At 43.8% G+C, this 66,053-nt stretch overlaps 2 long non-coding RNA genes across 3 annotated transcripts; both read right to left on the bottom strand.

The window, feature by feature from the left end:
• Positions 1–31,877: 31,877 nt before the first annotated feature.
• LOC142910683 (uncharacterized) lies at positions 31,878–47,262 on the bottom strand. The gene is made up of 5 exons (XR_012933063.1): positions 47,197–47,262; positions 34,693–34,894; positions 34,024–34,081; positions 33,078–33,173; positions 31,878–32,624 (listed from the first exon to the last, which is right to left on the bottom strand). It is a non-coding gene; the product is annotated as an uncharacterized LOC142910683 (long non-coding RNA).
• A 1,670-nt stretch (positions 47,263–48,932) lies between these two features.
• LOC142910682 (uncharacterized) lies at positions 48,933–56,033 on the bottom strand. Of its 2 annotated transcripts, none has more exons than XR_012933062.1 (4): positions 55,957–56,033; positions 53,836–54,233; positions 49,400–49,615; positions 48,933–49,018 (listed from the first exon to the last, which is right to left on the bottom strand). It is a non-coding gene; the product is annotated as an uncharacterized LOC142910682 (long non-coding RNA). The 2 variants fall into 2 exon arrangements; XR_012933061.1 differs by having other exon boundaries at positions 53,866–54,233.
• Between the last annotated feature and the right edge of the window lie 10,020 nt (positions 56,034–66,053).

Genomic DNA, 66,053 nt, shown 5'->3' with positions numbered 1-66,053 from the left:
CACACACACACACACTGACAATCTCACACTCACACACACAGGCTGACAATCTCACACTCACACAGGCTGACAATCTCACACTCACACACACAGGCTGACAACCTCACACACACACACTGAAAATCTCACACACACACACACTGACAATCTCACACTCACACACACTGACAATCTCACACACACACAGGCTGACAACCTCACACACACACACACTGATAACCTCACACTCACACACACACTGACAATCTCACACTCACACACACTGACAATCTCACACTCACACACACTGACAACCTCACACTCACACACACTGACAACCTCACACTCACACAGGCTGACAATCTCACACACTGACAACCTCACACACAGACTGACAATCTCACACACACACTGACAACCTCACACTCACACACTGACAATCTCACACTCACACACACTGACAACCTCACACACACACACTGACAACATCACACTCACACACACTGACAACCTCACACACACACACTGACAACCTCACACTCACACACTGACAATCTCACACTCACACACTGACAACATCACACTCACACACACTGACAACCTCACACACACACAAACTCACACACACTGACAATCTCACACACACAAGCTGACAATCTCACACTCACACAAGCTGACAATCTCACACAGACTGACAACCTCACACTCACACACACACACTGACAAACTCGCACACACTGACAACCTCACACTCACACACTGACAACCTCACACACAGACTGACAATCTCACACACACACACACTGACAACCTCACACACACACTGACAATCTCACACTCACACACACACATTGACAATCTCACACTCACACATTGACAATCTCACACTCACACAGGCTGACAATCTCACACTCACACAGACTGACAATCTCACACACACACTGACAACCTCACACACACACTGACAATCTCACACTCACACACACACATTGACAATCTCACACATTGACAATCTCACACTCACACAGGCTGACAATCTCACACTCACACAGGCTGACAATCTCACACACACACACACTGACAATCTCACACTCACACACACAGGCTGACAATCTCACACTCACACAGGCTGACAATCTCACACTCACACAAGCTGACAATCTCACACACACACAGACTGACAACCTCACACTCACACACACACACTGACAAACTCACACACACTGACAACCTCACACTCACACACTGACAACCTCACACACAGACTGACAATCTCACACACACACAGGCTGACAATCTCACACACACACACACACTGACAATCTCACACTCACACACACAGGCTGACAATGTCACACTCACACAGGCTGACAATCTCACACTCACACACACAGGCTGACAACCTCACACACACACACTGAAAATCTCACACACACACACACTGACAATCTCACACTCACACACACTGACAATCTCACACACACACAGGCTGACAACCTCACACACACACACACTGATAACCTCACACTCACACACACACTGACAATCTCACACTCACACACACTGACAATCTCACACTCACACACACTGACAACCTCACACTCACACACACTGACAACCTCACACTCACACAGGCTGACAATCTCACACACTGACAACCTCACACTCACACAGACTGACAATCTCACACACACACTGACAACCTCACACTCACACACTGACAATCTCACACTCACACACACTGACAACCTCACACACACACACTGACAACATCACACTCACACACACTGACAACCTCACACACACACACTGACAACCTCACACTCACACACTGACAATCTCACACTCACACACTGACAACATCACACTCACACACACTGACAACCTCACACACACACAAACTCACACACACTGACAATCTCACACACACAGACTGACAATCTCACACACACACACACTGACAACCTCACACACACACTGACAATCTCACACTCACACACACACATTGACAATCTCACACTCACACATTGACAATCTCACACTCACACAGGCTGACAATCTCACACTCACACAGACTGACAATCTCACACACACACTGACAACCTCACACACACACTGACAATCTCACACTCACACACACACATTGACAATCTCACACATTGACAATCTCACACTCACACAGGCTGACAATCTCACACTCACACAGGCTGACAATCTCACACACACACACACACTGACAATCTCACACTCACACACACAGGCTGACAATCTCACACTCACACAGGCTGACAATCTCACACTCACACAAGCTGACAATCTCACACACACACAGACTGACAACCTCACACTCACACACACACACTGACAAACTCACACACACTGACAACCTCACACTCACACACTGACAACCTCACACACAGACTGACAATCTCACACACACACAGGCTGACAATCTCACACACACACACACACTGACAATCTCACACTCACACACACAGGCTGACAATCTCACACTCACACAGGCTGACAACCTCACACACACACACTGACAATCTCACACACACACTGACAACCTCACACTCACACACTGACAATCTCACACTCACACACACTGACAACCTCACACACACACACTGACAACATCACACTCACACACACTGACAACCTCACACACACACACTGACAACCTCACACTCACACACTGACAATCTCACACTCACACACTGACAACATCACACTCACACACACTGACAACCTCACACACACACAAACTCACACACACTGACAATCTCACACACACAGACTGACAATCTCACACACACACACACTGACAACCTCACACACACACTGACAATCTCACACTCACACACACACATTGACAATCTCACACTCACACATTGACAATCTCACACTCACACAGGCTGACAATCTCACACTCACACAGACTGACAATCTCACACACACACTGACAACCTCACACACACACTGACAATCTCACACTCACACACACACATTGACAATCTCACACATTGACAATCTCACACTCACACAGGCTGACAATCTCACACTCACACAGGCTGACAATCTCACACACACACACACACTGACAATCTCACACTCACACACACAGGCTGACAATCTCACACTCACACAGGCTGACAATCTCACACTCACACAAGCTGACAATCTCACACACACACAGACTGACAACCTCACACTCACACACACACACTGACAAACTCACACACACTGACAACCTCACACTCACACACTGACAACCTCACACACAGACTGACAATCTCACACACACACAGGCTGACAATCTCACACACACACACACACTGACAATCTCACACTCACACACACAGGCTGACAATCTCACACTCACACAGGCTGACAATCTCACACTCACACACACAGGCTGACAACCTCACACACACACACTGAAAATCTCACACACACACACACTGACAATCTCACACTCACACACACTGACAATCTCACACACACACAGGCTGACAACCTCACACACACACACACTGATAACCTCACACTCACACACACACTGACAATCGCACACTCACACACACTGACAATCTCACACTCACACACACTGACAACCTCACACTCACACACACTGACAACCTCACACTCACACAGGCTGACAATCTCACACACTGACAACCTCACACTCACACAGACTGACAATCTCACACACACACTGAAAACCTCACACTCACACACTGACAACCTCACACTCACACACACTGACAACCTCACACTCGCACACTGACAATCTCACACTCACACACACTGACAACCTCACACACACACACTGACAACATCACACTCACACACACTGACAACCTCACACTCACACACTGACAATCTCACACTCACACACTGACAACATCACACTCACACACACTGACAACCTCACACACACACAAACTCACACACACTGACAATCTCACACACACAGGCTGACAATCTCACACTCACACAAGCTGACAATCTCACACAGACTGACAACCTCACACTCACACACACACACTGACAAACTCGCACACACTGACAACCTCACACTCACACACTGACAACCTCACACACAGACTGACAATCTCACACACACACACACACTGACAACCTCACACACACACTGACAATCTCACACTCACACACACACATTGACAATCTCACACATTGACAATCTCACACTCACACAGGCTGACAATCTCACACTCACACAGGCTGACAATCTCACACACACACACACACTGACAATCTCACACTCACACACACAGGCTGACAATCTCACACTCACACAGGCTGACAATCTCACACTCACACAAGCTGACAATCTCACACACACACAGACTGACAACCTCACACTCACACACACACACTGACAAACTCACACACACTGACAACCTCACACTCACACACTGACAACCTCACACACAGACTGACAATCTCACACACACACAGGCTGACAATCTCACACACACACACACACTGACAATCTCACACTCACACACACAGGCTGACAATCTCACACTCACACAGGCTGACAATCTCACACTCACACACACAGGCTGACAACCTCACACACACACACTGAAAATCTCACACACACACACACTGACAATCTCACACTCACACACACTGACAATCTCACACACACACAGGCTGACAACCTCACACACACACACACTGATAACCTCACACTCACACACACACTGACAATCGCACACTCACACACACTGACAATCTCACACTCACACACACTGACAACCTCACACTCACACACACTGACAACCTCACACTCACACAGGCTGACAATCTCACACACTGACAACCTCACACTCACACAGACTGACAATCTCACACACACACTGAAAACCTCACACTCACACACTGACAACCTCACACTCACACACACTGACAACCTCACACTCGCACACTGACAATCTCACACTCACACACACTGACAACCTCACACACACACACTGACAACATCACACTCACACACACTGACAACCTCACACTCACACACTGACAATCTCACACTCACACACTGACAACATCACACTCACACACACTGACAACCTCACACACACACAAACTCACACACACTGACAATCTCACACACACAGGCTGACAATCTCACACTCACACAAGCTGACAATCTCACACAGACTGACAACCTCACACTCACACACACACACTGACAAACTCGCACACACTGACAACCTCACACTCACACACTGACAACCTCACACACAGACTGACAATCTCACACACACACACACACTGACAACCTCACACACACACTGACAATCTCACACTCACACACACACATTGACAATCTCACACTCACACATTGACAATCTCACACTCACACAGGCTGACAATCTCACACTCACACAGACTGACAATCTCACACACACACACACACTGACAACCTCACACACACACTGACAATCTCACACTCACACACACACATTGACAATCTCACACTCACACATTGACAATCTCACACTCACACAGGCTGACAATCTCACACTCACACAGACTGACAATCTCACACACACACACACTGACAACCTCACACACACACTGACAATCTCACACTCACACACACACATTGACAATCTCACACTCACACATTGACAATCTCACACTCACACAGGCTGACAATCTCACACTCACACAGGCTGACAATCTCACACACACACTGACAATCTCACACTCACACACACAGGCTGACAATCTCACACTCACACAGGCTGACAATCTCACACTCACACACACAGGCTGACAACCTCACACACTGAAAATCTCACACACACACACACTGACAATCTCACACTCACACACACTGACAATCTCACACACACACAGGCTGACAACCTCACACACACACACACTGATAACCTCACACTCACACACACACTGACAATCTCACACTCACACACACTGACAATCTCACACTCACACACACTGACAACCTCACACTCACACACACTGACAACCTCACACTCACACAGGCTGACAATCTCACACACTGACAACCTCACACTCACACAGACTGACAATCTCACACACACACTGACAACCTCACACTCACACACTGACAACCTCACACTCACACACACTGACAACCTCACACTCGCACACTGACAATCTCACACTCACACACACTGACAACCTCACACACACACACTGACAACATCACACTCACACACACTGACAACCTCACACTCACACACACTGACAACCTCACACTCACACAGGCTGACAATCTCACACACTGACAACCTCACACTCACACAGACTGACAATCTCACACACACACTGACAACCTCACACTCACACACTGACAACCTCACACTCACACACACTGACAACCTCACACTCGCACACTGACAATCTCACACTCACACACACTGACAACCTCACACACACACACTGACAACATCACACTCACACACACTGACAACCTCACACACACACACTGACAACCTCACACTCACACACTGACAATCTCACACTCACACACTGACAACATCACACTCACACACACTGACAACCTCACACACACACAAACTCACATACACTGACAATCTCACACACAGGCTGACAATCTCACACTCACACAAGCTGACAATCTCACACAGACTGACAACCTCACACTCACACACACACACTGACAAACTCGCACACACTGACAACCTCACACTCACACACTGACAACCTCACACACAGACTGACAATCTCACACACACACACACACTGACAACCTCACACACACACTGACAATCTCACACTCACACACACACATTGGCAATCTCACACTCACACATTGACAATCTCACACTCACACAGGCTGACAATCTCACACTCACACAGACTGACAATCTCACACACACACACACACTGACAACCTCACACACACACACTGACAATCTCACACTCACACACACACATTGACAATCTCACACTCACACATTGACAATCTCACACTCACACAGGCTGACAATCTCACACACAGGCTGACAATCTCACACACACACACACTGACAATCTCACACTCACACACACAGGCTGACAATCTCACACTCACACAGGCTGACAATCTCACACTCACACAAGCTGACAATCTCACACACACACAGACTGACAACCTCACACTCACACACACACACTGACAAACTCACACACACTGACAACCTCACACTCACACACTGACAACCTCACACACAGACTGACAATCTCACACACACACACACACTGACAACCTCACACACACACTGACAATCTCACACGCACACACACACATTGACAATCTCACACTCACACATTGACAATCTCACACTCACACAGGCTGACAATCTCACACTCACACAGACTGACAATCTCACACACACACACTGACAACCTCACACACACACTGACAATCTCACACTCACACACACACATTGACAATCTCACACTCACACATTGACAATCTCACACTCACACAGGCTGACAATCTCACACTCATACAGGATGACAATCTCACACACACACACACTGACAATCTCACACTCACACACACAGGCTGACAATCTCACACTCACACAGGCTGACAATCTCACACTCACACACACAGGCTGACAACCTCACACACACACACTGAAAACCTCACACACACACACACTGACAATCTCACACACACACTGACAATCTCACACACACACAGGCTGACAACCTCACACACACACACTGAAAATCTCACACACACACACACACTGACAATCTCACACTCACACACACTGACAAACTCACACACACTGACAACCTCACACTCACACACACTGACAACCTCACACTCACACAGGCTGACAATCTCACACACTGACAACCTCACACTCACACAGACTGACAATCTCACACACACACTGACAACCTCACACTCACACACTGACAACCTCACACTCACACACACTGACAACCTCACACTCGCACACTGACAATCTCACACTCACACACACTGACAACCTCACACACACACACTGACAACATCACACTCACACACACTGACAACCTCACACACACACACTGACAACCTCACACTCACACACTGACAATCTCACACTCACACACTGACAACATCACACTCACACACACTGACAACCTCACACACACACAAACTCACACACACTGACAATCTCACACACACAGGCTGACAATCTCACACACAAGCTGACAATCTCACACAGACTGACAACCTCACACTCACACACACACACTGACAAACTCGCACACACTGACAACCTCACACTCACACACTGACAACCTCACACACAGACTGACAATCTCACACACACACACACACTGACAACCTCACACACACACTGACAATCTCACACTCACACACACACATTGACAATCTCACACTCACACAGGCTGACAATCTCACACTCACACAGGCTGACAATCTCACACTCACACACACTGACAATCTCCCACACACACACACTGACAACCTCACACACACACACACACACTGACAATCTCACACTCACACACACTGACAATCTCACACACACACAGGCTGACAACCTCACACACACACACACTGATAACCTCACACTCACACACACACTGACAATCTCACACTCACACACACTGACAATCTCACACTCACACACACTGACAACCTCACACTCACACACACTGACAACCTCACACTCACACAGGCTGACAATCTCACACACTGACAACCTCACACTCACACAGACTGACAATCTCACACACACACTGACAACCTCACACTCACACACTGACAACCTCACACTCACACACACTGACAACCTCACACTCGCACACTGACAATCTCACACTCACACACACTGACAACCTCACACACACACACTGACAACATCACACTCACACACACTGACAACCTCACACACACACACTGACAACCTCACACTCACACACTGACAATCCCACACTCACACACTGACAACATCACACTCACACACACTGACAACCTCACACACACACAAACTCACACACACTGACAATCTCACACACAGGCTGACAATCTCACACTCACACAAGCTGACAATCTCACACAGACTGACAACCTCACACTCACACACACACACTAACAAACTCGCACACACTGACAACCTCACACTCACACACTGACAACCTCACACACAGACTGACAATCTCACACACACACACTGACAACCTCACACACACACTGACAATCTCACACTCACACACACACATTGACAATCTCACACTCACACATTGACAATCTCACACTCACACAGGCTGACAATCTCACACTCACACAGACTGACAATCTCACACACACACACACACTGACAACCTCACACACACACACTGACAATCTCACACTCACACACACACACATTGACAATCTCACACTCACACATTGACAATCTCACACTCACACAGGCTGACAATCTCACACACAGGCTGACAATCTCACACACACACACACTGACAATCTCACACTCACACACACAGGCTGACAATCTCACACACACACAGACTGACAACCTCACACTCACACACACACACTGACAAACTCACACACACTGACAACCTCACACTCACACACTGACAACCTCACACACAGACTGACAATCTCACACACACACACACTGACAACCTCACACACACACTGACAATCTCACACGCACACACACACATTGACAATCTCACACTCACACATTGACAATCTCACACTCACACAGGCTGACAATCTCACACTCACACAGACTGACAATCTCACACACACACACTGACAACCTCACACACACACTGACAATCTCACACTCACACACACACATTGACAATCTCACACTCACACATTGACAATCTCACACTCACACAGGCTGACAATCTCACACTCACACAGGCTGACAATCTCACACACACACACACTGACAATCTCACACTCACACACACAGGCTGACAATCTCACACTCACACAGGCTGACAATCTCACACTCACACACACAGGCTGACAACCTCACACACACACACTGAAAATCTCACACACACACACACTGACAATCTCACACACACACTGACAATCTCACACACACAGGCTGACAACCTCACACACACACACTGAAAATCTCACACACACACACACTGACAATCTCACACTCACACACACTGACAATCTCACACTCACACACACTGACAACCTCACACTCACACACACTGACAACCTCACACTCACACAGGCTGACAATCTCACACACTGACAACCTCACACTCACACAGACTGACAATCTCACACACACACTGACAACCTCACACTCACACACTGACAACCTCACACTCACACACACTGACAACCTCACACTCGCACACTGACAATCTCACACTCACACACACTGACAACCTCACACACACACACTGACAACATCACACTCACACACACTGACAACCTCACACACACACACTGACAACCTCACACTCACACACTGACAATCTCACACTCACACACTGACAACATCACACTCACACACACTGACAACCTCACACACACACAAACTCACACACACTGACAATCTCACACACACAGGCTGACAATCTCACACTCACACAAGCTGACAATCTCACACAGACTGACAACCTCACACTCACACACACACACTGACAAACTCGCACACACTGACAACCTCACACTCACACACTGACAACCTCACACACAGACTGACAATCTCACACACACACACACACTGACAACCTCACACACACACTGACAATCTCACACTCACACACACATTGACAATCTCACACTCACACATTGACAATCTCACACTCACACAGGCTGACAATCTCACACTCACACAGACTGACAATCTCACACACACACACACTGACAACCTCACACACACACTGACAATCTCACACTCACACACACTGACAATCTCACACACACACAGGCTGACAACCTCACACACACACACACTGATAACCTCACACTCACACACACACTGACAATCTCACACTCACACACACTGACAATCTCACACTCACACACACTGCCAACCTCACACTCACACACACTGACAACCTCACACTCACACAGGCTGACAATCTCACACACTGACAACCTCACACTCACACAGACTGACAATCTCACACACACACTGACAACCTCACACTCACACACTGACAACCTCACACTCACACACACTGACAACCTCACACTCGCACACTGACAATCTCACACACACTGACAACCTCACACACACACACTGACAACATCACACTCACACACACTGACAACCTCACACACACACACTGACAACCTCACACTCACACACTGACAATCCCACACTCACACACTGACAACATCACACTCACACACACTGACAACCTCACACACACACAAACTCACACACACTGACAATCTCACACACAGGCTGACAATCTCACACTCACACAAGCTGACAATCTCACACAGACTGACAACCTCACACTCACACACACACACTAACAAACTCGCACACACTGACAACCTCACACTCACACACTGACAACTTCACACACAGACTGACAATCTCACACACACACACTGACAACCTCACACACACACTGACAATCTCACACTCACACACACACATTGACAATCTCACACTCACACATTGACAATCTCACACTCACACAGGCTGACAATCTCACACTCACACAGACTGACAATCTCACACACACACACACACACTGACAACCTCACACACACACACTGACAATCTCACACTCACACACACACACATTGACAATCTCACACTCACACATTGACAATCTCACACTCACACAGGCTGACAATCTCACACACAGGCTGACAATCTCACACACACACACACTGACAATCTCACACTCACACACACAGGCTGACAATCTCACACTCACACAGGCTGACAATCTCACACTCACACAAGCTGACAATCTCACACACACACAGACTGACAACCTCACACTCACACACACACACTGACAAACTCACACACACTGACAACCTCACACTCACACACTGACAACCTCACACACAGACTGACAATCTCACACACACACACACTGACAACCTCACACACACACTGACAATCTCACACGCACACACACACATTGACAATCTCACACTCACACATTGACAATCTCACACTCACACAGGCTGACAATCTCACACTCACACAGACTGACAATCTCACACACACACACACTGACAACCTCACACACACACTGACAATCTCACACTCACACACACACATTGACAATCTCACACTCACACATTGACAATCTCACACTCACACAGGCTGACAATCTCACACTCACACAGGCTGACAATCTCACACACACACACACTGACAATCTCACACTCACACACACAGGCTGACAATCTCACACTCACACAGGCTGACAATCTCACACTCACACACACAGGCTGACAACCTCACACACACACACTGAAAATCTCACACACACACACACTGACAATCTCACACACACACTGACAATCTCACACACACAGGCTGACAACCTCACACACACACACTGAAAATCTCACACACACACACACTGACAATCTCACACTCACACACACTGACAATCTCACACTCACACACACTGACAACCTCACACTCACACACACTGACAACCTCACACTCACACAGGCTGACAATCTCACACACTGACAACCTCACACTCACACAGACTGACAATCTCACACACACACTGACAACCTCACACTCACACACTGACAACCTCACACTCACACACACTGACAACCTCACACTCGCACACTGACAATCTCACACTCACACACACTGACAACCTCACACACACACACTGACAACATCACACTCACACACACTGACAACCTCACACACACACACTGACAACCTCACACTCACACACTGACAATCTCACACTCACACACTGACAACATCACACTCACACACACTGACAACCTCACACACACACAAACTCACACACACTGACAATCTCACACACACAGGCTGACAATCTCACACTCACACAAGCTGACAATCTCACACAGACTGACAACCTCACACTCACACACACACACTGACAAACTCGCACACACTGACAACCTCACACTCACACACTGACAACCTCACACACAGACTGACAATCTCACACACACACACACACTGACAACCTCACACACACACTGACAATCTCACACTCACACACACATTGACAATCTCACACTCACACATTGACAATCTCACACTCACACAGGCTGACAATCTCACACTCACACAGACTGACAATCTCACACACACACACACTGACAACCTCACACACACACTGACAATCTCACACTCACACACACACATTGACAATCTCACACTCACACATTGACAATCTCACACTCACACAGGCTGACAATCTCACACTCACACAGACTGACAATCTCACACACACACAGGCTGACAACCTCACACACACACACACACTGATAACCTCACACTCACACACACACTGACAATCTCACACTCACACACACTGACAATCTCACACTCACACACACTGACAACCTCACACTCACACACACTGACAACCTCACACTCACACAGGCTGACAATCTCACACACTGACAACCTCACACTCACACAGACTGACAATCTCACACACACACAGGCTGACAACCTCACACACACACACACTGATAACCTCACACTCACACACACACTGACAAACTCACACACACTGACAACCTCACACTCACACACACTGACAACCTCACACTCACACAGGCTGACAATCTCACACACTGACAACCTCACACTCACACAGACTGACAATCTCACACACACACTGACAACCTCACACTCACACACTGACAACCTCACACTCACACACACTGACAACCTCACACTCGCACACTGACAATCTCACACTCACACACACTGACAACCTCACACACACACACTGACAACATCACACTCACACACACTGACAACCTCACACACACACACTGACAACCTCACACACACACACTGACAACATCACACTCACACACACTGACAACCTCACACACACACACTGACAACCTCACACTCACACACTGACAATCTCACACTCACACACTGACAACATCACACTCACACACACTGACAACCTCACACACACACAAACTCACACACACTGACAATCTCACACACACAGGCTGACAATCTCACACTCATACAAGCTGACAATCTCACACACACACAGACTGACAACCTCACACTCACACACACACACTGACAAACTCACACACACTGACAACCTCACACTCACACACTGACAACCTCACACACAGACTGACAATCTCACACTCACACACACACATTGACAATCTCACACATTGACAATCTCACACTCACACAGGCTGACAATCTCACACTCACACAGACTGACAATCTCACACACACACACACTAACAACCTCACACACACACTGACAATCTCACACTCACACACACACATTGACAATCTCACACTCACACATTGACAATCTCACACTCACACAGGCTGACAATCTCACACTCACACAGGCTGACAATCTCACACACACACACACACTGACAATCTCACACTCACACACACAGGCTGACAATCTCACACTCACACAGGCTGACAAACTCACACTCACACACACAGGCTGACAACCTCACACACACACACTGAAAATCTCACACACACTGACAATCTCACACACACTGACAATCTCACACACACACAGGCTGACAACCTCACACACACACACACACTGATAACCTCACACTCACACACACACTGACAATCTCACACACACTGACAATCTCACACTCACACACACTGACAACCTCACACTCACACACACTGACAACCTCACACTCACACAGGCTGACAATCTCACACACTGACAACCTCACACTCACACAGACTGACAATCTCACACACACACTGACAACCTCACACTCACACACTGACAACCTCACACTCACACACACTGACAACCTCACACACACACACTGACAACATCACACTCACACACACTGACAACCTCACACACACACTGACAACCTCACACTCACACACTGACAACCTCACACTCACACACACTGACAACCTCACACACACACACTGACAACATCACACTCACACACACTGACAACCTCACACACACACTGACAACCTCACACACACACACTGACAACCTCACACTCACACACTGACAACCTCACACACACTGACAACCTCACACACACACACTGACAACCTCACACTCACACACTGACAATCTCACACTCACACACTGACAACATCACACTCACACACACTGACAACCTCACACACACAAACTCACACACACTGACAATCTCACACACACAGGCTGACAATCTCACACTCACACAAGCTGACAATCTCACACACACACAGACTGACAACCTCACACACACACACTGACAACCTCACACTCACACACTGACAACCTCACACACAGACTGACAATCTCACACACACACACACTGACAACCTCACACACAGACTGACAACCTCACACTCACACACACACACTGACAAACTCGCACACACTGACAACCTCACACTCACACACTGACAACCTCACACACAGACTGACAATCTCACACACACACACACACTGACAACCTCACACACACACTGACAATCTCACACTCACACACACATTGACAATCTCACACTCACACATTGACAATCTCACACTCACACACACTGACAATCTCACACACACACAGGCTGACAACCTCACACACACACACACACTGATAACCTCACACTCACACACACACTGACAATCTCACACACACTGACAATCTCACACTCACACACACTGACAACCTCACACTCACACACACTGACAACCTCACACTCACACAGGCTGACAATCTCACACACTGACAACCTCACACTCACACAGACTGACAATCTCACACACACACTGACAACCTCACACTCACACACTGACAACCTCACACTCACACACACTGACAACCTCACACACACACACTGACAACATCACACTCACACACACTGACAACCTCACACACACACTGACAACCTCACACTCACACTCACACACTGACAACCTCACACTCACACACACTGACAACCTCACACACACACACTGACAACATCACACTCACACACACTGACAACCTCACACACACACTGACAACCTCACACTCACACACACACACTGACAACCTCACACTCACACACTGACAACCTCACACACACTGACAACCTCACACACACACACTGACAACCTCACACTCACACACTGACAATCTCACACTCACACACTGACAACATCGCACTCACACACACTGACAACCTCACACACACAAACTCACACACACTGACAATCTCACACACACAGGCTGACAATCTCACACTCACACAAGCTGACAATCTCACACACACACAGACTGACAACCTCACACACACACACTGACAACCTCACACTCACACACTGACAACCTCACACACAGACTGACAATCTCACACACACACACACTGACAACCTCACACACAGACTGACAACCTCACACTCACACACACACACTGACAAACTCGCACACACTGACAACCTCACACTCACACACTGACAACCTCACACACAGACTGACAATCTCACACACACACACACACTGACAACCTCACACACACACTGACAATCTCACACTCACACACACATTGACAATCTCACACTCACACATTGACAATCTCACACTCACACAGGCTGACAATCTCACACTCACACAGACTGACAATCTCACACACACACACACTGACAACCTCACACACACACTGACAATCTCACACTCACACACACACATTGACAATCTCACACTCACACATTGACAATCTCACACTCACACAGGCTGACAATCTCACACTCACACAGACTGACAATCTCACACACACACAGGCTGACAACCTCACACACACACACACACTGATAACCTCACACTCACACACACACTGACAATCTCACACTCACACACACTGACAATCTCACACTCACACACACTGACAACCTCACACTCACACACACTGACAACCTCACACTCACACAGGCTGACAATCTCACACACTGACAACCTCACACTCACACAGACTGACAATCTCACACACACAAAGGCTGACAACCTCACACACACACACACTGATAACCTCACACTCACACACACACTGACAAACTCACACACACTGACAACCTCACACTCACACACACTGACAACCTCACACTCACACAGGCTGACAATCTCACACACTGACAACCTCACACTCACACAGACTGACAATCTCACACACACACTGACAACCTCACACTCACACACTGACAACCTCACACTCACACACACTGACAACCTCACACTCGCACACTGACAATCTCACACTCACACACACTGACAACCTCACACACACACACTGACAACATCACACTCACACACACTGACAACCTCACACACACACACTGACAACCTCACACACACACACACTGACAACATCACACTCACACACACTGACAACCTCACACACACACACTGACAACCTCACACTCACACACTGACAATCTCACACTCACACACTGACAACATCACACTCACACACACTGACAACCTCACACACACACAAACTCACACACACTGACAATGTCACACACACAGGCTGACAATCTCACACTCATACAAGCTGACAATCTCACACACACACAGACTGACAACCTCACACTCACACACACACACTGACAAACTCACACACACTGACAACCTCACACTCACACACTGACAACCTCACACACAGACTGACAATCTCACACTCACACACACACATTGACAATCTCACACTCACACATTGACAATCTCACACTCACACAGGCTGACAATCTCACACTCACACAGACTGACAATCTCACACACACACACACTAACAACCTCACACACACACTGACAATCTCACACTCACACACACACATTGACAATCTCACACTCACACATTGACAATCTCACACTCACACAGGCTGACAATCTCACACTCACACAGGCTGACAATCTCACACACACACACACACTGACAATCTCACACTCACACACACAGGCTGACAATCTCACACTCACACAGGCTGACAAACTCACACTCACACACACAGGCTGACAACCTCACACACACACACTGAAAATCTCACACACACTGACAATCTCACACACACTGACAATCTCACACACACACAGGCTGACAACCTCACACACACACACACACTGATAACCTCACACTCACACACACACTGACAATCTCACACACACTGACAATCTCACACTCACACACACTGACAACCTCACACTCACACACACTGACAACCTCACACTCACACAGGCTGACAATCTCACACACTGACAACCTCACACTCACACAGACTGACAATCTCACACACACACTGACAACCTCACACTCACACACTGACAACCTCACACTCACACACACTGACAACCTCACACACACACACTGACAACATCACACTCACACACACTGACAACCTCACACACACACTGACAACCTCACACTCACACACACACACTGACAACCTCACACTCACACACTGACAACCTCACACACACTGACAACCTCACACACACACACTGACAACCTCACACTCACACACTGACAATCTCACACTCACACACTGACAACATCACACTCACACACACTGACAACCTCACACACACAAACTCACACACACTGACAATCTCACACACACAGGCTGACAATCTCACACTCACACAAGCTGACAATCTCACACACACACAGACTGACAACCTCACACACACACACTGACAACCTCACACTCACACACTGACAACCTCACACACAGACTGACAATCTCACACACACACACACTGACAACCTCACACACAGACTGACAACCTCACACTCACACACACACACTGACAAACTCGCACACACTGACAACCTCACACTCACACACTGACAACCTCACACACAGACTGACAATCTCACACACACACACACACTGACAACCTCACACACACACTGACAATCTCACACTCACACACACATTGACAATCTCACACTCACACATTGACAATCTCACACTCACACAGGCTGACAATCTCACACTCACACAGACTGACAATCTCACACACACACACACTGACAACCTCACACACACACTGACAATCTCACACTCACACACACACATTGACAATCTCACACTCACACATTGACAATCTCACACTCACACAGGCTGACAATCTCACACTCACACAGGCTGACAATCTCACACACACACACTGACAATCTCACACTCACACACACAGGCTGACAATCTCACACTCACACAGGCTGACAATCTCACACTCACACACACAGGCTGACAACCTCACACACACACACTGAAAATCTCACACACACACACACTGACAATCTCACACTCACACACACTGACAATCTCACACACACACAGGCTGACAACCTCACACACACACACACTGATAACCTCACACTCACACACACACTGACAACCTCACACTCACACACTGACAACCTCACACTCACACACACTGACAATCTCACACTCACACAGGCTGACAACCTCACACACACACTGACAATCTCACACTCACACACACACACTGACAATCTAACACACACACACACACTGACAATCTAACACACACACACACACTGACAATCTCACACTCACACACACTGACATCTCTCAGGGACATGATCTAACCCACGACCTCCTGTAGACCAGGCGAGGTAGTTAACATCTCTCAGGGACATGGTCTAACCCACGACCTCCTGTATACCAGGCGAGGTAGTTAACATCTCTCAGGGACATGATCTAACCCACGACCTCCTGTAGGCAGGCGAGGTTGTTTTGTTAACAAAGTAAATAATCTCCTCATCGTGTACATGTACACACACGTGTGTGTAGAGAGAGAGTGAGAGTCACGAGTGATAGATAATTAATAATTAAGCTGAAGTTAGCCGTCCAAGTGGGAACGTGAAGAGTTTGCGGTGTTGGTTTTGGTGACGGTTTGTTTTTGGCGGGAAAAGTGGAAACGGCTGCGCTGGGGGCTCGCGTGAGGTAAACTTTTAATTAAACACAACTCTTAAATTACTCGCCTAATGTTTATTTTATCATCGTAATATACACGGCCTTTAATGTTTGCGCAGGTTGAGTACGTTTCGGGCAACGCGGGGAGCGGTGGCACAATGGTTAGCACGCATTGACCAGAGTGGTGAAGTATGGTCAGTACACATTGACCAGGGTGGTGAAGTATGGTCAGTACACATTGACCAGCGTGGTGAAGTATGGTCAGGTCACATTGACCAGCGTGGTGAAGTATGGTCAGGTCACATTGACCAGCGTGGTGAAGTATGGTCAGTACACATTGACCAGGGTGGTGAAGTATGGTCAGTCCACATTGACCAGGGTGGTGAAGTATGGTCAGGTCACATTGACCAGGGTGGTGAAGTATGGTCAGTACACATTGACCAGCGTGGTGAAGTATGGTCAGTCCACATTGACCAGAGTGGTGAAGTATGGTCAGTCCACATTGACCAGAGTGGTGAAGTATGGTCAGGTCACATTGACCAGCGTGAAGTATGGTCAGTACACATTGACCAGAGTGGTGAAGTATGGTCAGTACACATTGACCAGAGTGGTGAAGTATGGTCAGTATACATTGACCAGAGTGGTGAAGTATGGTCAGTACACATTGACCAGAGTGGTGAAGTATGGTCAAGCAAATCGCTCCTCAACCTCTCACCGGGAGACTAGCATGATGTTTTGTGTTTCTCACTCGTGATGGGACTTTGTAGTATGAACGCTGAGATGTATAAGGGGCACCGAGGGGTGATCAATAAGTTCTGAATTACTCATTGGTTTTGTCGGTAAAGTCACGTATGTAGAAATATAAAATTATATTAAAACAAAAAAACACAATCACGACGTTTCGATCACAACGCAAGCGATCTTCATCAGGTGTCAAGAACAAATCGCGGAGGTAAATACAGCAAAAAGATGAGAGACGAGAATTCAACAAACCTGAAAAACCATTATGTGAAGCACATCGAGTCAGGCCAACGACACAGTTAGACACTTCCTGGCGGACCACGAATTTCAGAAGAGTGTTACATTTCGTGTTCAACCTTTGGATTGCACATACCACCTGATGAAGATCGCTTGCGTTGTGATCGAAACGTCGTGATTGTTTATTGTTTTAATATATTTTTATTGTATTTCTACATACGTGACTTTACCAAAGAAACCAATGAGTAATTTCATGCAGTCACGAAAGCTTTAATACTTTATTAAGTTCTGAATTGGCCCGTAGTAAGGTAGGGGCAACTGATGAGCGGTTGACAGCTGCGCCATCGAGAGGGAATCTTGATGGTGACGGTGTTTGTCTTTGTGGGTGAAGGACGCCAGTGGGAGAGCCTCGCCATGGACACGTCAGGTGGCGAACTTGGCCGTGGTGGCAGCAGCAGCAAGGCCGCTTCTGACAGCCGGTGATGGCTCTGTGGTGATCGTGATGGGGTTGGTGGTGGTGATTGTGAGGGTGGTAGTGATGGGTGGTGATCGTAATGATTGTGGTAATGGTGGTGATCGTGAGGGTGGTTATCGTGATGGGGTTGGTGGTGATCATGATGATGGTAGTGATGGTTGGGGATCGTTATGGTGAATGTGAGGATGGTAGTAATGTTCATAATAAAGGTTTTTGGGTTAGATCGCGTTTATTTATGAATGTGTCGTAACCCTCCACCACCCGACACGGCCAATCAGCAAAAAAAAAGTGTGACGTTGACAAAAGACAAATAGTTCACTACTTTAGCCCACCGGTGTGTTGAAGAGTGAATCCACATTTACAGTTTGAGTACGACGTTTCGCTGGTAAATACATCCAGCATCATCAGGCAATTCGCCAGAATGGTAAAGCCCTCGCTTGCTCACGGTTTTATATAGAGCAGCAGGGTGACGTCATCACTTAACTCATATCAGGTGCAGTGATTAGAGGCGGGGGGGGGGGGTATTGTAATTATATAATCGATTAGTAATCAGTCATTGGTTATGATTAGTAATGAGTTGTAGATTAGTAATTCTTTAAATCAAAATGTAACGTGTATTATTTAATAATACGCTTCCAGGCCGCACTAAGCCGGTAGCTGCCAGAGCGATTAAAGTTATTCTTGTTCCTCTCAATTTCAATGGATTCTCTAATTAGTCTTTGCCAGTAATAATTAGTTTTACACACCACTGCAACATTGTCAAAATCAATTGAGTGTCCTTGTTGACAAGCATGTTCTGCCACTGCCGACAGTTGTGTTTGAGATAATTTAATATTTCTCTGATGTTCTTTTAGTCTTACGCTATGTTACGTCCCGTCTGCCCAATGTAGCAGCTGCCACATGAACAATTAATCCGATATACACCTTCTGTTGATAGTTTAGGTAATGCGTCTTTAGTGCAAGATACTAGTTTTTGAATTTTGTGTACTGTACCAAATCTTACTGTAATGTTTTGCTTTTGCAAAACACGGGCTAATTTGTCAGTTACTCCTGAGATGTATGGAATTTTTATTGTTTTAACAATCAGGTCGCTTTCAGCAGTATTGCTTTGCGATCGTGATTTGGCATTCAGTGCTCTGTTAATTTGAGCATTATTGTAGCCATTCTGTCGTAGTGCGTCTTTAACGTGTTTAATCTCTCTCACTAGACTCTCACCATCTGACACTGTTTTAGCCCGATGTCAGATGGTGAGAGTCTAGTGAGAGAGATTAAACACGTTAAAGACGCACTACGACAGAATGGCTACAATAATGCTCAAATTAACAGAGCACTGAATGCCAAATCACGATCGCAAAGCAATACTGCTGAAAGCGACCAGATTGTTAAAACAATAAAAATTCCATACATCTCAGGAGTAACTGACAAATTAGCCCGTGTTTTGCAAAAGCAAAACATTACAGTAAGATTTGGTACAGTACACAAAATTCAAAAACTAGTATCTTGCACTAAAGACGCATTACCTAAACTATCAACAGAAGGTGTATATCGGATTAATTGTTCATGTGGCAGCTGCTACATTGGGCAGACGGGACGTAACATCAGCGTAAGACTAAAAGAACATCAGAGAAATATTAAATTATCTCAAACACAACTGTCGGCAGTGGCAGAACATGCTTGTCAACAAGGACACTCAATTGATTTTGACAATGTTGCAGTGGTGTGTAAAACTAATTATTACTGGCAAAGACTAATTAGAGAATCCATTGAAATTGAGAGGAACAAGAATAACTTTAATCGCTCTGACAGCTACCGGCTTAGTGCGGCCTGGAAGCGTATTATTAAATAATACACATTACATTTTGATTTAAATAATTACTAATCTACAACTCATTACTAATCATAACCAATGACTGATTACTAATCGATTATATAATTACAATACCCCCCCCCCACCTCTAATCACTGCACCTGATATGAGTTAAGTGATGACGTCACCCTGCTGCTATATATAAAACCGTGAGCAAGCGAGGGCTTTACCATTCTGGCGAATTGCCCGATGATGCTGGATGTATTTACCAGCGAAACGTCGTACTCAAACTGTAAATGTGGATTCACTCTTCAACACACCGGTGGGCTAAAGTAGTGAATTATTTGTCTTTTATATTCTTAGTTTTTTCGGTAAAGTCACGTTGAAGAGAAACAAAAAATATATAAAACAATAAAAAATTCTCACGACGTTTCGACCATAACTCAAACGGTCGTCTTCAGGTGTGTTGGTTCGCATAAATTTATTTTTAAACGGCGCATTTATTTATTTATAAAAAACGTTAGCGCCACACGCAACGATTTGGCAGTTTACCCAGGACTAGTCCATCTATATTCTGAAAAGAGGAGGGGGGAGACGAAATTTTTTATAATGTATGCTGTCTGAAAGCCACTGTAAGCATGAACAATCAATTATAAATAAATAAATGCGCCGTTTAAAAATACATTTATGCGAACCAACACACCTGAAGACGACCGTTTGAGTTATGGTCGAAACGTCGTGAGAATTTTTTATTTTATATATATATTTTTTGTTTCTCTTCAACGTGACTTTACCGAAAAAACTAAGAATATGAATTACTGCAGTCACGAAAGCTTTAAATCAAAATTTATTTGTCTTTTGTCAACGTGACACTTTTTTTTTGCTGATTGGCCATGTCGGGTGGTGGAGGGTTACGACACATTTATAAATAAACGCGATCTAACCCAAAAACCTTTATTATGAATAATATTGGTCGCGAAAGCCTACGTGTTAAACTGATGGTAGTAATGGTGGTGATCGTGAGGGTGGTTATTGTGAGGGTGGTTATCGTGATGGGGTTGGTGGTGATCATGATGATGGTAGTGATGGTTGGAGGTCTTTATGGTGATTGTGAGGGTGGTAGTGATGGTGGTGATCGTGAGGGTGGTTATTCTGAGGGTGGTTATTGTGAGGGTGGTTATCGTGATGGGGTTGGTGGTGATCATGATGATGGTAGTGATGGTTGGAGATCTTTATGGTGATTGTGAGGGTGGTAGTGATGGTGGTGATCGTGAGGGTCGTGGTGATGGTGGTGATTGTGAGGGTGATGGTGGTGATCGTGATGATGGTGGTGATCGTGATGGCGATGATGTTCATGACGATGGTGCACGTGATGGGGATGGTTATGATCCCGATCGTGGTCATCAGGGCCATAGAAAGTCATAGACGACAGTTAGGCAATACAAAAAAAGATGTATTCCTGACCAGGGAGTATACATTTTGTGAAGTATAATTACCTTCTCAGGGAGTATAATTTCCAACAGTTTTGCACTATTGGACATTGTGCTCCCTAGTTGGATCGTATTCTCCCCGTACAGAAATTCACGATCACATTGTGTCTCGTACATTTTCTCTCCCACCTGTCACAATCCCAACACCAGGTACGATTCCAACACCAACTATGACCCTTCCACCCAATTATCTTCAGCCGCCGAGGAAGCCTCGACCCTGCTCTCAACCCCCTTGGGCAGGCCCACCTCTGACGATCTGACAAACGAGCTGGAAGCACTGGTGCAGGAGATTAACGATAAACGCGCCAGGGACTTGGAGATGTTGAACGAGTTCCAGAATTCACTATTATTCGAGGTGAGAGGATGTTACTACGACCCAGGGTCGCCTTAATCTGGCTCTCTTGAGCCTCTGGGGCTTAACACCTGGGTCCTTAGGCGCCCTCATTCTGGCTTTGAAACTGTGCGAAGGATTTATGAAACAAGCCTCAGAGTTGTAACACTGAACCTGACGGGGAGCCTTCAGACCAAATTGAACGAGGGCCATTTTCAGGAAACGGTTGGCAAAAATCATCAATGATGATTGCATGTGAAAGAAATGCTGTATCTTTTTAAAAAAACTGACTCAAATCTGATGACTTGATCTCCCTTTTGTACATTTGGGTAAGCAACTTCCGTTGAGATCTTAGAAGTCACCGTTCTTGAGGTGCGCTCTTCAGATACCCAGTGGTCGCTCATGGAACCCAGGTAGCAACAAACTCGTTTTTTTTTTACCAGCTAGACCAGGGGTGGGAAAATTTGTTGACTCGCGGGCCACAGTGGGTTCTAAAATTTGACAGAGAGGCCGGGCCAGGAACAGATGGAGTGTTTGTGTGAACTAAATATAAATGACGTTAAAAATCATTACGTGAAAGGATTTGGCCTTTAACAGGTAGCAAAGCATTCGTTTGCAAGGCAATGTAACAAGTTGCACGAATATAAACAATACAAAAACATAAATTTTGATTTAAAGCTTTCGTGACTGCAGTAATTCATATTCTTAGCTCTTTCGGTAAAGTCACGTTGAAGGGAAACAATAAAATAATAAAATATATATAAAACAATAAAAATTCTCACGACGTTTCGACCATAACACAAACGGTCGTCATCAGGTGCGTCGGTTTGCAGTAATTTACTTATTTTGAAATATATTTCATTATTTTATTGTTTCCCTTCAACGTGACTTTACCGAAAGAGCTAAGATTATGAAATACAAAAACGTATCGTAACTCGCGGTCAAAGTGCGCCATCTAGTGGGAAAATGGGGGCATTACAGGAGAAGGAAAATTTAATATAATAATAATATTTGGACAAGTTCGGCGGGCCGGATTAAAAAGCCCGTTGGGCCGTACACGGCCCACGTCTGAGCTAGACACAACTCTTTCACCATACGGCAGGATTCCTCACGTTGGCTATTAGGCCACGTGACATCACGCACGTTATCTCTGTCTTGGGGGAGCTTGGCTGCAATCTCGCTTTATCTCTTATCTCCAGCTATTTAACAACAAAAAAACACTCAGTGGGACACTCCAAGAGCATTTGACTTACAGCCCACCGGTTGCGCATTTACTTACCGTGACAATGTGTGTTTCCCTCAAGTTTAGTTCAAATAAATGTTTAACGAGGTGAGAACTCAAGGGACCAGGATAGTCTCATTATTCAAAATCGATCCCCCGAGTCCAAGGTTGACAAAAGAGTAAGCAACAAAGAAAGTACATAAATTATCAAATAAAAAATCGGAAGAAAAAAAACAACAACAGCCGCCATTCACCGCTCCGCCACTAACTGGTGGTAATGTCACCAAATAGCTTGCGCCTTTGAATCAATGGTGCCCGTTTCGAAGGCAAGAGGTCATTGGACAGGCCCAGATCATTGTGGGTTAACTGACAGAGGTAAATGGCAGATACACGGCCTGTGAGCCCCACTGTGCCAACTTGTGTGTTTTAGCCGCCCACTGCTCCACTCTTGAGCGTCGCTCCTCCACCCTACGTTGATTCTTGCAGAGCGACTGCCTCCAACTGCCCAGTAGCATCCTTCATGAGCCTCCTCCACAGAGGCCGATCTTGACAACGCTGGTACCAATCCTTGGCAAGTCCAATCAGCTTTATATTCTCCTGTACCACAGCAGCCCCTGTGTTCTGTAGCTTGTACCATGACCATTCAGTCCCTTCTATCTGGCTAGACAGAAACTGATTGGGCATGCGGTGGCTGGGCATGTGGGCTATGTGACCCAGCTAACACACAGTCTAGCCTCATTGAGGAAGTCACTGGTGTGAATTTGTCCAGATCTTTCAAGAACATGTGAGTTCCTCACAACACAGCAGGGTGGATTGGAGGCAGGCCAGCCTGAATGTTTCAAACCGATGCAAAATGTTCCTTTAAATGTGTTCAGTTCCACGAAAACAAAACACGATCATATGAGGAATTGAAAACATTTCCCTCCATTATTGCTTGTAAAATTGCCCTTTCGCCCCCCCCCCCTCCCCCCACTGTAGGTGTCTCAGGTGTGCGATGCTATCCGCTCCTCCATCAACCCCCAACCTTAGGATTTTATTGTTTTTTAATAAGCTATTAATTCCATAATTGGATGTTATAAATTTGAGCGCTTTTCAGATTTGTTGCATAGATAGTATGAGTTTTCAGATTTTAGTTAGACCTTTTCGGCAATGTTAATTGTAAAATGTTGTGAAATATATTCTAATTTATGCTTAGCTGTTACTGCAACCGCTTTTAAAATTGCTTTGTACTTGCTGTGCTTTCGTGATGTTTCATGAGTGTTGACCCAGGGCTCACTGAAATAAAATACATCGAGACTCTGGGCTTATAACTTGGTTATAAAGTTGATACTGGTAGGAACCTCCTGGTTATTACACCACCAGCCCACAGGGGATTATTGTTGTGTCAGTCCGTCGTGCATCCAAAAATGGGAGGGGTGGGGCTGGGTGGAGAGGGGAGGGTGGGGAGGGGCTGGGTGGGGAGGGGAGGGTGGGGAGGGGAGGGTGGGGCTGGGTGGGGTGGGCAGTGGAGGGGCTGAGTGGGGTGGGTGTGGTGGGGTGGGGAGGGGAGGGAGGGGAGGGTGGGGGGCTGAGTGGGGATGGGTGGGGCTGGGTGGGGAGGGGCTGGTCACCCCGTGGTGCCCTTATAAAACTCAACGTGTAACCTACTCACGCCGGCTCATGCCCGCCCTCACAGAATCAGGCCAGCAGCAGATGGGAAGAAACTGTTTTTATGGCGTGAGGTTTTGGTCCTGATGGACCGAATGCCTTCTGCCGGAGGGGAGTAGCTAAAACAGAGAGTGTCCAGGGTGGGAGGAATCGGCCATAATCTTCCTCGCTCGCCTCATGGTCCTTGTCGTGTGCAGGTCCTCGAGGGTTGGTAGATTGCAGGCAATTACCTTCTCAGCAGTGTGGATGATACGCTGCAGTCTGCTCTTGTCCTTGGCAGTGGCAGCAGCGTACCAGACGGTTATGGAGGAGGTGAGGATGGATTCAATGATCGCTGTATAGAATTGCACCATCATTGTCTTTGGCAGGTTGAATTTCTTCAGCTGCCGTAGAAAGTACATCCTCTGTTGAGCTCTCTTGGTGAGGGAGCTGATGTTCAGTTCCCACTTGAGGTCCCGGGAGAGAATAGTGCCCAGGAAGCGGAAGGACTCTACAATTTTGACTGGGGAGTCTAACAGGGTGATGGGGGTGAGGGGGGCTGTATTCTTCCTGAAGTCCACAACCATCTCAACTGTCTTTAGAGCATTTAGCTCTAAATTGTTCTGGCTACACCAGGTCACCAGGTTGTCAGCTTCCCACCTATAGTCAGACTCATCCCCACCAGAGATCAGCCCAATGAGGGTGGTGTCGTCCGCAAACTTCAAGAGTTTGACGGACAGATGATTGGAGGTGCAGCTGTTGGTATACAGGGAGAAAAGCAGTGGGGAAAGGACGCAGCCCTGAGGAGTTCCGGTGCTGATGGACCTGGAGTCAGAGATTTGTGTTCCCAGCTTAACGCACTGCTTCCTGTCAGACAGGAAGTCTGTGATCCATTTACAGGTGGTGTAGGGCAAGTTCAGCTGGAAGAGCTTGTCCTGAAGCAGGGCAGGGATGATGGTGTTGAAGGCAGAGCTGAAGTCCACAAACAGGATCCTGGCATAGGATGCTGGGGCGTCCAGATGCTGTAGGGTGAAGTGGAGGGCCATGTTAACTGCGTCGTCCACAGACCTGTTGGCTCTGTAGGCGAACTGAAGGGGGTCCAGGAGAGGGTCTGTGATGGCTTTGAGGTGTGCCAGGACCAGGCGCTCAAAAGACTTCATTACCACAGATGTAAGGGCGACCGGTCTGTAATCATTTAGTCCTGTTGGCCTTAGCTTTTTGGGCACAGGGATGATGGTGGAGGACTTGAGACAGGCTGGTACATGGCATGTCTCCAGGGAGGTGTTAAAGATGTTGGTGAACACTGGAGACAGCTGGTCAGCGCAGTGTCTGAGGGTCGCTGGAGAGACAGATCCGACCCGGCTGCTTTGCGTGGATTCTGCCTCTTGAAAAGTCTATTAACTTCTCCCTCCTGAAAGGAGAGAATCGTCTCTGTAGTATGGGTGGGGCCTCTCGGGTGGGAAGGGGTGGTTCAGGATAGTCCAATTGTCCTTCAAATCTAACGTAGAACTCGTTCAGGTCGTTGGCTAGGCGGGAGTCGTTAGTGGTGTGGGGGGTTCTGGGTTTGTAGTTGGTGATCTGCCTGAGCCCTCTCCAGACAGAAGCAGCGTCGTTAGTAGAGAACTGGTGTTTTAGTCTCTCTGAGTAGTCGTTTAGCCTCTCTCACCGCTTTGCTAAACCTGTTCATCGACTCCTTGAATCTGTCTCTATCCCCACTCCTAAACACTTCCTCCTTCTCCAACCTCAACCTTCTGAGCTTTGCTGAGAACCAGGGCTTATTGTTGTTAAAGTTCACCCTGGTACGTGTTGGGATACAGCAGTCCTCACAAAAGCTGATGTCGAGCATATTTACGGAATACACCACGTGATGGTGCCGCCGTTGACCCTGGCCATTGACCGAGCAGCCCAATGTTCCTACTACCAGCTCCCTCCGCAGGAGAATGTGTTATGTTATCTTATGGTTGTGCCTCTACGTGCCTTTAGCCTTGCTTTACATACCCTTTAACGCTCTAAACATTGGGCCTCGCTCTTTGGTTCTTTAGGTAAAGTCACGTGGTAGGTATAAAATAAATTAAATCCGCGACGTTTCGGGCGCAGCACAACAAGCGTCCGCCGTCAGGTGGGACAACCACAGCAAGAAAACAATTGGTGAAGTGGGCAAAAGGGCTGCCGTGACAAGAGGCTATGTAGGTAAGAGAGGGGGGAGGAGCCAGGGAGGAGAGAGTGGAGGGGGTGTGGAGTAGGGGCAGTGGAGTGCTGCAAGTGAGTCACATCTAGATTGGGTCTTGCGTTTCATTATCAAGTTACATTTTCCAAAAGCACACCAACCTGCTCTCATCCGCTTATTTTGTAAGTTTGATCCCAGGCGGTCTTCAGTTTTATGTGAGTCTGTTATGGCGCTCAGGATGCGTTCTTGATAAACGGAACACTTCGTGAAACAGCGCTGTAGGAGGTCATCATAACATGCTTCCAATGGAGATGCATTACCGAATGAGCATTGGTTTTCCTCTGACCAAATATGAGCACTACTTCATTGGGGTATCAGTACCCGCCTATATTACAATACTGTGCACATGATAAATGTTTAGAGCATTTTATATATATTTAAAACAAGTTCAATGGTTAAAGACGTAAGAGCTATGCCTGTACATGTGTAATGGGTTCTTTAAGACAGCGTAGAGACGAATCGGTAGAGGCAACGCTTATTTATTACAAAGGTGCTTAACAATACAATACAGCCTTCTACTTGAAGGGATAACGGCCCCTTCACCGGCTGCTAGCTGAGGAGGTACGGCTTCGGTCTAACTCGCCCTATTCCTGGGCTAGGGTCTCGGGGTCCTCCGGCTAAGGGGGTCCTTGGGGAGGCTAGTCTGACCTGACCCAGCCAAGGTACAGGTCTCGACCACTGGCCACACGGGACCCGTCCCTGATAAGTCACCCACACAGACCCACAGTCACTCACCTAGCCACCCACACACTCAGTCACTCACTCACCTAGCCACCCACACACACACACAGTCACTCACCTAGCCATCCACACACTCAGTCACTCACTCACCTAGCCACCCACACACACACAGTCACTCACCTAGCCACCCACACACTCAGTCACTCACTCACCTAGCCACCCACACAGACACACAGTTACTCACCTAGCCACCCACACACTCAGTCACTCACTCACCTAGCCACCCACACACTCAGTCACTCATTCACTCACTCACCTAGACACCCACACACAGTCACTCACTCACCTAGCCACCCACACACACAGTTGCTCACCTAGCCACCCACACAGTCACTCACCTAGCCACCCACACACACACTCACCTAGCCACCCAGACACTGTCACTCATTCACTCACCTAGCCACCCACACACTCAGTCACTCACTCACCTAGCCACCCACACAGTCACTCATTCACTCACCTAGCTACCCACACACTCATTCACACACTAACCTAGCCACCCACACACTCAGTCACTCACCTAGCCACCCACACACTCAGTCACTCACCTAGCCACCCACACACTCAGTCACTCATTCACTCAGTCACTCACCTAGCCACCCACACACTTAGTCACTCACCTAGCCACCCACAGTCACTCACCTAGCCACCCACACAGTCACTCATTCATGCAGTCACTCACCTAGCCACCCACACAGTCACTCATTCACTCAGTCACTCACCTAGCCACCCACACACTCAGTCACTCATTCACTCAGTCACTCACCTACCCTATGCCCAACTTCCTTCATGTCTCCAAGCTCATGTTCAATCGATTCCAGTTCGATGTCAAACATGCATCTCTCCATGCTTTTATTTTCAAACACTGTTCTATTTTCTCTTGGGGTTTATATTTGCAAGCGTATTAACCTGCTAAATACACGCACTGTACAGAATGCCAACCCATGTTTTTCAATGGGATTGTCAATGAGTCGGGGTATATTTTTACCAGCCCCCCCCCCAAAAGGGTCTCTTTGGCATTTATTTCAGAGCTCTCCGTTATGAAATTAAATGGGCAATATTAGTGCAATGGGCTACAGCAAGAAAGGAGCATCACTCGTGGTGGGAGCAAAAACTTTGGCTATGAGCAAGTTGAGAACCCCCCCAAATTGTAAATTAATTGGAGCCGCTAAAGTTACGGCACCCGAGGACTGCCAAGTGAAATCTGGTTTGGGGCTCATGGACAAAATGGCAATGCACACGGCAGACAAACTCGGCAGGTTAAGGAGACTAACCATAATTATTTTAATTTCAACATTCTTCATTTCCACTGCGACCTTTAAAATCTTTCGGTGCAGTCAATATAGAAATCTAAATTAATCCTCCAAAAAATGACAACTAAAATGTAAACGCGTCAAATTGCACTTTCGACCTATACCCACGGTTAACTTTCAACAAGAGTGATGGGACATTCACAAATAATACACAAAGTGACAATGATGTTGACACCGACGTTCAATACGGCATGAAACATGTTGAGTTGTCTTCTATGAAGGCTGGGCAGTGGAGAAGCACAGTTTGAGGGTGTAGAAGTATGGAACATCTGAGAAAATAAAAACAGGGGAGCCACATGTCGTCTTCACTGGAGCACACAAAAACTTAAAACAATGAAGCGATTCTTAGGAGGGTCTTTGTCGATGTCGACAAACTCGTTCAGGGAGCTAAGATAACGTTGAGTTGTGATAAGTGAAAGTGCTTGGCTATGTCAATTTTCAATTCCATTCTGTATATGCAAACAATGAAATCCAAATCGCCCATAAATAACAACCTGTTAATATATAATACAATAATCTACAACTGCTTTCACTTCCTGCAATTTCACCCAAGGCTGCTAGGCAGCCAGTGTACACAGATGGTGCTATGGTAATAACAAGCGCCCCCCCCCAAATCTGAACATTAGGTGCTCAACAGAGCGTGCGACCAAAGATTTGCCGATAATGCAGCACCGCTTCAATGTCATCGCACCAACACAAATGGCCAACACCCCACAACTTACTTGCGTTCTTCAGGGGGTGATGGTTAATGCACGCCAGAGCCTCCATGGCATCGTTCTTGGTCTCCCACTCCATCAGGCCGGACACGCTCCTATCGGCTGGACACGTGGACGGACCGTTGCTCATGGAGTCATTTGGGTCGTGTAAAACGCAACACCCTTCACCATTTTGATTTAAAGCTTTCGTGACTGCAGGGATTCATATTCTTGGTTCTTTCGGTAAAGTCACCACCACGTAGAAGGGAAACAATAAAATAATAAAAATATAAAACAATAAAATTCTCACGACGTTTCGACTGCAACACAAGCAATCATCATCAGGTGTGAAAACCACAGCAAGAAAATTTGAAAAAAGTGGCGGTTATTTTTAACGTTAGCACCACGGAGAGCGATTTGGCAGTTGTTCAGATGGACGAGTCCATCTATGTTCTGAAAAGAGGAGGGGGGAGACGAAAATAATGGATGCGGTCTGAAAGCCACCGTAAGCGTGAACAATCAATTAAGACCCGAAATGGTTTATCAAATCCTTCCAATGATTGCTAAGCCAGAATCCATCTTCTCGGTTGAAATTATCTGTGTTTGTATATATTTATTATTTTGTTGTTTCCCTTCTACGTGACTTTACCTAAAGAACCAAGAATATGAAACCCTTTGCCGTGTTTAAAGGGTGGGGTCAGTCGTCGGTGAATTTCTGCAGCAGGAAGGCTTCAGTCCGATGCCTTGGCTACGCTAACACGCTTCAGTCAGCTTGGGCGCGAGTGAATAGCAAGGATTGCTCTCGGGAGAGAATTTCTCACAGGGTTTCTTGAGCATGGCCTCATAGCACACGTTGCAGATCATCTGGTGTCGTGCTGTAAATCAAGCGACGATTGCATGGAGAATACAGTACACGATTTATTCTGTGCCATGACACGTAAGATAAATAATAAACATACTTTGCGGGACTTACTTTTTCCAGAAAACACTTTGAAAGAGCGGGGCTTCGCAATCGACATTTCGTCGCACAGCTGCGGGGACAGAACGGGCGGCGTTCACGTTATAGTTGGTAACAGTTAACGTGCACCGGTAAAGCATTCGGGAGATGTCATTTTAATTGCAGGCACAAATCCCGTTGTCCATTTTTAAATTTACATTCGCCAGCTTTGGAGCAGTCTTTTAAAGTGCTCAGATTATTGTGAACACCAAGCATAGACTCAGGGGGAATGCAACCATTTGCAGAAACAATGTCCAAAGACTGAAATGTAAACCTTTCGAATACGAATGAATATGAATCGTAATGTATTAAACAGGACAAATTAACGCGAGGTGTTGTCTAGTCTGTAACAAAAAAGTCCCTTTGGAACATCGACTGCATTATTTATACATCTTATGTTTTAACCGCTGAAAGGAAACTACATTACACCATTTTACATTTGTCCCATCACAGGAAACGTGTCATTGGCCACCACAAACTCCACAACATCAATAGGCTCATCTTAAAAACCCACGATTGTTTCACGTGCAAACTTTGGACTTGAATATTTATAAAAGCTTCACCTGGGAAAACTTTTAAAGAAACCGAACGCGCTCCCCTTCTGCGCTGCTGGCAGCAGGCTGAAGGGGCGGCGGGGGCACGGACCTGCGCGAACATCTCGGCCGTGATGTCCGTGGGCGCATTGAAGAAGTGCAGCACCGCGGTGGGACGCTGGTTGCGGTTCTTCGCCGCCTTCTCGCTGTCGGCGTAGCGGTGGTTGCGAGAACCTGCGTAGTCCCTGTAGCTGTCGGTGCCGTCCGGCAGCTCGAACGCCTGGCCCGGCGCAATCGACCGCTGCCTCGACGCGCTGCCGAGACGAGGGCGGAAGGGAGGGAATAGCGCGAAGAAACTGTTTTTATTTATTTTATCATGTTCCAAATTTCAAGTGCTCTTTGGTTCTATTCGGTAAAGTCACGTAGGTAAAAATAAAATAACAAAAAATCACGACGTTTCGGCCACAACACAAGTGGCCTTCATCAGGTGAAGGGACCGGGCTGTCCAGAGGACAGCGTTGGAGTGAAGACAGCAAAGCCCAGGTCGAGTCCTTTAAGCTTGTTGTCGCGGCATCTTTTGAGGAAGGTCAGCGTCTCGATGAGCTTTGACTTCTTGTCCCGTTGTCTGTTGAAAGCTCTAACACAGGGGTCGGGAACCTATGGCTCGCGAGCCAGATGTGGCTCTTTTGATGATTGCATATGGCTCGCAGATAAAACAAAATATTCTCACTTGTTTTAATCCATCCATCGATTTTTCACTGCGCATGTCCTGTTCAGGGCTGCAGGAGCAATTGTCCATTATTTTAATTGGATGATACTGGCCTACGTTTGCCGTTGCTGGGTAAAACAGGTAAACGCCCCCTTTTGAATCAGTCTGAGACTGCGTCTGCTCGGTCATTAGCTCAAAGCTAACCCTTCGACGAAGAAGATGGCGAAAAGAAAAAAAGACGACGAGTATCGTACATTTCAGGACGAATGGACCGAAGAATTCGCCTTTGTGGAGAGAGCGGGTTCTGCGGTGTGTCTAATTTGCAATGACAAAATTACATCGTTGAAACGGTCGAATGTAAAGCGGCACTTCGACACGCGCCACGCTACCTTTGCATCAAAATACCCTGCGGGAGACAGCAGAAAGAAAGCGTGCCAAGAGCTTCTGAGCAGGGTGCAAGCTAGCCAGCAGCAACTCCGCGTATGGACCCGGCAAGGTGACTATAATTCGGCTAGCTTTGCTGGTTCTTTAGCAATAGTGAGGAACGGAAAACCATTCACAGATGGCGAGTATGCTAAAACGTTCATGCTGGATGTAGCCAATGAACTTTTTGATGATCTTCCGAACAAAGACAAGATAGACTTATTAAATAGGCTCATTCAGCAACTTAGGCTTATTAAATAGCCTATTTAAATAGGCTTATTTCAGCAACTTAGGCTTATTAAATAGGCTTATTTCAGCAACTTAGACATATTAAAAAGGCTTATTTCAGCAACTTAGGCTTATGAAATAGGCTTATTCAGCAACTTAGGCTTATTAAATAGGCTTATTTCAGCAACTTATGCTTATTAAATAGCCTTATTAAACAGGTTTATTTCAGCAACTTAGGCTTATTAAATAGCATTTTTAAATAGGTTTATTTCAGCAACTTAGACTTATTAAATATACGTTTTTAAATAGGCTTAGTTCAGAAACTTAGGCTTATTAAATAGGCTTATTTCAGCAACTTAGGCTCATTAAATAGCCTTATTAAATAGGCTTATTTCAGCAACTTAGGCTTATTAAATAGCCTTATTAAATAGGCTTATTTCAGCAACTTACGCTGATTAAATAGGATTATTTCAGCAACTTCAACTTATTAAATAGCCTTATTTCAGCAACTTAGACTTATTAAATATGCTTATTTCAGCAACTTAGGCTTATTAAATAGGCTTATTTCAGCAACTTAGGCTTTTTAAATGGCTTATTCAGCAACTTAGGCTTATTAAATAGGCTTATTTCAGTAACTTAGGCTTTTTAAATGGCTTATTCAGCAACTTAGGCTTATTAAATAGGCTTATTAAATAGGCCTTTTTCAGCAACTTAGGCTTATTAAATAGGCTTATTCAGCAACTTAGGCTTATTAAATAGGCTCATTAAATACTAATTAAATAGGCTTATTAAATAGGCTCATTAAGTAGGCTTAAAAAATAGGCTTATTAAATAGGCTTATTAAATAGGCTTATTAAATAGGCTTATTAAATAGACTTATTAAATAGGCTTATTAAATAGGCTTATTAAATCGACTTATTAAATAGCCGTATTAAATAGCCTCATTAAATAGACTTATTAAATAGCCTCATTAAATAGGCTTATTTTAGCAACTTAGGCTTATTAAATAGGCTTATTCAGCAACTTAGGCTTATTAAATTGCCTTATTAAATAGGCTTATTTCAGCAACTTAGGCTTATTAAATAGGCTTATTTCAGCAACTTAGACTTATTAAAAAGGCTTATTTCAGCAACTTACGCTGATTAAATAGGATTATTTCAGCAACTTCAACTTATTAAATAGCCTTATTTCAGCAACTTAGACTTATTAAATATGCTTATTTCAGCAACTTAGGCTTATTAAATAGGCTTATTTCAGCAACTTAGGCTTTTTAAATGGCTTATTCAGCAACTTAGGCTTATTAAATAGGCTTATTTCAGTAACTTAGGCTTTTTAAATGGCTTATTCAGCAACTTAGGCTTATTAAATAGGCTTATTAAATAGGCCTTTTTCAGCAACTTAGGCTTATTAAATAGGCTTATTCAGCAACTTAGGCTTATTAAATAGGCTCATTAAATACTAATTAAATAGGCTTATTAAATAGGCTCATTAAGTAGGCTTAAAAAATAGGCTTATTAAATAGGCTTATTAAATAGGCTTATTAAATAGGCTTATTAAATAGACTTATTAAATAGGCTTATTAAATAGGCTTATTAAATCGACTTATTAAATAGCCGTATTAAATAGCCTCATTAAATAGACTTATTAAATAGCCTCATTAAATAGGCTTATTTTAGCAACTTAGGCTTATTAAATAGGCTTATTCAGCAACTTAGGCTTATTAAATTGCCTTATTAAATAGGCTTATTTCAGCAACTTAGGCTTATTAAATAGGCTTATTTCAGCAACTTAGACTTATTAAAAAGGCTTATTTCAGCAACTTAGGCTTATGAAATAGGCTCATTCAGCAACTTAGGCTTATTAGATAGGCTTATTTCAGCAACTTAGACTTATTAAATAGGCCTATTAAAATAGGCTTATTAAATAGAATTATTAAATAGGCTCATTAAATACTTATTAAATAGGCTATTAAATAGTCTTATTAAATAGACTTATTAATTAGGCTCAATAAATAGGCTTATTAAATAGGCTTATTAAATAGGCTTATTAAATAAGCTTATTAAATAGACTTAATAAATAGGCTCATTAAATAGGCTCAATAAATAGGCTTATTAAATAGGCTTATTAAATAGACTTATTAAATAGGCTCAATAAATAGGCTCAATAAATAGGCTTATTAAATAGGCTCAATAAATAGGCTTATTAAATAGGCTCATTAAATACTTATTAAATAGGCTATTAAATAGGCTCAATAAATAGGCTTATTAAATAGGCTCAATAAATAGGCTCAATAAATAGGCTTATTAAATAGGCTCAATAAATAGGCTTATTAAATAGGCTCATTAAATACTTATTAAATAGGTTTATTAAATAGGCGTATTAAATAGGCTTATTAAATAGGCTTATTAAATAGGTTTATTAAATAGGCTTATTAAATAGACTTATTAAATAGCCTCATTAAATATGCTTATTTTAGCAACTTAGGCTTATTAAATAGGCTTATTTCAGCAACTTATGCTTATTAAATAGCCTTATTAAATAGGCTTATTTCAGCAACTTAGGCTTATTAAATAAGCTTATTTCAGCAACTTAGACTTATTAAATAGGCCTATTAAATAGGCTTATTAAATAGACTTATTAAATAGGCTAATTAAATACTTATTAAATAGGCTTATTAAATAGGCTTATTAAATAGACTTATTAAATAGGCTCAATAAATAGGCTTATTAAATAGGCTTATTAAATAGGCTTATTAAATAGGCTTACTAAATAGGCTTATTAAATAGGCGTATTAAATAGGCGTATTAAAAAGACTTATTAAATGGGCGCAAGAAATAGGCGTATTAAATAGGCTCAATAAATAGGCTTATTAAATAGGCTCAATAAATAGGCTTATTAAATAGGCTCAATAAATAGGCTTATTAAATAGGCTCATTAAATACTTATTAAATATGTTTATTAAATAGACTTATTAAATAGGCTTATTAAAAAGACTTATTAAATAGGCTTATTAAAAAGGCTTATTAAATAGACTTATTTCAGCAACTTAGACTTATTAAATAGGCTTATTTCAGTAACTTAGGCTTTTTAAATGGCTTATTCAGCAACTTAGGCTTATTAAATAGGCTTATTAAATAGGCCTTTTTCAGCAACTTAGGCTTATTAAATAGGCTTATTCAGCAACTTAGGCTTATTAAATAGGCTCATTAAATACTAATTAAATAGGCTTATTAAATAGGCTCATTAAGTAGGCTTAAAAAATATGCTTATTAAATAGGCTTATTAAATAGGCTTATTAAATAGGCTTATTAAATCGACTTATTAAATAGCCGTATTAAATAGGCTTATTAAATAGGCTTATTAAATAGGCTTATTAAATAGACGTATTAAATAGCCTCATTAAATAGGCTTATTTTAGCAACTTAGGCTTATTAAATAGGCTTATTCAGCAACTTAGGCTTATTAAATTGCCTTATTAAATAGGCTTATTTCAGCAACTTAGGCTTATTAAATAGGCTTATTTCAGCAACTTAGACTTATTAAAAAGGCTTATTTCAGCAACTTAGGCTTATGAAATAGGCTCATTCAGCAACTTAGGCTTATTAAATAGGCTTATTTCAGCAACTTAGACTTATTAAATAGGCCTATTAAAATAGGCTTATTAAATAGACTTATTAAATAGGCTCATTAAATACTTATTAAATAGGCTATTAAATAGTCTTATTAAATAGACTTATTAAATAGGCTCAATAAATAGGCTTATTAAATAGGCTTATTAAATAGGCTTATTAAATAAGCTTATTAAATAGACTTATTAAATAGGCTCATTAAATAGGCTCAATAAATAGGCTTATTAAATAGGCTTAATAAATAGACTTATTAAATAGGCTCAATAAATAGGCTTATTAAATAGGCATATTAAATAGACTAATTAAATAGGCGTATGAAATAGGCTCAATAAATAGGCTTATTAAATAGGCTCAATAAATAGGCTCAATAAATAGGCTTATTAAATAGGCTCAATAAATAGGCTTATTAAATAGGCTCATTAAATACTTATTAAATAGGTTGATTAAATAGGCGTATTAAATAGGCTTATTAAATAGGCTTATTAAATAGGTTTATTAAATAGGCTTATTAAATAGACGTATTAAATAGCCTCATTAAATATGCTTATTTTAGCAACTTAGGCTTATTAAATAGGCTTATTTCAGAAACTTATGCTTATTAAATAGCCTTATTAAATAGGCTTATTTCAGCAACTTAGGCTTATTAAATAAGCTTATTTCAGCAACTTAGACTTATTAAATAGGCCTATTAAATAGGCTTATTAAATAGACTTATTAAATAGGCTCATTAAATACTTATTAAATAGGCTTATTAAATAGGCTTATTAAATAGACTTATTAAATAGGCTCAATAAATAGGCTTATTAAATAGGCTTATTAAATAGGCTTATTAAATAGGCTTATTAAATAGGCTTACTAAATAGGCTTATTAAATAGGCGTATTAAATAGGCGTATTAAATAGACTTATTAAATAGGCGCAAGAAATAGGCGTATTAAATAGGCTCAATAAATAGGCTTATTAAATAGGCTCAATAAATAGGCTTATTAAATAGGCTCAATAAATAGGCTTATTAAATAGGCTTATTAAATAGGCTTATTAAATATGTTTATTAAATAGACTTATTAAATAGGCTCATTAAATAGGCTCAATAAATAGGCTTATTAAATAGGCTTAATAAATAGACTTATTAAATAGGCTCAATAAATAGGCTTATTAAATAGGCATATTAAATAGACTAATTAAATAGGCGTATGAAATAGGCTCAATAAATAGGCTTATTAAATAGGCTCAATAAATAGGCATATTAAATAGACTAATTAAATAGGCATATGAAATAGGCTCAATAAATAGGCTTATTAAATAGGCTCAATAAATAGGCTCAATAAATAGGCTTATTAAATAGGCTCAATAAATAGGCTTATTAAATAGGCTCATTAAATACTTATTAAATAGGTTGATTAAATAGGCGTATTAAATAGGCTTATTAAATAGGCTTATTAAATAGGTTTATTAAATAGGCTTATTAAATAGACGTATTAAATAGCCTCATTAAATATGCTTATTTTAGCAACTTAGGCTTATTAAATAGGCTTATTTCAGAAACTTATGCTTATTAAATAGCCTTATTAAATAGGCTTATTTCAGCAACTTAGGCTTATTAAATAAGCTTATTTCAGCAACTTAGACTTATTAAATAGGCCTATTAAATAGGCTTATTAAATAGACTTATTAAATAGGCTCATTAAATACTTATTAAATAGGCTTATTAAATAGGCTTATTAAATAGACTTATTAAATAGGCTCAATAAATAGGCTTATTAAATAGGCTTATTAAATAGGCTTATTAAATAGGCTTACTAAATAGGCTTATTAAATAGGCGTATTAAATAGGCGTATTAAATAGACTTATTAAATAGGCGCAAGAAATAGGCGTATTAAATAGGCTCAATAAATAGGCTTATTAAATAGGCTCAATAAATAGGCTTATTAAATAGGCTCAATAAATAGGCTTATTAAATAGGCTCATTAAATACTTATTAAATATGTTTATTAAATAGACTTATTAAATAGGCTTATTAAAAAGACTTATTAAATAGGCTTATTAAAAAGGCTTATTAAATAGCCTTAATACATGGGCTCATTAAATACTTATTAAATAGGTTTATTAAATAGGCTATTAAATAGGCTTATTAAATAGACTTATTAAATAGGCTCAATAAATAGGCTTATTAAATAGGCTTATTAAATAGGCTTATTAAATAGGCTTATTAAATAGACTTATTAAATAGGCTCAATAAATAGGCTTATTAAAAAGGCTCATTAAATACTTATTAAATAGGTTTATTAAATAGGCGTATTAAATAGGCTTATTAAATAGACTTATTAAATAGCCTCATTAAATAGGCTTATTTTAGCAACTTAGGCTTATTAAATAGGTTTATTTCAGCAACTTAGACTTATTAAATAGCCTTACTAAATAGGCTTATTTCAGCAACTTAGGCTTATTAAATAGGCTTATTTCAGCAACTTATGCTTATTAAATTATTAAATAGGCTTATTTTAGCAACTTAGGCTTATTAAATAGGTTTATTTCAGCAACTTAGACTTATTAAATAGGCTTATTAAATAGGCTTATTAAATAGGCTTATTAAATAGACTTATTAAATAGGTTTATTAAAAAGGCTTATTAAATAGACTTAATACATAGGCTCATTAAATACTTATTAAATAGGTTTATTAAATAGGCGTATTAAATAGGCTTATTAAATAGGCTTATTAAACAGGCTTATTAAATAGGCTTATTAAATAGACTTATTAAATAGGCTTATTAAAAAGCTTATTAAATAGACTTAATAGATAGGCTCATTAAATACTTATTAAATAGGTTGATTAAATAGGCGTATTAAATAGGCTTATTAAATAGGCGTATTAAATAGGCTTATTAAATTGGCTTATTAAATAGGCTTATTAAATAGACTAATTAAATAGGCGTATGAAATAGGCTCAATAAATAGGCTTATTAAATAGGCTCAATAAATAGGCTTATTAAATAGGCTCATTAAATACTTATTAAATAGGCTTATTAAATAGACTTATTAAATAGACTCATTAAATAGGCTTATTAAATAGACTTATTAAATAGGTTTATTAAATAGGCTTATTAAATAGACTTATTAAATAGCCTCATTAAATAGGCTTATTTTAGCAACTTAGGCTTATTAAATAGGTTTATTTCAGCAACTTAGACTTATTAAATAGCCTTATTAAATAGGCTTATTTCAGCAACTTAGGCTTATTAAATAGGCTTATTTCAGCAACTCAGGCTTATTAAATAGGCTTATTTCAGCAACTTAGACTTATTAAATAGGCCTATTAAATAGGCTTATTAAATAGACTTATTAAATAGGCTCATTAAATACTTATTAAATAGGCGTATTAAATAGGCTTATTAAATAGACTTATTAAATAGGCTCATTAAATAGGCTCAATAAATAGGCTTATTAAAAAGGCTCATTAAATACTTATTAAATAGGTTTATTAAATAGGCGTATTAAATAGGCTTATTAAATAGACTTATTAAATAGCCTCATTAAATGGGCTTATTTTAGCAACTTAGGCTTATTAAATAGGTTTATTTCAGCAACTTAGACTTATTAAATAGCCTTACTAAATAGGCTTATTTCAGCAACTTAGGCTTATTAAATAGGCTTATTTCAGCAACTTATGCTTATTAAATTTCGATTTAAAGCTTTCGTGACTGCAATGATTCATCTTCTTTGGTTCTTTCGGTAAAGTCACGTAGAATGAGAATAAAATAATAAATTGATAAAATAAAATAACACAATAATATTCTCACGACGTTTCGGCCACAACACAAGCGGCCTTCATCAGGTGAAGGGAGCGAGACTGTCTGGTAGGACAGCGCTGGAGTGAGAGAGCCACGTTCAGATCACGGCTTTTAAGCTGTGTGAGAGGAACAAAGAGCCTTGACGAAGGAATTAGCATAAAATTTAGCATTGAAAAGGCTGAATGATTAGCTTGTGACTGGTCACAGAAATAGCTATGTTAAAAGTTAAAGCATACACCTCCGCAGAGGCACCCATTGTTAAAAGGAATTAGCATAGAATTTAGCATTGAAATAGCTAAATTAAGGCATTCGCTTGTAACTGCTACAGAAATAGTTACGTTGAAGTCAGAGCATACACATTCACCGAGGCACTTAGTACAAATCAAAACAGGAGAATTTAGCATTGAAATAACTAGGCGAATTTAGCATTGAGCTATTCACAGTACTATATAGTGAACCAATAAAAACTAAAATATAAATTACCTTCATGTTATCAATAAACTCTATATTCTCCAATCAGCTAAGCTACCAACCATAAGTCGTTATATATCACAATGCTATATGGCGAAAAAATGGGTGGATTCTTACCCTCAAATTTCCGTACCACGGATAGCTACGGGCCCCGTTCAGACGGACAAGTTCGTCCATGGTCGGAACAGAGGAGGGGGAGAGAGACAGCTGCGAAGCCCTAGTATACTCCATGTTGTAAACCATACCATTAACCGTGGTGTGAGAGGTATTAAGAGGCAATGCTGGCGAAAGAGCTGCGGTCTGAAGGTCATCGTAAAATTACAATTAATTAAGAACAGAAATGATTTAACACATCTTTCCAGTGGTTACTAAGCCTGAATCCATCTTCTCGGTTGAAATTGTCTCTGTGCTTGTATATGTGAATGGCCTCATGAACGAATCTCTCATAGTAGCCAGTTGGTTTGCAAAGAACCTCCGTCTTGGAGAAGTCAATGTCATGTGAGCCCACTGAATTGTAACAGTGATCTGCCACGGCAGAGGAGTTCGTCTTACCGTGTTTCAAGTCTGCTTTATGTTCGCGGATGCGGTCCGAGATATGTCTTTTGGTTTCTCCAATGTAGCTACTACCACAGAGGCACTTTAGTTTGTAAACGCCCGGGTACTGTATGTCTGGAAGAGCATCTTTTACAGATGGAACTAAATCACGGATTTTGTGTACTGTGTTGAATCGGACCTGGATCTTGTGTTTATTCAGGATTTTGGAGATCTTTTTAGTGACCCCTGCAATGTAGGGTAAGGTGATGGTTTTGAGTGGCTCCACAAGAGGATCCTTCTTCATGACTGGAGTGATGGCTTTGCGGATTGTGTAGTCGGAGTAGCCATTAGCCCTGAGAGCCTGGTGTACGTGCTTGAGTTCACTGCTTATGTGTTCCTGGTCGGAAATGCATTGGGCTCTATGGTATAGAGTCTTGATGAGGCAGTTCTTCTGGGATGGATGGTGGTGGGAATCCGGTTTCAAGTAAGCATCTGTATGGGTAGCTTTCCTGTAGACAGAGTGGCTCATTGAACCAGCTATTTCTGTGACCAGTCACAAGCTAATCATTCAGCCTTTTCAATGCTAAATTTTATGCTAATTCCTTCGTCAAGGCTCTTTGTTCCTCTCACACAGCTTAAAAGCCGTGATCTGAACGTGGCTCTCTCACTCCAGCGCTGTCCTACCAGACAGTCTCGCTCCCTTCACCTGATGAAGGCCGCTTGTGTTGTGGCCGAAACGTCGTGAGAATATTATTGTGTTATTTTATTTTATCAATTTATTATTTTATTCTCATTCTACGTGACTTTACCGAAAGATTATGCTTATTAAATTATTAAATAGGCTTATTTTAGCAACTTAGGCTTATTAAATAGGTTTATTTCAGCAACTTAGACTTATTAAATAGCCCTATTAAATAGGCTTATTAAATAGACTTTTTGAATAGGCTCATTAAATACTTATAAAATAGGCTTATTAAATAGGCTTATTAAATAGGCTTATTAAATAGGCTTATTAAATAGGCTTATTAAATAGACTTATTAAATAGGCTTATTAAAAAGGCTTATTAAATAGACTTAATACATAGGCTCATTAAATACTTATTAAATAGGTTTATTAAATAGGCGTATTAAGTATCCAGACACCACATAATGCAGTCAAGGTTTCTCAACCCTACAAAATATAAAAACGCAACGTTCAATGTCCACCTCAAATATGCCAGTGAAAGTTGGCACCTACTTCTGATCCAACAGACACACACCCTGGTAAATCTAAATATAAAAGTAAAACCTTGGATTGCGAGTAACTTGGTCTGCAAGTGTTTTGCAAGACGAGCTAAAATTGAAAATAAATATTAACTTGATAAACGAGCGAGGTCTTGCAATACGAGCAGTGTACGTGTAGACACACTTTGTACTGCCGTGAGTCACGTGATCACACAACTGATAGACGAGTGCTTTGATGTACGAGCGCTTTGGATTACAAACACGTTCCCGGAACGAATTATGCTCGCAATGCAAGGTTTTACACTGTAGTGTAAAAATGCCCAGCCTTGATACACCCCGAACAACCGAGTACCCGCCTATGGGCCACATGCACTTGACGTTGGGAAAATCTTCAAAGCTGATCAAAATCTAAAACGCCACCAACTTAATGGCAATGTCTATCGCATGTCCAGTACCAGGGCAACAGCTTTAATGGTAACAAAAAAATTAATCCAATGGATTATTGAACACTCCAGCAGCCACATGCCTCCTTGTGAATCCTGTTCTTCACAACATTCACTTATACTGCCACATTGTTGTGAAGGGTAAACTAGAAAAACAAAGTACACAGGCAGGAGTTTAAAACCAATCTGCCCAGAGTAAACTACGCAAGCTTAGCATGGGCTAAAAAAACACAAAGATTATTTAGTTATATGTTGCGCTAGCTGTTACTACCCGGCTTCGCCCGGGACTTGGATCCGCCACGCCCGGCCGCCTTTGTCTCCCCAGTGGCGATGTTCACACACCACAGCAGTTACTCGTTTGAGGCTGAGTCGACCTAGGGGAGGCCCAGGACCGGTTAAAATAATCGTCACCGGTGGTGGCGGTGAGCGGGAATCGAACTTGGGTCGCCGGGTTCGTAGCGCAGCGTAGCGCTAACCGCTACACTACGGGTCACGTGACAGATTTGACGTCACAGCTCACTTGCCGTGCAAAAAATAAATGCATTATCGAGCTCCCCCCCCCCCCAAAAAACAAAAGTGTATTTGTGTAATGTTTGCACGGTGTACAGTCTGGAAAGTACCCACATGGCAAATTTCCAGTTTGTTGCATGTCGGGAAGTACGCTAAACATTTTGAACAGACACACATATTCACAACTTTGCCTTTTATATATATGGAGAAGATAGGTATAAACGAAAATAACCTTGACCAGCTCTACACAATTGCAGTGATTGCATGATTGATACAAAAGAGGGGAATGGCGTTTCAAATAACTTCCTGTGACAACGACCAAGTTCTGTAGATTGTAAACAGTACACCAATGTGCTTCAAGACAACCAAGTGTCTGCAGGTGTGACATTTTTCTGCAACCAAAATCTCAAGTGCAGAAGCTGCATTATCCTCTTGAGAACGCTCCAAACTTCCCCCTCTACTTGGCCACTGATCTTCAAGTATAACACGGCAAAGCCGGCCGCGTACAGAAAGTCAATGCCTGTTTCATCACGCCGTGCACACCCCCCAGCCCTTGCGTTAAAAACGTCACCCCCCCCCCCCCCCACACACCCGAGGGCTCACCACCACCAGCTGTCGAGAGAGCGCGGCTCTGATATGCTCAATATTGGTCTTACCTTGCTTGAGGCCAGGGTTGGTGAAGTCCCAGGTCTCAGAGTCATTTTTAAACACATTCAGACGCGTCGCCTGTAAAGAGGACACAGCAGGGGGAAAAGATAAACATTATTCGTGGCCAGCATATAGGGCATAGATGCTGGGAAAAAATTATATAACTTTAGAACCTTCTTTGGTTCTTTCGGTAAAGTCACCACGTAGAATGAGGATAAAATAATAAAATAAAGCAATAAAATTCTCACGACGTTTCGGCCACAACACAAGTGGCCTTCTTCAGGTGAAAGGAACAAACCTGTCGTCCCGACCTTGTGTTGTGGCCGAAACGTCGTGATAATTTTATTGTTTTATTTTATTATTTTATTCTCATTCTACGTGGTGACTTTACCGAAAGAACCAAAGAAGATGAATCCTTGCAGTCACGAAAGCTTTAAATCGAAACTTTAGAACCATTTAAAATTTACAAGCATAATAATTATTAAGCGGTCATTACCCCCGAGACAATTACGGCACGCAACTTGCGGTAAAGCCGAGGTACTTAACGCAACCCTTAACCTCCTGGGAGATGAATGAATAAGAGCTGCCACACGTAGCAAGTCAACGATAAGCTAAACTTTCGCACCGTACGTAGCAAAAGCGTGCTTATCGGAGTTGTGGGAAAACAGTGGCCTTCTGCCACCAGTTTTTTTTTAAGATCACGTGTTGATTATCCCTCTTCGTTGGAACAAGCTCCCTTCGTGTTTGCAGATAAAAATCGCTATCCCTCGGTGGCCTATTTAAATTCCAAACTTGTTTAATCGCACATAAGTTTGGCATGCTCTGCCTAACTCGGTATTATTTATTCGCAGTGTTCCTCGTGTACTGTAAAGCGTTAGCCTTGATCGTATACCTCAAAAATGTTGAAGTGCCATAACCCCGTTATGAAAATGATGCATTCGTTATTACTGTTCTGTAATTTTATTTCCTGCTAACAATGTAACATCTCCCCTCAGGTACTCTGCAGGTCTCGCAAAGCAGCCTATGGCTGAATGTTAATCACCCGTCACCAAATAAAATCGAATTGAAAACCAACTCTACCCTTCCCACTGGATGCGAATTTTCCATTAACTGGCTCAGGGCACTGGCTCAGATGAGAACCACCCTCACACGGTAATATCAATTGGGAAAAGTTTGACTTTAGACAACGGCAAGGATGCCCGTCATGCACAATGGGTTGTTGTAGGTTGTGGGGCTGTGTGGTGGGCAGCTGTAAAATCCATTGGGTGCATTGTATTTCTATGCTGCCACAATATATGCTACACTCCTTTACCCCGCACACAAGTCAAATAACCCCCACAACAGGCATCGAGTGCGGAAGCCCTCATCTAGCAATGAATTGCCATGTGTATTCAGCCTTATTTGCTCACCAAAGTGGTCAATTCATAATATTAAATGAAATCTTTGGTCTGCGGGTGAAAAAACCCAGGTTGTGGTGCACACACTTGTGAATGTACAAAGTATCGGTTGTACTTGCCCTTGCATAGTCCACTATGAGAGTACAGCAGCCCGAATAGATGTCCGCTCCATTCAGAGATGAGTTCGCTCTCTCGGCGCTCTCAACCGAAACAAACGTGGCCAAAAATTAAGGAAAACACGACCATTTCATTTTAAAAACAATACATTTAGCATCTCCAAAATAACACGTAAAATTACGTGAATGGCGGACATATCGTTACGGTTATGCATCTCGTTGAAAGGATATTCCACAAAGGCCTGCAGGCCATTCTTCCTGAAGATAACAATGCGTTGCAGAGGCCCAAATGGTTTGCAAATGTTGTAAAGCACATCCTGCAGGACCACATGGAGCACACAAACGCAGCGAGGTGATTTTGCACGCATTACCAAGTAAATTTGAAAAGCTTTTTTTCCAGTGAATTTTTAAGATCGAGCCATACAGGACATCAACGCTTTCCAAAATCAACATTAGGTCTATATATTGTTTTTTATTCAATGCCATTGGTAGACTTCAAAGCACAAACAAAAAACACGACTTCAATTGCCTCAAATGAACCAAAGGATCAATGTAATTTCCTTAGCAAAGCCATTCACTGTAATCCAAAACGGACATAATTTCACTCGTATAAATGAAACATGCGCGTGTGTGCGTGGCACACCCGACAAACTATTCACACATTAATGTCCAGCTGCTGTAAGTGTAACAATGCCCACCGTGGTGATGGGGTAGATGGGGTTGAGAATGGTGAAGAGCAGGATGTGGTTGCTGTTGCCGTTGTCCCCCAGGACGCCAGGGCGCCAAAGCTTCTAGCTGGTAGAGAAGTTAAAGTAGGCCGGCTGCCCGCACACGTAGACGGAGCCCTTGGACGAGTAGTCGACGCAGCTGCGGGAGCTCTCCGGGTCTTCAAACTCCACCAGCGCCTGCCGCGTCTTGAGTATCATCACCACGTAGCTGCACGGAGGGAGTGATTCAAACGAGTGCCGTTATTCAAAGATGTGGCCGACTTTAAAACGCATGCCTGTTGTTGTTAATGTTAAACACGAGGTTGGTCTGCTCCAAGTCACCTCATTTGATCTCAAGAAATGTTTCAATGCATGCAACGGAGTGGAGACTGGTTGGATGCAGGTTAGATGCCACGTCCCATTTCAGTTTGGCAGTGTAGTACGTTGGAATTGAATGTACTGTAAGAATATAATTATATTTAAAATACATCTTGAGGGTAATGTAGTCTTCTTCTGTCGATGTATCACCTGACAAACGAAGCCTCTTCAAACGTACATAAACAAGGTACGTGTGTGCACCATTTCAATACGAGATATTAATTTTTAACACGGTTACTAATCACAGTTGAACGTGTGCCGCTTTTGTCAGACGGCACAACAAAAGCAGCAGCGGCACTTTAATTCGGAGGGAATTCGTGACTTGGGGAAATTGAAAAACAAACGGTTTTTGTTTCCATTTAAAGCTTTCGTGACTGTAAGGATGCATCTTCTTTGGTTCTTTCGGTATAGTCGCGTAGAATGAGAATAAAATAATAAATTAATAAAAAAACACAATAAAATTCTCACGACGTTTCGGCCACAACACAAGTCGCCTTCATCAGGTGAAGGGACGAGACTGTCCCATTTCAGTTTGGCAGTCTCGTCCCTTCACCTGATGAAGGCCACTTGTGTTGTGGCCCGAAACGTCGTGAGAATTTTATCGTGTTATTTTTATTAATTTATTATTTTATTCTCATTCTACGCGGTGGTGACTTTACCGAAAGAACCCCAAAGAAGATGAAGTGGTTTTTGGTTGGTCACTTCAGGCTGGCAAGGCCCCGAGTAAGCCACGCACGGCGTCGCCGATCACGCCGTGACGTGGGCAACGCCGCGCCCTCTCGTCCACCGCCACACGCGGCCACGACTTTTTATTTACGGAAGTGGTTCTTGAGCTTTAACCTGCAGCCTTGCCACCCCCCCTTTGGTTCTCAATATTTTTTTAAAACGTACAATGTTTATTAATTTAGAGGTTTGATGGAACAAAGTAGCGGTGCGTACGTGCCCGTGCTCAATGTGTTTCGATGGATTTACCTTGTTAAAAAATAATCTGGCACGTCTTGCACCCCCAGAAAGGGCATCTCCCACCCCGTGCTTAAGAACCATCGAGTATTTTTGTGTTATGCAATTTCTTGAGTTATTGAACCGAAAATCGGTAATACTCGAATTTCCAAGGTCTACGTTCACTCCACGTCCGCAAACACCACCACCACAACAATAATAACAATAATAACAACACCAATAACAATAATAACTATAATAACAACAATAATCTTTGTTTTTTTTCGGTAAAGTCACGTATAAATAAGAATTAATAAAATTACATAATAGCGTACGACGTTTCGGTTGCAACACAAGCAGCCATCATCAGGTACAGAAGAGCTAAATTTAAGAGAGAGGGGAAACACATAACCCCAGATGTATATACAGACACCCAAGTAGGGGGGAACTAACACCGACACAATAGGGGACATAGAGAGAGAAGCATACCAAACAGACAAGAGTTTAGCAGAATTTGGAAACCAAATAAAGCAACACAGACGGTCGGTCAAAACACAATTAACGCAAAGCCTGGTTGATTACGTTATTTCAAAGATTGCTAAATTGCAAGTTAAGTATGAAATTTAAGATACAGACGGCACACACACACATAGACATTCAAGTACAGCGGACCAGCACAGGTACAAGCACACAGTGAAGTCGCCTTAAATAGGCAGAGAAGGCAAGGCTGAGAGACAATGGGACATATTAGCATGAGAAGGCAAGGCTGAGAGACAATGGGACATTTTAGCATGAGAAGGCAAGGCTGAGAGACAATGGGACATTTTAGCATGAGGTATGCATAGAGCAAAGTGGAGCACGGCAGCAAACATTCGGAAGCACCAAGACCGACACACAGGCAGAGACAGCACAGAGAAACAAATCCAAGCACAGACACAAAGGCAGATACACAAGCAGAGACAACACAAGACAACACAAAGACAGACACAAAGATACAGACCTTACACCTCCCCGTAGAGGCGGTTTAAACTTGGTTCAAAGCTTTCGTGACTGCAGGAATTAATCTTTGGTGTTTTCGGTAAACAACAATAATAATAATACAGCTTTCTTCCCCATGCGGGCAATGGTCACCACCGACTGGTCACCTGACTAGGCCAAAGTACCGCACGGCCTCCACGAGGTCCGACTCGAGGGCTGTGTCCGAGAGTCCCCGCACGTGAACCACAGCCGACGGTGGGGGCTTGTGTGGGTCCTCAAACGTGTCCTGTGCACGTCGGCAAGGAAGCAAACTCAACACGACTATTGTGCAAAGCTGTTGTTTCCTCCTATACCGAGAAGACAGTTTTCAGTTTCATTTATTTGGTATAGCCCTGTGAGCCATTTGGCTCTTGAATCGGGTGCAACCGCAACAAACAAAAACATGAACAATAAAAACATCTTAAAGTGACTTTGTGTGACTGTGCAAACAAAAAATCCAGGAAAAAACAGCAAAATAATCCTTGAAATAGCACCATACACCAACGTTGTGTGCAAAAATCCCAGTGGGATGCAAGTCAAACAACAACAACCACAAGACAACTAAGATTAAAGCCATCAGTCTAACTCCGTACTACAACAAAACAATCATGGCCAAACCATAAAACTTTTTCAAAATCACCAAAATAAAGCCAAGGCTAACATCGCCGGCAAGTGATATCGGAGCAGATGCAGACACTTGCATTAAAGGGCTTTTTAAATCTGCATCCGTTTGGCAAAAAATGGCCATAGCTCAGTGCCATCATTTCAGTAATCACTAAGAACGTTTGCGAGTTTAACTTTAAATCTAAACGGCCCTCGAGTTACAAACTCTGGAACTCGCATCCCCCACCGCCAGGTGCGCTTTTGTAGACGCTGTAAAGTTTTATTCCGCAAAGTTTTTAATCACATTGGGGAGGGTCGAAGAGCTACCCCACGACGCTATCGCGTGGGACATTTAACATATCGGTATTTTTACTTAATTAGTATTTTAACTTTTGATTTAAAGCTTTCGTGACTGCAGGGATTAATATTCTTGGTTCTTCCGGTAAAGTCACCACGTAGAAGGGAAACAATAAAATAATAAAAATGTAAAACAATACAATTCTCACGACGTTTTGACTGCAACACAAGAAGCAATCATCATCAGGTGTGAAAACCACAGCAAGAAAATTTGAATAATAGTGGCATTTTTTTTAACGTCAGCACCACGGAGAGCGATTTGAGAGTTTGTTCAGATGGACCAGTCCATCTATGTTCTGAAAAGAGGAGGGGAGAGACGAAAATAATGGATGCGGTCTGAAAGCCACCGTAAGCGTGAACAATTAAGACCCGAAATGGTTTATCAAATCCTTCCAATGATTGTTAAGCCAGAATCCATCTTCTCGGTTGAAATTGTCTCTGTGCTTGTATATGTGGATAGCCTCATGAACGAATTTTTCCTGGTAGGCAATGTTTTTATTCGTGGTCCGCCAGGAAGTGTCTGTGTTGTTGGCCTGACTGGATGTGCTTCACATAATGTTGTTTCAGGTTTGTTGAATTCTCGTCTCTCATCTTTTGCTGTATTTACCTCCGTGATTTGTTCTTGACACCTGATGATCGCTTGCGTTGTGATTGAAACGTCGTGATTGTTTTTTGTTTTAATATAATTTTATTGTATTTCTACATACGTGACTTTACCGAAAAAAACAATGAGTAATGTTTTTATTGTTTCATATTTTTTTATTATTTTAGTTCAGTGCAAAGAGAATACCCACCCTTAGAAGAGAAAACGCCGTATAAAAAAATTACACTGGAAATAGCCCAAAGTGTTAACGAACACGAAATCCACGTTTACCAAAACGCGTTTTACTGAACGTAAGCAGAGCCTAGCGATGCTGTGGTCCGCGTGGTCCATCCCCAACACCAACAACGAGAAGCTCTTCGCAACGGCACTGGAATCTGCGAGTTACAAAGCTAAACAATCACGTTAAATAATATAAACACGGCTGGTGGTGGTGGTGGCACGTCGCCTGAGTGAAGCCTCTGGCCCAGGCCTCACAACGAGGCTCTGGGCGAGGAGGAGTAAAAGAAACATCTTCTCGTTATAAAAACACCTCGTCAAGTCGCTCGTCACTGACGCTCACCATCGCGCCCGCCTGGACGCGGTCGTTGCCTTCGCCATTGACTCCCAGGCGCTTGGCCGCGTGCCGGGCGGCGGAGGCGGTGGTCAACATCGTGATGGCGTGGAGCGCCGGAGGGAATCGATTCGCGATCCTGTCGCTCGAAAACGACGCCCGCGCGGATCGCCGAGCGTCAGCGGCAGCAGCGGGCGGCGGCGGCGGGGCGATTCCAACGCGTGACGTCGATTCTCGGATCGATGTGGCCTCTGGCGATGTTCGCGCGGCTTGGTGTGACCCCACAGCCACTCGTCACGTGACGCCTCTCTCGGCCGACTGGGGCCGGCGACGGAGATCTGAAGCAGTCGTGGGCCTCCCCCTAGGTCGGACTCGGACTACAATAAAATTTGATTATATTTTTATAATATTAAATAAATAATAAATGATAAATAAAAATACTCAAATTTGATTATTGTAAAATCATTATAAATAAAAATAAATTAAAAATAATCAAATTTGATTACTTTTAAATAAGAATAAATAAATAAAAACCAAATTAGATTATTTTTAAAATAAGCATAAATAAATAAAAATGTATAAACTAAAATAATGAAATGCAATTATTATTAAATAATAAATAAATAAACATTATATGTTAAAATAATCAAATTGGATTATTTTTAAATAATAATGAATAAATAATAAAATAATTGCACAATTTCGATCACTTTTGCATAATAAATCAAGGCAGAAATATTTAATTAATAATTTAGCCTTTCTTTATAACCAAATTTTAATATTTTAAAGTAATAATAAATAAAACTTACAAATAATCACATTTGATTATTTTAAATAATAAATAAATAACATTCCGTTTAAAATTTTACTAAGCAAATTTGATTATATTTAAATAAGAATAAATAAATAAAAATAATCAAATTTGATTATTATATGAATTAAAAAAGAGGGATGACATTGTCATCCTCTCAGCCGACAAGGTCAATGCCACTGTCATCATGGATAAAATAGAATATAACAACAAAATTAAAGAATTACTCAATGATGGTAGCTATACAAAAATAAAGAGATCCCACCAACAGCCTCGTCATACAAACCAAAATCATTTCTGATTCAACCACATTAATTGATCAAACCAAACAGTTATCTTTGAAACCTTCTGCTGCCAGGCCACCAAGATTATACGGCTTACCAAAAATACATGAAGTAGATACACCCCTTTGTCCCATCGTCTCTACTACAGTGAGGGAAAAAAGTATTTGATCCCCTGCTGATTTTGTACGTTTGCCCACTGACTCAACACCGCACCATAGACTCAACACTGCCCATAGACTCAACACTGCACCATAGACTCAACACTGCACCATAGACTCAACACTGCACCATAGACTCAACACTGCACCATAGACTAAACACTGCTACCCATAGACTCAACACTGCACCATAGACTCAACACTGCACCATAGACTCAACACTGTACCATAGACTCAGCACTGCACCATAGACTCAACACTGTACCATAGACTCAACACCGCACCATAGACTCAACACTGCCCACTGACTCAACACTGCACCATAGACTCAACACCGCACCATAGACTTAACACTGCCCACTGACTCAACACTGCACCATAGACTCAGCACTGCACCATAGACTCAGCACTGCACCATAGACTCAACACTGCACCATAGACTCAACACTGCCCATAGACTCAACACTGCCCATCGACTCAACACTGCACCATAGACTCAACACTGCACCATAGACTCAACACTGCACCATCGACTCAACACTGCACCATAGACTCAACACTGCACCATAGACTCAGCACTGCACCATAGACTCAACACTGCACCATAGACTCAACACTGCACCATAGACTCAACACTGCACCATAGACTCAACACTGCACCATAGACTCAACACTGCCCATAGGGGGATCCCTGCCTAGGGGGTGTGAGGGGTCAAGGGGATCCCTGCCTAGGGAGTGAGGGGTCAAGGGGATCCCTGCCTAGGGGTGTGAGGGGTCAAGGGGATCCCTGCTTAGGGGGTGTGAGGGGTCAAGGGGATCCCTGCCTAAGGGGTGTGAGGGGTTTTACCGGCACGAGGTTTTCGCCGAGGCTTCGCGGTCCGCCTCCCTGAGCCGCTGTAACTTTAGTGACACCACGTGGTGGCTGTAACTTTATTGACACCACACGGTTCCTGTAACTTTATTGACACCACGTGGTGGCTGTAACTTTGACACCACACGGTTTCCTGTAACTTTATTGACACCACGTGGTGGCTGTAACTTTATTGACACCACGTGTGTCACTGTGTGTATCGCTGTGTGTGTGTACGCTGTGTGTGTCACTGTGTCACTGTGTGTGTCGCTGTGTCACTGTGTGTGTACACTGTGTGTGTACACTGTGTGTGTACACTGTGTGTGTACACTGTGTGTGTGTACACTGTGTGTGTACATTGTGTGTGTACACTGTTTGTGTCCGCATTGAACCGAACCCCCGGCAAGGCCATCTACTTAATGACGAGAGAAAATTCACACGAAATGTCCTTTTCAATGAAGTCTTCCAGATGTAAATTGATACAAGCTTTTAATGAAGAAATAAAATAATCTAATTCAAAACACAACACAATTCAAAGATGCTTCATTTTAAAACTTCAAAACGGAGCATGGGGTACTTGCGTGAATGCGTCCTTCGTGTGCAAATGTTGTGACATTCCTGGCCTGAAGGCCGTCAATGTGTTGGACCCTTATTGGTGCACAGCGTCTCAACAACAGCAGTGGGGTTTGCTTCAACCGATAGGTACGAACATCCAGACGTCAATCAGCAAGGAGCATTGATAGTCCTAGCTAGACAAAATCTACGTCAACACGTAAGACAAAACTACAATTCGTGTTGTAGAGAATGTACCTCCTCCTATACGTGTAACTTTTAAGTGGTATGCCTTGTAACTGATGAATGATCCGAGCGTGCTCCCTATTTCAAAGACAATGAGTTGCTCCAGAGGCAGACGCTTTGTGAAACACAAAAGTACCCTTTGACCTGTATCACAAGAACAATGAGTCTCACCTGAGTTCTCTGTACAGGTTACTTCCAAACACACACACACACACTTTGTCCTAACATCACTTATTCAATGTTTGACCCTCAGACAAAATGTTACATGCACGCGCACAATCAGACAAGTATTCATTCTAAATCATTGACGGGCATATTAACAACATTGAATTACTGCAGCGAAATTGACTGCATCACGTTACATCGTATTAACAAGAAGTTATTTTACAAATACGCACCGTCTGCTTAACAGTGAATGTACAACGTACTATTGCTTCGTCATTCAAAACGAGTAGGCCGTTGCATGCTGGCGTCTGGGTCAAAATGTAGCAAATTCTAAACATTACACTACAAATAATAGATGAGGGCGTTTCGATGGCAACACAAGCAATCGTCATCAGGTGGGACAAGCACAGCAGCAATAAGAGGAAACTGCTGGAGTAGGCGCCTACTACTTCAGCAGTTTCTCTTGCTGTGGTTGTCCCACCTGATGACGATTGCTTGTGTTGTGATCTAAACGCCGTGATCTGTTATGTTTCTACCCACGTGGTGACTTTACCAAAAGAACTCAAGAGTGTGGATTCCTGCAGTCACGAAAGCTTCGAATCAAGATTACCTACAAACTACACAACTGAGATGATGCATCAATCATCGCCCCCTACTGACAGGCTCTTGTCCACATGCAGGCTGGTGCAGGGCCACCACCTTGTGCCACACAGGGGCAGCTGCTACTTGGGGATGCTCTTCGAGTGTTTCAGACGAGGTACGACACAAATCTTCGTGTTGCTGAGGCGGTTAAGCAAGCACCGTGTAAATGCAAATATAATAACATAGTGAATGCTTGGGAGCTTATTGTCTCTCGCTCCTGGTTAAAGATCTACCCAACCCACAGGTCCACAAAGATTGGCCGCCCTTACTCTGCAGGTTGCACCTAGGAACTGAGTGTTCAACTTCACATTCTTGTCATTAAAGGCCTGTGACAAAGGTGCATCTATTGGAGCGACATCGTCTCTGGCTTACACATCTACCGGGTCTCCACTTGACTTTGGATTGTCTCGGAGGAAGTCCACCCACACCTCCACTTCCACAAACTGCTGGGAGTTGCCTCACTCTGCCTCACAGTGAGAATTCTCCTCCTGCTTTACGTTGCCTCCATCGATGTGAAGGTCCCATTTTGGTGTTGAATCTTCATCTTCACATTTCACCTTCACTTCTTCACTCTTCACCATCATCTCTTCCCTCTTCACCATCACTTCTTCCCTCTTCACCTTCACTTCTTCCCTCTTCACCATCACCTCTTCATATTTCACCTCGATACCTTTAAAAGTGTCCAAGCTGGGATTTTCTTCCGGGTCTTGTTTCAAGAGGGATGGGCTTATTGTGGCACTTTGACTTTCACAAGCTGATTTCAGACTCCACTCCTTGTGGATCTTCTGATGCTTCTGTGTTTTCCGGTGTTCTATAAGATGTGGTTGCTGTGCAAACGCCTTCCCGCACGGAGTGCACCTGAAGGGTTTCTCTCCCGTGTGTGTTCTCTGGTGTATTACAAGAGTAGATGAAAGTGTAAACGCCTTCCCACACAGAGTACACTTGAAGGGTTTCTCTCCCGTGTGTGTTCTCTGGTGTGTTACAAGATTACATGACTGTGTAAACGCCATCCTGCACATCGTGCACCTGAAGGGTTTCTCTCCCGTGTGTGTTCTCTGGTGTTTTACAAGATCAGATGACTGTGCAAATGCCTTCACGCACAGACTGCACTTGAAGGGTTTCTCTCCCGTGTGTGTTCTCTGGTGTGTTTTAAGAACAAATGAACCTGAAAATGTCTTCCCACAAACACTGCACTTGAAGGGTTTCTCTCCCGTGTGTGTTCTCTTGTGTATTACAAGATTATATGACTGTGTAAACGCCACCCCGCACATTGTGCACCTGAAGGGTTTCTCTCCCGTGTGTGTTCTCTGGTGTTTTTTAAGAGTCGATGAATCTGAAAATGCCTTGTCACACACAGTGCACTTGAAAGGTTTCTCTCCTGTGCGAGTTCTCTGGTGCTGTGTCAAATTTCCAGTCCGATCCGTGCTGTATGCACGCTGGTCGCAATGTTGACTTGTCGTACCGAGCTGCTGTGCTGAGTGCATTTGCTCCATCAGACCAGCGTCAGCTGCAGACAGAAAATAAGAATATCCACACCATCTACACGTCAGTATCAAGCCATGGAGGAATTAATATATACAGTCACACGTGACTTAGACGTCTATATTCATTCATGTATTCATGACTAGCTGTACTGCCCGGCTTCGCCCGGGACTTTGATCCACCACGTCCGGCCGCCTTTGTCTCCCCAGTGGCGATGTTCACACCACAACAGCAGTTACTCGTTTTAGGCTGAGTCGACCTAGGGGAGGCCCAGAAGCGGTTTAAATAATCGTCGCCGGTGGTGGCCGTGAGCGGGAATCGAACTCGGGTCGCCGGGTTCGTAGCGTAGCGTAGCGCTAACCACTACACTACAATGTGTTACGCTTCCACATACACACAGACACAAAAACACAAACACACAGACACACACACAGACACACACACAGACACACACACAGACACACACACACACAGACACAAAAACACAAACACACAGACACACACACAGACACACACACAGACACAAACACACAGACACACACACACACAGACACACACACAGACACAAACACACAGACACACATAGACACACACACAGAGAACGCTAACCGCTACACTACAATGCGTTACACTTCCACACACACACAGACAACGCTAACCGCTACACTACAATGTGTGACGCTTCCACATGCGAGGGTCACGTGACAGATTTAACTTCACAGCTCACTTGCCGTGCAAAAAATCTATACATTATTGAGCTCCCCCCCCAATAAAAACCAAAAGTGTATTTGTATAATGTTTGCACGGTGTACAGTCTGGAAAGTACCCACATGGCAAATTTCCAGTTTGTTGCATGTCAGGAAGTACACTAAACATTTTGAACAGACACACACAATCACAACTTTGCCTTTTATATATATTTGGAGATGCAGTGAAAAACTTTCCCAAAATTCATCACGCGGTTTCAGTTTTTTGATTTTCAGTTTTATTTATTTTGGTTATAGTCCCGTGAGCCATTCGGCTCTTGAATTGGGTGCAACCACAACAAGCAACAAAACAAAAACACGACCAAGAAAATCATCTTACAGTGACTTTGTGTGACTGTGCAAACAGCACTGTCATGGCACGCAATGAGAGGGCAAATGTCATAAATATTCCTGTAAGCCCTCGCATCTTCAACATTAATGTTGCCATAGAAACGTTGTGGGCTTTTTTGCTTCATTTAAAAAAATATAGTATCTGTTATTTTTATTTTATTTTCTATCTACGTGACTTTACCGAAAGAACCAAGAATATTAATTCCTGCAGTCACCAAAGTTTTAAGTCAAAACATTCACACACGTTGACAAAGCCTCACCTTGTGTTGTTGTGGGCAGGTCGCTTCTGATAACAAGAGCAGTATAGCAGCTCAAGCGGGCTTGGCCTGCTAACAAAAGAAAATAAAAACTGCGTGAATATTTGCAATAAAACAAAGTTACAAAGTGGCGAGCCGGGTGAAGACAAATTAAACTTAAGCAAGATTATTAAAGTGAATGCAATCAGACGAGGGCAGGAGGCAAGGCCCCGCGTGGCTAGGCCCCGCGTTGTAAAGTTCCAACCTGGACATCGATTCCCATGCTCGCTGCTACTCAACTGACATCCCTACGAGAGAGAGCGAGGCTCTACCTTGGTAAACAACCACAACAACCACCACCACAACCACAATCGCAATGAGAAGTTCTCACCTCGGATTTCAGTGCAGTTACCTCGTGACGTCACGCGGCAGCAGGTGACATGACGGCACATCCGGGGAACGATACACGCTCCTCCCACAATGAGCAGCTCCGTAACTAAATAGAGAATAAATGTTAATGTAACTCGTCCCATGTGTCGTGGGCAATGAACTCGTCGGCTTTAACGAATAAATTATGCTAATGAGTTGCCGTCACTGGGCGTAGCTTTGCCCAAATAAGGATTGGCACTGGAACGCAATCGGCAATGACACAAGCGGAGGTGACGTCACGCTCAAGAGCGCGGTGGACGGGGGAGGGATGAATACCTTGGTGACATGACGTCACTAGCGAGGTACACCTCCCCCTGGCGTTTCACGCCGATGAAGTAATGCTGAGTGGTGACGTCACAGAGCGGGATTGGAGTTTAAGTTGATTTAGATTCATTTTCATTGCTCCCTCCCTTGGGAGCGTGGGCTCAGCTACAACAACAACGTGGACATTATTGTGTGTACACTGTGTGTGTGTACACTGTGTGTATATACTGTGTGTGTGTACACTGTGTGTGTGTACACAATGTGTGTACACTGTGTGTACACTGTATGTGTGTGTACACTGTGTGTGTGTACACTGTGTGTGTACACTGTGTGTATACACTGTGTGTGTGTACACTGTGTGTGTACAATGTGTGTATACACTGTGTGTGTACACTGTGTGTGTGTGTACACTGTGTGTATACACTGTGTGTGTACACTGTGTGTATACAGTGTGTATGTGTACACTGTGTGTGTACACTGTGTGTGTGTGTACACTGTGTGTATACACTGTGTGTACACTGTGTGTGTATACAGTTTGTGTGTGTACACTGTGTGTGTGTACACTGTGTGTTTACACTGTGTGTGTGTACACTGTGTGTGTGTGTACACTGTGTGTGTACACTGTGTGTATACACTGTGTGTGTATACACTGTGTGTGTACACTGTGTGTATACACTGTGTGTGTGTACACTGTGTGTGTGTGTGTACACCGTGTGTGTGTGTACACTGTGTGTGTACAGTGTGTGTATACACTGTGTGTACACTGTGTGTGTACACTGTGTGTATACACTGTGTCTGTGTGTACACTGTGTGTATATACACTGTGTGTGTGTGTACACTGTGTGTGTACACTGTGTGTGTGTACACTGTGTGTGTACACTGTGTGTGTGTACACTGTGTGTGTACACTGTGTGTATACAGTTTGTGTGTGTACACTGTGTGTGTACACTGTGTGTGTGTACACTGTGTGTTTACACTGTGTGTGTACACTGTGTGTGTGTACACTGTGTGTGTACACTGTGTGTATACACTGTGTGTGTACACTGTGTGTGTGTACACTGTGTGTGTACATTGTGTGTGTACACTGTGTGTATACATTGTGTGTGTACACTGTGTGTGTGTGTGTACACCGTGTGTGTGTACACTGTGTCTGTGTGTACACTGTGTGTGTACACTGTGTGTATACACTGTGTGTGTGTGTGTGTACACTGTGTGTATACACTGTGTCTGTGTGTGCACTGTGTGTATATACACTGTGTGTGTGTGTACACTGTGTGTGTACACTGTGTGTGTACACTGTGTGTGTGTACACTGTGTGTGTACACTGTGTTTACACTGTGTGTGTGTACACTGTGTGTGTTTACACTGTGTGTGTGTGTACACTGTGTGTGTGTGTACACTGTGTGTATACACTGTGTGTGTACTGTGTGTGTGTACACTGTGCGTGTGTGTACACTGTGTGTGTGTACACTGTGTGTGTACTGTGTGTGTACACTGTGCGTGTGTGTACACTGTGTGTGTGTACACTGTGTGTGTGTATATACACTGTGTGTACTGTGTTTGTGTACACTGTGTTTACACTGTGTGTGTGTGTACACTGTGTGTGTACACTGTGTGTGTCTGTACACTGTGTGTATACACTGTGTGTGTACACTGTGTGTGTACTGTGTGTGTGTGTGTACACTGTGTTTACACTGTGTGTGTGTACACTGTGTGTGTTTACACTGTGTGTACACTGTGTGTGTGTACACTGTGCGTGTGTACACTGTGTGTATACACTGTGTGTGTACACTGTCTGTGTGTGTGTACACCGTGTGTGTGCACTGTGTCTGTGTATACACTGTGTGTGTACACTGTGTGTATACACTGTGTGTACACTGTGTGTGTGTGTGTACACTGTGTGTATACACTGTGTCTGTGTGTACACTGTGTGTGTGTATACACTGTGTGTGTGTGTGTACACTGTGTGTGTACACTGTGTTTACACTGTGTGTGTGTACACTGTGTGTGTTTACACTGTGTGTACACTGTGTGTGTGTGTACACTGTGTGTGTGTACACTGTGTGTGTGTGTACACTGTGTGTATACACTGTGTGTGTACTGTGTGTGTGTACACTGTGCGTGTGTGTACACTGTGTGTGTGTACACTGTGTGTGTACACTGTGTGTACTGTGTGTGTGTACACTGTGTTTACACTGTGTGTGTGTGTACACTGTGTGTGTTTACACTGTGTGTACACTGTGTGTGTACACTGTGTGTATACACTGTGTGTGTACTGTGTGTGTGTACACTGCGTGTGTCTACACTGTGTGTGTGTATACACTGTGTGTGTACTGTGTGTGTGTACACTGTGTGTTTGCACTGTGTGTGTGTGTGTACACTGTGTGTGTTTACACTCTGTGTGTGTACACTGTGTGTGTCGTTTGTGTTATGGTCGAAACGTCGTGAGAATTTTTATTGTTTTATATATATTTTATTGTTTCCCTTCAACGTGACTTTACCGAAAGAGCTAAGAATATGAATTACTGCAGTCACGAAAGCTTTAAATCAAAATTTCGTTTTTTTACGTCGCTTTCGAGATTTTTCCGCATTCACTTTTTGAACGTTAAAAAATGCGGATCCGTAAGTCGACATAAAGCGACAGACGCCGTCAGCAAACGCGCATCTTCGCCGTGAAGCCACGAGGCTTTCCGAGGGTCGGGCCCCGCTCAGAGTGGCTGGAGCCCCCCGCCGTTGGCAAAGTGGGCCATGTGGCCCGTGAAATGACGAGCCGAAAATTACTCGGGCAGAGCTCGCGGACTTTCGTGGGAATTTGTGATATGCGACTGCGCGTTCGTGTCTGAACTGGCCCGTATTACCACCAGCTGTGGTCTCAACAGGGGTTTCCCCCCGGTGTGTAATAAAGTAAACCTGTCAATTCTAGATACCAAGGTTCTTTGCAAACCCACGGGTTTTTATCACAGATTTGTTCACGAGGAAATTCAGATCTACAAACACAGACACAATTTCAACTGATAAAATTGTTTCAAATTAAGCAACCATTGGAAAGTTGTTCTAAATCGAACCAAACATTAAACTAATTTTCAATGGTACAGTATATTTTTGAAGTAGTGGTACCCCAAACTTTCGCAGCCCTTAAAAAATCCCTTTTCACACCATCAATAGGTAAACTCCCCCTCCGGCAAGTCCACCCGCACGTAAACCACCTCTATGCTGTCGGCCAATCAAATGCTAATTTTTATGCTAATTCCTTTGTCAAGGCACCTTGTTTCCTCGCACACAGCTTAAAGGTCGCGGTCTGAGCGTGGCTGTGTTTCACTCCAGCGCTGTCCTCACCTGATCAAGGCCGCTTGTGTTGTGGCCGAAACGTCGTGATTTTTGTTGTTTTATTTTTTGCCTACGTGGTGACTTTACCGAATAGAACCAAAGAGTATAAACCTGTCAACCTAAAATAACCATTGTCACATTAGACGCGGCTTAAAAACGTGCGTTGACGGAGACAAACTTGTACGTATGCACGCACGTTGAACTTCTTTCGCACCGTACGTAGCCAACCGCGCTAACCTGAGGTGCGGTCGGCTAAATCGCCGCGCGATGTCCGTGCGGCACAGGGCCCAGTCTACCGCGTGCCGCGGCCTCCCTTCGAGCCGGGAGTCTTCCCGAGCGGCTCCTCCGACGGGAGCGTGCGGCTGTGGGAGGGTGGACCACGACGTCCCCCCGTGCCCACCCTGCGATGCGGCGGTCAGGCTGCGCTGGACGCCGCCTGGTCCCCCCACAGCCCTGCGCTCGCTCGTGGCCGCGCTCGCCGCGGAGGCTCCGCGCGCGCGGGAACTGTCCAGCGGCACGTGCGTCAGGCCGCGTGCACGCCGCAGTGGCCGGGGTGTTAACCACACCTCGCCCGTTATGCAGCCCGCGGTGCGATCCCGAGGCCTGCGTATTTGGAGTTTTGCAGGCCTCTCTCCCCGCGTGGTTGAGTGGATTTCTCCTCCGGCTCCTCCGGTTTTTCCCTCTGCACGTAGGAAACATCGCGTCGGTCAGCTTCACAGTGGAACAGACTTCAGCAGCAGGCCACGATGCCAAGGAGCGTGAAAGGCAGCAGCGGAGAGGCCGGTCGTCGCCGTGCCGGTTTTCTGTCGACGCTAGAAGCTAGCCGCTATGAGGGCGCTGAAGGCGACGGTCTGTCAGCAGCGGCCACGGCCGGTTCTGGATTCTGGCTCGTTCGGGAGGCAGTTACGGGTCGATGATTGGGGTCAAGTCTAGCGAGCAATGGCACGATCCATCGGCTTGGTGGTGGGCATCAAGCGGGACAGCCATGGCCGACAATTACCCCGATGGATTTAACCCTGTACGGTAATATACTGAACATGCATGGGCATACCAAGTACTTGCACCATATATTGATAGACGTTATGCTGTTTTAAAGCGTGGATTCTTGGGGACTTTTTTATGGGCCATCAGCCATCACGACAATTTCCGTCTGCTTATGACAGCGTAACGTGCCGACTTATCCCGAGATCCACAAACAAAAAATATTTTGCGATCCACCCATGAATCACGATCCACGCATTGGCCACCGCTGACCTGCTCGTGCAACAGAATTGTTAACCGGTATAAAGCAGGAGAAGTTTTGTGGACCACTCAAAATCCAGGGCCCCGAACGGCAGCCCCGGCTGCCCCTGGCGATTGTTTACGTACAATCCTTTTCACTTCAGTCGTAAAATTAAAGATTTTTTGTTAAACAATGGGCAGTGCCACCCGTTCCCAAGTTTGGTGTTTCCCGACTCCAGGGCGGTGCGGAGCGATCCTGAGAGATGCTGACAGATGCTGAGACACGTACCGCGTCGCCCTCTACCCTGTCCGTGCATCAATCCTGAGAGACGCTGGCAGATGCTGAGACACGCACCGCGTCGCCCTCTACCCTGTCCGTGCATCGATCCTGAGAGACGCTGACAGATGCTGAGACACGCACCGCGTCGCCCTC

Source organism: Petromyzon marinus, unplaced genomic scaffold (genome assembly GCF_048934315.1).
Source record: "Petromyzon marinus isolate PM22_M1 ecotype Great Lakes invasive population unplaced genomic scaffold, UKy_Petmar_22M1.pri1.0 PM_G_Scaffold_15, whole genome shotgun sequence".
Classification (NCBI taxonomy): Eukaryota; Metazoa; Chordata; class Hyperoartia; order Petromyzontiformes; family Petromyzontidae; genus Petromyzon; species Petromyzon marinus.
Note: the sequence above shows the minus strand (reverse complement) of the source record. Positions and strands in the feature narration are given on the sequence as shown.